General features: G+C 33.1%; 1 protein-coding gene across 1 annotated transcript; it reads right to left on the bottom strand.

The window, feature by feature from the left end:
* Positions 1-41,594: 41,594 nt before the first annotated feature.
* LOC127720683 (uncharacterized) lies at positions 41,595-51,685 on the bottom strand. Its single transcript, XM_052227404.1, has 9 exons — positions 51,273-51,685; positions 50,135-50,191; positions 49,247-49,308; positions 48,550-48,624; positions 45,342-45,416; positions 44,251-44,703; positions 43,554-43,654; positions 42,709-42,998; positions 41,595-41,737 (listed from the first exon to the last, which is right to left on the bottom strand). The coding sequence occupies exons 3-8, from the start codon at positions 49,253-49,255 to the stop codon at positions 42,971-42,973; spliced, it is 741 nt and encodes a 246-aa protein (XP_052083364.1). The 5' UTR covers positions 49,256-49,308; positions 50,135-50,191; positions 51,273-51,685; the 3' UTR covers positions 41,595-41,737; positions 42,709-42,970.
* Positions 51,686-72,089: the final 20,404 nt, after the last annotated feature.

The raw sequence follows: 72,089 nt of genomic DNA, 5'->3' as shown, positions 1-72,089 counted from the left end.
TCCTGTTTGTCATGTCAAATTGATTTGAATTATATACCTGGCTATTCAAGGTTCATCCCCACACCTTGCCTTAGAGAATGTTATCATATCTGGTAAACTATTGAGAACCCCACCCCTTAACCATATTTATTCCTGTTTGTCATGTTAAATTGATTTGAATAATATACTGGGCTTGTCCCCAGAGGTCATCCCCACCTCTTCCATTAGAGAATGTTAGCATATCTTGTTAATGGTTGAGACCCCCACCCCTAAACCATATATATTCCTGTTTGTCATGCCAAATTGACGAATAGTAATCTGTTATCTATTCTGGTGTTACATGGGATTCTATTGGAGGCTCTTATGGTCTGATAAAGTAAATGATTGGATGTATTTACTTGTGACTTTCAAGTGCAGTATACCTATATATAATTAACGTTGCCACATTTATTTCACTTCATTTGTAACAATAAGTTAAAAGATGAAGAGTCAGAAGAAAAACCAAAATGGTCCTTGTTAGATGGCAGGGAAACGGCTCCAGTGATTATGATGGAAAAGAACATTGGGTAAAAAAAAACACAGTTTAGTCGAGCAAGACACCAAAGTTGGAGAAGCAGTTATGGTAAATTGGTTTTCATAAAAATGGAAAGGAAAACTAATTTCTTAAATTTCTTAAAGATGTTAAGGAAACTAGTCTAAAGGTGAAACGAAAAGAAAGTATACCAAAAGTGAAAAAATTGGATTAAATAAAAAAGAGAAAGAATAAACAGCTGCGCCTGGAGCGCAAGATACGCCCGTCGTCTTGTGTGAGAGGTTGTATACAATAATCATAAATCTTTTTTGAGATACGACGCGACATGTGAAAACCCCTTTTTTTATATAAAAAAATCAATATCTCTGAAATAAAATTTTGAATCATCACCAATAGGTATAAAGATCTTTAGATTAATATAATTAAGAAGTGTGTAAAGTTTTAAGCAATAATCATAAATCGTTTTTGAGATACGGCGCGACATGTGAAAAAAAACACCTCCCTGTTTTAGTTACAAAGTCCCGTAACTCAAAAAGTTTAAATCTTATTTTCACCAAAATGTATACAGATCGTTTGACCATCATCAGAAACAACTATGTTAAGTTTCATGAAATTTGGATAAGTCGTTCTCGAGTAACGATGAGACATGTGGACGCCGGACAGATACACAGACAGACGGACGCCGGACATTTGTATACCATAATACGTCCCGTCAAAATTTTGACGGGCGTATGAAAAGGAAAGGTAAGAATTAATTATGAAAAATATGTTAATCTAGTATTCTTAAAAGCATTTTCTTTATTTCATTTAGCCTGCTATTGTGTTTGTGAAAGAGTTACATTTTGAACTATTTTGTTGATTGAAAAGTTTTCAGGTTATAATGGTTGTTGAGTTTGTCAAAAAAGATAACTGGGATACATGACTATTACTTATGTTAAAAACAATAGTGATAACTATTTCATATGTATTACTATTTTAAACAAACTGACTATTAGGTGGAATTTTTTTTTACACATCTTGGAAAATTCAAATGTTTGGATTACTTTCTTATACAAAAGGGTTTTCTGGATTATCCCTTCGCTGCTTATTTGTTTGCTCTTTTTCCTAGATAATGTGAATGATGTGGGTCATTATATGGCATATACTTCATGCAAATACTTATTATTTTGTTCTAATATGTTAGCAAATCTTATGAAATAATTTAATTTATTGTCACAATTATTTTATGGTTAAAATTGCTAAATACATTTAAACACAAACTATTTTTTATTAAGTATATATTTTTTTTACAGTTTATTAGTTATATTTACTATTTGTATTAAGTTATGTAAAAGAACTACATGCAAGATTTCACACACAAAATGATAAAAGTACATAACACAATGCATATTATTCCATTATTGTGTGTCCTGCACATTCAGTGCTATAATTAACAATTGCTAAAAAAACAAATGATACATTATTTACAAAATATTTTTATTATGTTCTCATAAATATATTAGTATGCTGTAATTTCAATATATCTTATGTTTTTCTGTAATAAATTATTAGTTTAAAGGGAAAAGATTTGTTCTGAACATCAAATAGGCGAAGGTAGAATAATGATTTGTACAAGTTATTATCTTTTTCTTAATAAAAATTGTACAAGTAATTACTATAATTGAATAACTTGTATGATGGCATCAGAGGACTGGATGAGGAAAAGCTTTTGGTTATCGAAACATGTGGACTTAAAACTAAGTCTCTTGAGTTTAAATGTAAAGGGAAATATGTATCGGTTAATTTCGAAAAAAAAACTGATAGTTCATCCCAGGAGGAAAAAGACAAAATCAGAAATTTTGCTTTCTAATTTGACAAGATTTGAATCAGTGCTGCAGCATGTCATAAACTGAAAATGCTTTCTGGTGAGCATTCTAAATAATTATACCAAACGAACCACAAGGTGCAACATAATATTAAGTGAACTTAAAAGGGAGATAATTCATCATTTTTTTCTAGATGGTCCGAGAGAACACAGTTATTTCGTAATGCATTTCCTTTAAACAATAAATGAAAATTTAAAAAATCCCATCTGCGCTTTCTCAATAATATTTTTAGTGTGTTGTACTACTTTTGGGACAAATTATATCAAAATTATAGAAAACGTCATCAGTTCATTTTCAAAATATGGACATTTTGATGTTAAGGGGGTCAGGAAATCTTTTGACAGCTTCCGAAATGCTAATTTTTGACCTTTTTCAGCTGGACCAAATCACTGCTTTACTTTAAAATTCATGACCCAAATTTTGTTTAGTGTAATTTAATCCCCCTACTTGCTATTTGAGGCATAAAACATGAAGAAATGAATTTGGAAGGGGTATAAAAAAAATTTGCAAGCAACACAGTCTACACTAGGGACTATATTCATGGACAACGAAAATCAAAGGACGATTACTGTGTTCTCGTACCAGATGCTATCAATCAAAATAACATTTTCTTGTAGGCATACAATTGTGTTTTGCAGATTCAAAGTATGCATGTACTGATGTTTGATTTGATGCCTTCTATGTTACAGGATAAGATATTTAAAGCCTGGATGACATTGCCACTTCTTTAAGATCGGGAGGAAGTTTGTACAGGTTTGTTAGTAAAAAAGGGTTGTTTAATTCTGGTGTTGTAGCTTAATTATGCACGACTTCCCTGTCCTGATAATGATTAATTTATAGATCCAAGATACCTATTGTAAACATGTGAACAAGGCTTTATTTTCAAAAGTTGAAATAATGTTGCGCCATTTTTCATCACATTGTGTTTAACCTTATGATTTGCCTATATTAAAATATGTGGTTACATTTAACTTCTGTTTTATCATTGCCACAGTACTTATGGATTGCCATATGGGCTAACTCCTAGGAAATGGGCGACTTGTGTGAATGAAGAAACCTCGCGGAATACATAAATCAAAGTTATGATTTTGTATGCCTATCTACATTTACCTGTGGTGTGGTCGTTGTAAAGTTATGATTATTTTACGTTAGTTATGCATGTAGGAAAGTATAAACCAAGCTGTCAAAGTATTTCCACATTAACTTAAAGACAACAATAATATGTATAACTCTTCCAATTAAAAAGCATAATGAAAGAATGAAGGTGTGGCACATGAGGACACCGACAAAAACGATGATTTAATTCCAAGTTCTCAAAATCCCCAAGATCATTTGTCTATTAGTACAATGACGCACTGGTTTAAAAGATGTAGAAACAGTAAATAGTTATTAAAGGCAGATACTTTGACATATTTGTTCCTTTTTCCTATCAGCATTTTGACATTTCATTATAGAAAATAGAAACAGTAGGAGCTTATACTCTGATATTTGAGTTTGTTTTACCTTTGGAAAATTTGTATAATTATGTTATATCCAGGAAATTAACCAATGGAGTTACTGGTACCTTTACAGATAAAGAAATTAGATGTATGACCTTTTATTCTGAAAATTATAGTCCAACACCATATTCTACATTTAGAATCAGTCCACCAAATCATGTAATATGTTTTATCCATCATCAAATTATAACTAGATTATTGAATCGTGTGAAAACAGAAGAGAGATTACTTCAATTTAAAACTTCTGATAAATTAATGACGTCAGATGGATTAAATGTCACTGTCAAAATACCAGAAGAAATCCCGAGATTTGAATTTATTGATACTCATTTTCATCTGGATCTGTTGTGGAAGCGCCTGAACACTCCAACTGGAGATGCTTTGGATTTTGGATACCTGTCTTCAATTATATTTTCCAATATTTCCAACAACTGTTTATTTTGTATTGCTAACTATGTATTTCAAAATAACTGGAAATTTTGGCCAGACCAGAGTAATCAGCACCCGTCCGTCCGTGTAACTTTTGGGATACATCCTCATATTGCTGGCAATGGAATCTCTGATCGTTTAAAATCAAAATTGAAGAAATTAATTCGTTATCCAGAATGTGTTGGTATTGGTGATACTGGTTTAGATTACACCACCAAATGCAAATGTTCAGATGATTGTTCATCAGAGGAATGTGTGAAGAGAACACGAGCAAACCACGAAGACAGTTTCTTGTTCCACTTACAGTTAGCTGCTCGCAGTGATTTGCCAGTTGTTCTCCACTGTAGAGACCATGGAGATGGACAAGCTTCCAAAAGAACTCTGGAGATAATCCATAACATAACTATGCAAATTTACGTTTTCAGACTTTGCTTTTTGGGAGATTGGGAAGAATTTAAAGAATGGCAAAGATTACCTCGTATCATTTTTGGAATATCTGGTAAAATTTGTAAAATAGACAATGAAATGCTGAAAGCAGTTACATCAAGAATACCTGATCATCAACTTGTTTTAGAAACTGACTCACCATTTCTCGTTCCTGTTGCTGGGGCTAAAATTAACCATCCTTGGAATTTAATAACAATAGCTCAAACTGTTTCCAGAATCCGCAACGTTCCACTGATGTTTCTGATGGATATTGTTAATAACAATGCCAGATATGTTTATCAACTTTAATTTGATATCTTCACTGAAGATCTTGGATTGTTTTTGACATTGGCATTTTTAATATTGTTTTCTTGTGGTATTTACATTTATCTGTATTGACTTGATTGCCTTGAGGCTTCACGCCTCTTGCAAATTGTTTTTAAATGATTGATTGTTGGTTGCTTAACGTCCAGTGGCAAATATTTCATGCATATTCAGGGCGAGAACAAATTAAAAATAAATACAATAGGTAGGTTCTGTAATAGGGCCGTCCGGGATTAAGGTCGGAGAAATTTAGACTGCCACGGGAAATGAGGGTATATTGGATAGGGACAGAAATTTAGCCTTGCAACAGGTCACCTACGGACCCAATTGTTTTTATAAGTTTTTGTGGTATTTTTTGTATGATGGATTTTATCTTATTGGTTATAATAGTTGAATAGTATTGCAGTTTCATGATTTAGATGTTTGGTATATGTGTACATATTACATTTTTTATATGTGGTTATATTGTAGTGGTATATTTGGATTTGATGGTTGTATTTTAGGAAGTCATTAATATCTATCAATTAAGGCTGCACGCCTAGCTGGATATGTATTATGTGTGTGTGAAGATTTGTGGTTTTTAATCTTGTACTATGATTTTGATTCTAGTGTTTGTTTTAATACACTTAATGTTTGTGCATATTTCATGGATAAGAGTTGTGGAACTTGGACCAGGAATGTGATTTATGGATTAAGATGATTGGGTTTAGTTCCATGCACTGTATCTTGTGGACGCTACAAGTTTTAAAGGCCATAGTGAAGAAAAGGATGTCTACACATCATCAGGAAGTTTTGTAAATATTGGACAAGTTTTATTGCAATAGTACTAAATTCATGAGACTCTTTGTTTAAGGCCTCAAGCCTTTATATTGTTTCATTAGATGCATGCATGCATCTGATTGTGCCAGGAACTGATTGATAGTCAGGAAAATACTTAAAGAAGTTGGAATGAGTTATTGACTTGTATGATATTTCAAGGCATAGATGTTTGACTGATTGTATAAATATTATTATTATTGTGGTTATTTATTTGCTATTAGGAGGGTCATTGATAAATTGGATTTGTCATATATGGTTTATGATTGGTATTGCATTTTTTTGTGGGAACTTTAGATTGTATTTTTGCAGGTCATTAGAAAATGATTTGTGAGGGATATTTGAAAGGTATTTTCATATTAAGTTGTCTTACTGTTGCTTATCCATAGATATTTGGAATCATCACTTATATTGCTGCAAGGGTAATTGTCTATACATTTGGAGGAAAGGCTTCAACAACAATTTATTTAACTATGTTTCAAGATTTATGAACTATTCGTGAAGAACACAACATATATTTACTCCAAATATATTTCAACACTCTACATTTGCTCAAAACCTATATTTACTCAAAATATAGTTCAACAATCTACATTTCCTTAAAAGAAAAACCACTCAAGACTTCAACACCATTGTTATATTTATCTTTTTAATATTGGTTAATGAAATCATAATACAGTGTGTACTGGCTGGTCATTATCGGGTATGATACGATTTTGACACGCCTACATAGCTGATGAATATTCATGACTTGATAGATAAGAACAGCACATGTATCCTAAAACAGAGTTGAGTTGTAGATTTGTAGTGTAAATGTATATATGTAGTTTATATTGATTGATTGTTGGTTGCTTAACGTCCAGTGGCAAATATTTCATGCATATTCAGGACGAGAACAAATTAACAATAAATACAATAGGTAGGTTCTGTAATAGGGGCGTCCGGGGTTAAGGTCGGCGAAATTTAGACTGCCACGGGAAATGAGGGAATATTGGATAGGGACAGAAATTTAGCCTTGCAACAGGTCACCTACGGACCCCTCAAAGAGTTGTTGCAAGGGTTCTTAATGTGCAAAGAGCGTGGCACTCTCTTTACATGAGGCATCGGATTTGCCGTCCCCATTCTGACCGGACGTGGCTGCAAATTTGTACATCCCGCACAGCCAAACGGACGCCCCACTTTAGCAAGGGTTTTACTGCCGGTCGGAGGAAGACCAATGGTGACCATACTTCTATTCCCCAGTCACCCTTTGGGGTCATATGTAGTTTATAGAATAGAAAGTTAGATCAGAAATATAGTGTTTAATTATTTAATAATCCGAGCAAGTAAAACACGGATCTATCACCATGGATAGCTTTTTCAGGAAAGGGTGCAATGTCGTAGCCAGATAAACATTCCAGTTCCTACTCCCCTTTACTGTACCTCATACTAATACGGAAACAGCCGATGGTATTCCGGAAGGACTTCGGGACCCCAGCAAAGCAGCTCAGGTTAACAAGGGCATTATTATCTACACTCTTGACTAAACAAAACGTGCATTGGTATCCTTATCAGAACTTGGTTCATGTGTGCAGCTTGGCTCCACGCTTTCTAGTCCTAGATTACTCTGACGTCCAACGGCTGTTTTGCCAGACAAGCTGGGGCCGATGGACGTCAGAGCTCGTCCTATATCAAAAAGTGGATATTTGCCCGTCCAAAATAGATGCGCTGCTTCGTCGCTTCTGGTGCCAACGGACGGCCTTGGAATTATATAAATCGGGTATCAATTTGTTCATTTTTCATTTATCTCTTCATTTATGTAAGTTTCACCTACCTGCCACCCTTTATTTTCTCATATTTAGACAGTTTTCACAGTGACCCATCGATTCAGACATTTTTACTTTTATTTTCAAATGGACGTCAAGTTACGAGAGATTTTGCGACCTCGAGACTCAAATATGCAAATATTTATACTTTTTTCACCTCCTTTATAGGAGATCGATATTTAACATTTAGTAGCCAACCACGATTTTTCACCTCCTTTACAGGAGATCGGTATTAAGCATTTAGTGCCAACCACGATAACATTCGGAAGCTCTCGGATATTTACATTGCTTGCATTGTAAATGAGCGAGGTGTTAGATTATATATTCATATTGACCTAGGGTCATATGCATACATCATTTCCCATAGTCCATTGTGCCTTACTTTTTTCTCGTGATCACATGACAATCTTTCAAAATGAAAGTCAAAATGCCAGAATCGGTGGGTCACTGTGAAAACTGTCTAAATATGAGAAAGTAAAGGGCGGCAGGTAGGTGAAACTTACATAAATGAAGAGATAAATGAAAAATGAACAAATTGATACCCGATTTATATAATTCCAAGGCCGTCCGTTGGCACCAGTGCGACGAAGCAGCGCATCTATTTTGGACGGGCAAATATCCAATTTTTGATATGGGACGAGCTCTGACGTCCCACGGCTCCAGCTTGTCTGGCAAAACAGCCGTTGGACGTCAGAGTAATCTCGGACTACACGGTTTCATATTTAGGTAAGCTAAATGCATACATTTTAAGTCCTTACCCTCGCTACCACACTTATAATATATAATAACATTATGACGTACTAGTAAACACTTCCTGTTAAACGTTCAAATTAAGTAAAACATGGATACAAGGGTTAACATAATGTATCTGCATACTGAATATCGGGCACATCTGTTGGATCATTTGACCATTCTTTTGTGGGATTTAGTACGGGTCCTAATTGTCAATTACTTAACTTTTCTCGATCTCGTTACAACGTCTAATCTGTCCTGATATGTTACCTTTGGTGTTTCTTTTGTCAGTTTGTACAGGTAAAATCGATACAAGAAAGCCACAGATAAACAAAAACATGCTTGGAATAGCGTGACCCTCAAATTTAATAGAGATTGTCTGTTCTGTAAATTTACTACCAACGACAAAATTACTTAATAATTACCATATAACCCGGAACCTCGGATTGCTGTATAGCCAGTCGAAGTCGTTTTAAACTCCCATCTTCAGCAGTTAGTAACAGCCCGTGCGAGTGCCATCTTCAGTAAAGGCAATAGTAGTATATCGCTGTTCAGCAGTTAGTATAGAAGACTACAATTATTCAGGTTACATACTGTAACGACAAAATGTGTTTGCTGCTCTCCGAACAAAGTAAATACTCTTAAAGGATCATCGTTAATCAACTATTTATAATTCATAACACTTTGACAAGGGCTCTGTATTGAATTCTAATTGTTAAGCATTACTTAAATGCTTCACACACCGACCTGTTTTTGTATTTCAATAGTTGAACATTTTATGAACGTAATAATTTAGGTTTTGATCCGGGTAAAACGGGAAATATGCCGGTCAACCTCACTAAAAAATAATTTTGTCGTTTGTATTATCCAAAGATCTGTTCTCCTAGGATCCTTTGCAACAATTGTTTCAATGTCCGTAGTTGACCTGTTGCGAGACAAAATGTATGTCCGTATTAAATTTACTCACATTTTCCAGTGGTAGTCGAAATGTCCCCGACCTTAATCCCGGACAGCTTCCATTACAGAACATACCTATTGTATTTATTGTTACTTTGGTCTCGTGCTGATCATGCATGAAATATTTGCCATTGAACGTTTAGCAGCTAACAATCAATGATATCCTTATACCCTTCACTCATGTTTCAAACAAATCATATTCGTAGGAAGATTGATTTGCCAGACAATCAGGGGGGTTAAAATATGGGAACGTTGAATTTCTTCCGGTCGGCATTAAAATCCTGTCCGTTTGTATGTGCGCGGTGTACAAGTACACACTGACGTTTGACAACCAGGGACAATTGAACACACACTAACTTTTATTTTCCATTATGTACGTCCATACGTTGTAAACGTAATTGAAGATAATTTGATTGCAGAAATCCATTATACAAGAAGTTTTAAATAAATACGACACTGAAATGAAATCATCCTAAATCTTTTCATAACTGTTTGAGCTTTAGACTTGGCGTGTTTGTTTGGTGTGTATGATTGCTGTGTCGAACTACTTGCGACTGTGCAGATGTAATGTGAGCGACCAATTGTCTGACTGATATAATGACTGAGAACCACTGACTGGTTAATGACTCTGCCTTATTATAACCTCTGACTGGTTAACTGGAAAAGACAGACAATTTGCAATATAATACTTTATCCTTTGATGGTCGCTTTCCAAGTGCATGATATATTATACAATACACAATAGATATGATAGAATGATATATAATATAATACACAATAGAATGATATATGAATAGCAATCACACAATTCTTTATACGGATACAAATTAACGACTGAAACATTGTAAACATAATAAAAAAATGACTGAATTTATTTGCCTTACTTATTAAAACAGATATCAATATGGGTTAGCTCATTTAATACCAAATATAAATTTTGACTATAAGTTTCAATGCTCAATTTAGACTGACTGTTTTGCATACACATTTCATAAAACTTGCTTTGATAGTTTTAACATGGCAATAGGAATTGGACTTATGATAATGAAGAATAAAGACACTATAAAACATTACAATACTTAACCAAACATGTGCTATTTACATAAAAACAGTGGCTTGCTGCAATTTCATACGTTCGACTTGGGTCACCCTCGATGAGGAGACATCTCACCCTTTTGAGATGACAAGATTATTGACTGCATGATTATGCTTGAATTATGAATTGAATTTACCTTCAGAGTCTATGATATACATGACATAAGAACTTAATAAATAGAATCCCATGTTGACTGAATATCTGATTTGATTGAAAACGCTGTTTTCAAATGGGACGTAACTCTATATTTGAATTGCCTAAAAACCTTACTATACCTTGCAGCAGCGCACTGATACTTTGATTAATAAAATACATTGAATAAAGTAAGAAAAATAACTAAGCTAAAATAAGACAAATAACTTGTCCTTTTCACACACATAAAAACAATAATTACATATGTACATTTAATAACCGAGACACTTCCTTAGCTGTAGATTGAAATCATTCTTTTAAATGTAAAACTAGACTGAACAAAACAAATACGTTACGACTGCAACTCTATTTAAACATTTTATTTAATTGAACATTTAAAAGACTTAACTTGAATTACTTAGATAGAAATGTGAAACAATTATTAGTTGCAGAATCTTTTGATTATTTTAACTCTTAACATTATTTAGATTTTATGACGAAGCCACGCTACTTATCTTTTTAGAGGTTTATATAATGACTTGATTCTTTTAAGTTAAGATATGAAATCTTTTACACTCAATTTCTGAATAATTTAGAATATTAGTTCTCACTAAATATAATATAAATTAACTTCTTACATTTGAAATATTAGATAAATATTAATGTTTGCACTCACCTGGAAAAATACAGACAATTTGAAATATAATACTTTATTCTTTGATGGTCGCTTTGCAAGTGACCACAACGCCACAAAAAATACCGAAGTCATGTGACTTTGTTTCCAGGTGAGGGACAAGAAAGTTTTTTCTTAATCTAACAAAGAATTAACTGATTGAAACCCATTGACGGTCCTCATGCCCTATTACATAATAAATATCTGTCGCTTGGGTTTTAGGCCGAATAAGCGCTAATTGAAAAGACTAGAGGATTAATTATTCTTTACATAAGAAATATTTATACTATGTAAAGCTGTTACTTTATCTATTATTTATCAAAAGTCTTATTTCCGTCTTTGTGAAAATATATTTGACACTTAAATGTAACTCATAACACTAAAAGCTTTGTAAACGAAAATCGTTACATGTTAATAAAATGGCTACATTTATTCCTTTATCCATTTTTTTTCATTAAATAATTGAATTTATTTATTTCATATAAAATTTAAACGTAAATTTTATAAATAAGTTAATAAGACGTTATGTCCACTTTTGCCCTGTCACAACTGTCCTGATATCAGTCTAATTCCCCACTGTCCGTGGGTGCCTCACCCATCCTAGTTCAACTGGCGATACGGCATTGAAGGTTCTAACTCTTCTGAAATCATACTTCAGCAATCAAAAAGTAGGAACATAATAAATCTTTTTAGCTGTTCATTTTCAATTTCTTTGAGGAAGATTTTTAATAACGCATAACATAATACCTTGGTAAGGAAATTACGAGTTTGTTTTTCATCCCCATGAAGTGGTATTCTCTAACATTATTAAGGCACAAATATGAAAAAGAAAATGGGATACTAAGAAAATTGAAAATAACAAAAATATATTTAGTGTCAAAATAATTTCTACATTTAAGAAATAGTATATAATAAAGCATGCGAGTACCGAAGCATTAACTACAGAGGGGAAGAAATCCTGTAGGACTTTTAGTAATATTGTAATAAATAAAATAACTAAGTTCTTATCAGTATAACATGGTTCATCTTTGTATTACTATAAAATGGTGTTGATGTCTGTAATGTAGCATGGTCTATTGTTGTGCTCCTATCTCTTACTCTCAACAGAAGGGCAACTTCTGTGAGAGTGGAAACGAAACCTTTCCATTCTGGGGAGACTAGCTGGTTGCAATACCAAGTATAGTATAAGACATTGCTGTCGCTGTAGAGAAAGGTAGGGATCGACTGACACCTATTAATGAGAGGTTCGCATTTTTTAATAAATTGATTCGCCTTGTCTATTTGATTGAAGATATTGACACAGATTTCTTGAATATAGTCTTAATTCGTCCTGTGTATTTGATTGAAGATATTTATAGGACGATTTAAGACCAGATTTCTTGAATAAAGTCTTAAATCGTCCTGTCTATTTGATTGAAGATATTGATAGGACGATTTAAGACCAGATTTCATGAATAAAGTCTTAAATCGTCCTGTCTATCTGATCGAAGAGGTCAAAACAGGTGTGTATATGCCCTGTTCCCTTCAGAGGCATTATCGTTTTTATCAGAATCCTCCTGAATGTTTCCACACTGCTGTAATGTAGGCATTAGTGACTGTTATGGATTCAAAAACCATCGCTTGGTAGCAGAAACCCATCTGAGAAATCACTTGCGCTGTTGGCATTAGTAAGATCTCGTTGTTTTCGGGTGGTAATAAAATTAAATTTGACATTTTCAGCTCGTCGATCTCTGCATTTTCGTGACAACTTCACCTTCCTGTTGAAATATTGTGGCTCATTTCAACGTTACGGTCTACGTTAGCTCCGAGGTTATCTACATCTATAATTTGGTTTATTTCTAAATTTTGGTTAGTGTAAACAATAGCCAACGATACTGCAACTGAGAATGAGACAAATACCAGCTCCACACGATACAAAAATTAAAACTTCAGTATTTATGTCAGACAATGTTAGGTCTAAGGTGCAAGTTGAAAGGCTTGGATATCATTTTCCATTCGTGAAAGTAACAGAGAATTAAGTGTCAAATCCACCTGGTAGAATGCTGCTTCGTCTTGTGATGAATTTCAAGATATCTTCAAGTTGTTATATCCCGTCTGTGCTCTGACATTTACCTTGTGAAATGATAAAAAAATGTTCTGTTTTATTCTAATTAAGTCTCCCAAACGAAGTTTGGAAAGATTTATTTTTTTTGCTCAGTTATTATTATTATTATTATTATTATTATTCATCTTCCTCTTCTTCTTCCGCCGCTTTTAAATTTGAACTTGTCCGCACCCGTTCTCCAATACCGCTGGTCAGACTAACTTAGGGTTCCACAATGTGTTAGACTAACATGTCTTGTGGTGCAATCAGGGTTTTGTTTGTGTAATGGGGTTTATATATGGGAACCCCCAAGGGTAACTGGGGAATAGAAGTATGGTCACCATTGGTCTTCCTCCGACCGACAATAAAACCCGTGCCAAAGTGGGGCGTCCGTTTGGCTGTGCGGGATGAATAAATTTGCAGCCACGTCCGCTCAGAATGGGGACGTTAAATCCGATGCCTCGTGTTAAGAGAGTGCCACGCTCTTTGCACGTTAAGAACCCTTGCAACAACTCTTTGAGGGGTCCGTAGGTGACCTGTTGCAAGGCTAAATTTCTGTCCCTATCCAATATACCCTCATTTCCCGTGGCAGTCTAAATTTCTCCGACCTTAAGCCCGGACGCCCCTATTACAGAACCTACCTATTGTATTTATTGTTAATTTGTTCTCGTCCTGAATATGCATGAAATATTTGCCACTGGACGTTAAGCAACCAACAATCAATCAATCAATTTATATATGGGTTCTTTGAGGGGCCACAAGAAAGGAGGGTTTTACTATAGAACCCTATGGGATTTTATTTTTTTTTTATTTTCAAAAGATTATAACACAATCTTTATAATTGAAAGTGTTCTAAATCATAAAGCACATTAAATGAAATAAAAGGTTAGTCCCAAGGGGTTACCCCCACCCACTGCAATTTTAGAAAGTTCTAATATCTTGTAAGTTTTATAGATGCAATCAGACTTTTTGGTACGCCTTCAAGAGTTAGATGTGATTATGGTGTGGAAAATGTAGATGTATGCACCTACATGGAAGGAATTAGAGGTATCAACAGGGGAAGTGCAATAAAGGGGAAAAGTTGCCATAACCAGAGGATAGAACGTCTGTGGGTAGATGTCTGGGATAATGTTACCATTGAATTTTATGATTTGTTTTTCTATATGGAACTTAAAAATATATTAGACATCACAATGATTATCACCTATATGCTCAACATTATGTTTTTCTGCCAAGGATAAATGAAAGATTAAAGTCCTTCGCCTTTTAATATAACAACCATCCAGTTTCAACTTAACACAATAGGAGCCAAAATCAGCTGTTCATACAAGGTGTGCTTGCAAACGCTATGTCCAACTTGGAGTCCATAGAGGAACTTATTCAGGATGCCAATGACAGATACTATCAAGACCTGCTAGAAGAATATGGAGTTGAAGATAATAATAATGGTGGTATTGATAGTGAAAACGATGTCGATGCAGTTATTTCTGTTGTTGATGTCAGTATACCTGAAGACAAACGTCAACAGATATGTGACGAAGTTAACCCATTGTCAAACATTTTATCACTGGAATATGGTGAGGAATTGATTAAAATCACCTTACAACTTCTTGATCTTGACAAGGACATGACCTGAAGAATCCCTACCACCTTTTGGTATATGACCATAGAACAATTAGTAATGTGATATCCATGTTACCAAATCATTATTATATAATTAATAAAACTCTTTTGATTCACAATTACCGAATTCACATTACTAGGCCCACACTACCTGCCTTTTTTTTTTCTTTTTAAACTTGGCATCCTGGTTTTTAATGTTGTGCTCTAAAAAAAAAAAGGTTCATTAGAAGAAACTTAGACCTTTTTGATAAATATTCCGTCTCAACTTCACAAATAATACACGAAGGTCTTGAAGTATAGACTCTAGGTACTGACTTTGTTTATCATCTTAATATCGTGTTATAGTATTCTTTTATTAGCCTTTGTAATTTATTACTCGAACTGTTTAGCCTATTTTTGGCAGTGCTCATTTGACGTGGCTCGGAACGTGGACATCCCGTCATTGTGTTTATTGTGCTGTGGTATTTTTTTCTTTTGTTTTTGTTAAGGCGCTTTGTCTATATACCTGTTTTATAACGTCAGCATAATGATTGCTAATCCTAGGTGTATCATATTATATCATTTCTTTCATTTTTAACAAATTATGTTGAATTGCATCTCAAAGCAGAAATTTGGAGCATGTGGTACCATATAATGTTGAAAGCATGGTAAATTATTTCTTTTAACAAGAGTGCACACCCTAAGATGTTTCGCCTGGTTTATAACTCGTGATTGAATTCATGTGCAAGTCTGTAATAGGAAGATTTTACTACAAGTTGATGTTTTACATAACCTTAACATCATCAATAATCCATGAAAATGAAGTCACGGTCAGATTATCACGCACGACACCTATCAAACATTTCTTGCATACCCCAAATATAGAGGCCCTATTGGTTATAGTATATGAGAAATAGACGAAACCACAAATACAAAATTTTGTGCAATGGACCATGCAATTGAGGTCAAGGTCAGGTTGAACCATGCCAGTCAGACATGTACACCTTACACTCATTCAATACACCGATTGTAGTTGGCCTACTGTTTATAGAATCTGAGATACAGACTTGACCACAAAACTTAAACCCTACCCGACTGACCTTGCAAAGAAGCCATATACCAAATATAGTAACCTTGCTACTCATAATAAAAAAAAACATTAACTCAATCAAAAATAAGGTCTAGGACAATGGACATGTGATAGAAGAAAACTTTGTTACATAAGGTATAAGGGTACAAGGTACGAAGCATCCAGGTCTTCTAGCTTTTGAAAATACAAAGCTTTACACAAATAGTTTGCACCATCGTCACTAGTGGTTTGTAATACCTATGTTCTCACATTATGCCACATTGTCACAAGTGGGACAAAAACTAGTCAGTGTTTTCTTAAAAAAGCAACAACTTAATGCTATAGCTATAGTTGTATTATCATTATAGTGACCTCTGCGAAAAGTCTTTTTGTCACATTCTCTATATAGTATTTATGGCCACAGCATGTCCTGTATGCTATTGCAAATTAATATTTATTCATTCATTGAAATCAGCATCACTTTTAGTTTTTAAAATAATGATTCAACAGTCGATAATTAGTGAAGGAATCTGTTTGGATCATTAAATAGAAAAGTTTCTTTTTACACTTAACTTATCTAGTTTTTGATACATTTACTATTTCGCATAATCTTGTCAGTATGTGAATTATGTGAATCACATTTATACAAGTATATATAGACATCCGTTATAGACAATATTCTTTGAAAGGTTTAAACTTGACATACTTGTGTAAAATTTCCATTGAAAGAAATCATCATAAGGCACATAAATTTATTTAGCATCATATAAAATAAACATTTGACAAAACACAAAACAATTCATCAAATCCAGAAATAACTTCATCATTGTGGTCACCAAAATCAGGAGATTAAGGTACCAAAAAATCTGAGCTGCTTTTTCGGACATTCTACAAAGTCATATGGAAATATAAATTATAAATAGGCAAATAGTAATTAACAAAATGTAAACTGTTTTTTTACATCATTCAAAAAGAAATATGACCAACAATGCATAAACAGAAAAATCTCATTATTTCATTCTTATTACAAATACATTGAATTCCTGTCAATTATATAAGTATGCAGTCATCTTAAACAAATTAAAAAAAGTCCGGACATTTAAAATTTTCATGAAATACCACTAAGTTCATGGGTCATATCCATATTTTGCCAGTCATCTACAACTCTAAAACAAAAAATCCTTAAATGGCATTCATTGTGAATGCTTCATCACTGGTCACAATACTTGTCAGTTCCCTGCGAAACTCTTGTTTGGATACATATCCAACAGGCAAATCTATCAGATTTCCACAAGTGTGGGCACGAGGACATCTATTAAGTCCAAAAGAATTACTAAATGTCACTTTATACCCTCTGTTGGCATAAGTGGTGATCCTGTTACAAAGCATATAAATTGCTCCAACACTTCAAAGGTTATTTCTCTTATAAAATTCTGGAGGTAATAAAATATAACCTCTTCATCAGCTCTCAGATTTTCATCTGTTTTCAAACAGTCCAAAACTTTTTCTCTACTAGGCAGCAGTGAGGCAAAAAAGTTGGTTATACTCATTGAGTTCAATTTGAAGAAAAAAATTTCAACAAAGAAATCCGAAAATCCCTTTTTCAGGAACTTGCACAAATAGTTTGGCTTGTCTAGAAGTTCACTGTTAGCCATATCAAGGATTTGATTTTTCAAATTTTCAACTGAAGGATATGAATGCATTCCATATGTTTGAAACATACTTGCAATCATATCTTTATCCCTCTCTGACCAATGAGAAGAGCTCAGAAGGCGCTTCACCAGCGTCCTCTCAGGAAAAGAAACATGGAGCAAAAAATCCTGAAGAAGTTACTCCTGGTCAATAATTTCTGGATCAGAAATAGTGGATAGCAGTAAACGTCGACACAAGTTTGGTGGTAAAATACCACACAAACCTATCAGGTGACACAACACCCTTCCAATAGCTGCAAATATATCTGCAGCTTCTCTTCTTCTGTGGATAGGAAGAGAGGGAACAATGCTATCTTCTCCCCGTTTAATAAAACAAAAGAATAAGTGACACAGAAATTAACAACAATAGGTCACTGTACCACAACGTGCTCAACAATGAGCAAAGCCCATACCACATAGTCAGCTATAAAAGGCCTGTAAAAATCTTATTGAGAAAGTGCAAGTCTAGTGTGTTTTTTTTTTATATTTTCATTTTACATGCCGGGTATTGTTTAAAAGAAATGCAGTTAACAAAATGTTACAAATGTGTATCCAGGATTTCGAAAAAAGGGGCAAAAGGCTTCCCAAACTAGGCAACGTTTGAAGTGGGACATGTAAAAAGGCTATGAATTAACCATATATGTACCTTCCCTAAATCCACCTCTGTGAAATAATGAAATAATTTTATTTTCAAACTGAATAGACATTTTTTATAGACTTTGCATGACTTTAGACCTTAGATTAGGGAATTATAAAAGAGTTGGCAAAGTAAAAATACAATCTTCATTAAAGACAATACTAATATATCCATTTTAATCATTCAACTTAGGTAGTTTATTTTTTACATTTATTGATTTAACAATTTTAACTACATGTACACATATCAATTTTGTGGTTTAAAAATTTTAATATTGCAAAAATGTGCTTTTTAAATGCCCTAATATATTATGTAGCATGTATTTAAGCAATTAAAGAATCATTCAATGTATCAAGGATTCAAGATGTATTACAATTATTCAAAATTTAAATTAATTTGTGCCTGTGCCTGAAAAATAAAAGATTATAAAAAGAAGGTGGCTTTACATGCATGACATAAAAATGTGTGTATTTTTTTCTACCAATTTAAAATTTTTAAGGTTTTTTAATTCTTCCACATGAGTATAAAATAATCTTGGCCATGTATAATTGAATTAAAGAAAAACGGTCCGTGCAAGGGCTGTATAGCCAGTCAAGGTCGTTAAAAACTCATCAGCATCATGATTGAAAAAAGTTATTTGGTCAATTTAGGCAATAACGCATATTTACACATAAAAATTAATACAGAAGCTATAGGAAATAAATTCTTTTTGCATATGTTAAGAAGTACAATGTATGCTGATGCAATATATTTTTCAATTTTTACTTTTTAGTGGAAAACTTGCATGTAATTTTAGTCCCAATTGGGGGGTGGGGTGGGTGACAGGTATTTGCATAACCTGATTATACAGATCAGGATCTTAAAAAATTGGCACACTGTGAAAAGAAAGTTATAAAGTTATATGAATAGAATAAACCTGTAAAGTTGGCCTGCTACTAATAAAACCATGCTTTTCAACACTTTTAAATTAATTAATTTTTTTTGGGGAATTTATTGAATCTGAATAAGTAATTTATTGGAACTGAAATATGATCAAAAATGAGTACTTTTGTCACAATACTGCATGTTGTTATTTATATTTATTTGAAAAAGTTGCCAAGATTGGATTTTATTATGCCCTGCCACAAATGTGGATGGATTATATACATGTAGATATACTAATATACCCTTGTCAGTCCTTAAGTATGTACATCCCTTTCCAGTTAAGTTTTGCATTTAGCTCCATTTCTCAGAAACTAATGGTAATATATAAATGATATTTTCTCCAGACATCTTGTATACTAGTAGTACAATACATTACTTGAGTCACTATGACCTACATTTACTGCTTTTGTGTCTTTGGTTAAGTCTTTTGTTTAGGTTCATTTCACAGAAACCTATTGTGATATATCAACACTACAGTATTCTTTTATGGTACCACTCAGGTCATCAACAATTTGATTACTGTGACCTACATTTAATGGCAGGACATCCTGTGTCTTATAGACATATTTTCTACTTAATACAAATCTAATAACACACTATTTAACCTAAACAAATTTATGTTATGTAATTTCAAAAGCATAAAACGGATAAATTGACAGATATAAAAAAGGATTAAATGGCGGGTGTATCAGGTTCAACTATCTCATTTATTAATTTTTAAACATAAACAAGTACTAGGAAATGAACGACGAATGTCAAACTTAGATATAAATGGATCCTCTAATAATTCCATTATTCAACGAACATAGAAGTTTTCCTGTGTGCTATATTTGTCAGCATTGTGTATAAAATTTCAAATATATATAAAAATATGGGATTCGGGGCATGATTGCCACTGAGAAAACTTGCCACCAAAGACCAATAGAGATAGAAGTTAAGAACTATATGTCCCCATATGGCCTTCAACAATGAGCCAACTCCATACCGTTTAGCAAGCTATAAAACCAAATGACAAATGTAAGGCAATTCAAACATGTCAAAACAGCCTGATTTACGTACAAAACACCAAAACAAAATAAAAATACCTTCTTGCAAAGTTTCATCAAAATTGGAATACTAATGGTGGATATCCCTGGGGTGGGATATTTATAACAGATGAGGGATTGTCTTGTAAACTGAAAAATCAGTGTAAATCAGGTGTCTGAGTGAGTCTAGGTTTCATAAAAGAGTTAGTCTCCAAGTTGTATTACAATCAAGCAAGAGATACTTAAATTATCAATTGAAACCAGTGGTATTAAGCAAGAGAACGTACAGACAAGCTAAGAACTATTTGCCCCAGGGATTCCACAGTTTATATAAATATGCAGGTTTTAAAAACAAACACATCCCTATTATAATAGATACTGCCTGCTCATTTTTCAAATTGTATGGTCTTGAATTTGAACTGAAAATTTAAAAAAATCCCAAAAATGAGTGATTTTCCATTTTGACTGCTGGTTGCCATGGCAACCAATGTGCAAATCAACTGCACTTGTTTGGAAATGTTAAATATATTATATATGGTCTTACATGTATAGAAGGTATAACAAGTTTTTATAACCAGGTCTGTTTATATATGGTCCCAACATTAGAAAAATGTGTCAAAGACAGAGTTATCTCCCTTTTTGAAAAAAATCCCATTATTTTTAATGATGTAAATATTTTTTTGTTCAGTTTTGCAACAAGATCTTGGAATTCCGTCAGTACTTAGTTGTCAAATTTTGGTTTCTTAAATGTTTTCTTTTGGTAACTTCGCTTGTCTGTTCTGTATTGTTAACTTTGGTAGTCTGTTCCTGGTTTCAGAGAAGCCGTGAAGACGTTCAGGTTAAGCGTAAATGGTTCAGTAATCTCCTTGGTTTTTGAGCTCCAATTCGGTATTGGTACCAATCATGTCCATATTCTCAGATTATAAAAAAAAAATTGTAAGGGTTCCGCGGAACCCAGGGTCTGGCCTACTTTGTGAAGCTAATAAAAGAGGGACGAAAGATACCAGAGGGACAGTCAAACTCATAGATCGAAAACAAACTGACAACGTCATGGCCAAAAATAAAAAGACAAACAGACAAATAATAGTACAGATGACACAACATAGAAAACTAAAGACTAAGCAACACGAACCCCACCAAAAACTGAGGGTGATCTCAGGTGCTCCGGAAGGGTAAGCAGATCCTGCTCCACATGTGGCACCCGTCGAGTTGCTTATGTTATTACAAATCCGGTAAATAGTCTAATTCGGTAAGTCACATTCGTGAAAAGGGAAGGGTATTGTAGTTACGACATAAGGAACATATCCGATATCATCTGTGAAACGGTTATTCCATAACGGTCAACCAACTCGTGATGGCGTCCGTAAAATTTACGAAGGGATGACTTCAACTTCACCATTTGGAACTCTTGGTTTAATAGCTTCCTTGTGAGCAGCAATCCTCTATCAAGGAAATCATGATAGGAAACACAAGCCCGGGAATATCGTATCAATTGGGAGATATATACTCCGTATGCAGGCGCTGCTGGAATGTTGCTACATAGAAATGGAAAGTTCACAATTGGGAAGCTGAAATCATCTCTTTTGTCGTAAAGTTTTGTTTTCAACCGACCCTCATTGTCAATTTCTAGATGTAAGTCAAGATATGAGGCAGACTTAACTGTAGCTGTAGTATCCTTTATCTCATTATGATTTAGGAACTTTAACTGCAGATTGTATGTAATGTTAACCGGAAGAAAACTTCGTACATAAATAAGTAACATACTAAAAAACAGGAAATATATTTTTACAAACTTTCCTTCTAGATACTAGCTTTTGATCATAAACAAGCTTCTGTCCAAGTTTGGAAGAAATCCAGGTTAGTTTAAGAAAGTTATTAAAATTTTAGAAACTTTAACCACAGAGTGAATGTTATGTTAATTGGCAGAAATACTGTTCATTTATAAGTAAAATAGGAACAGATTTTTTTTTCAAAATTTACTTCTGGATACCATCTTCTGATCATAAACAAGCTTTTGTCCTAGTTTGCTAGAAATCCAGGATATTGAAAGAAAATTATTAAAATTTTAAAACCTTCAACCACAGAGTGAATGTAATGTTTACTGGCAGAAAAACTAAGTCCATTTACAAGTAAAATACCGTTAAACAGGATTTTTTTTACCAAATTTATTTCTGGATAAAATCTTATGATCATAAACAAGCTTCTGTCCAAGTTTGGTAGAAAATAAGGATAGTTTAAGAAAGTTATTTAAATTTCGAAAACTTTAACCACAGAGTGAATGTTTGTGGACGCCGCCGCTGACGACGACATAATGTAGAATCGGTATGTCTTGCTTTTTCGAGAAAAGTCGAAGGCTCGACAAAAAGATAGAACTAAAATGAAACAAAATTAAAAGAAAAGTCTAGTGTACTCAATACAAAACACTCCAATGAAAAGACCATAAGGTTCAATGTGCCTGATAGCTTAAATTGTTTAAGTGTAGAAGCAGTATACATAAAATTGAGAATGGAAATGGGGAATGTGTCAAAAAGACAACAACCCGACCATAGAGCAGACAACAGCCGACATGCCTTTTTGATAGATTGATTGATTGTTGATTGCTGAACGTCCAGTGGCAAATATTTCATGCAGGTTCATGACGAAAACAAGTTAACTATAAATACAATAGGTAAGTTTTGTAATAGGGACCACATGTGATGATAAACGGGGAAAATTGGACTGCCACTGGAAAATGAGGGTAAATTTGATATGGACAGAAATTTTGTCTTGCAACAGGTCACCTACGGACCCGCCAAAGAGTTGTTGCAATGGTTCTAAACGTTTAAAGAGCGTTGCACTCTTTTAACACGAGGCATCGTACCCCATTCTGACTGGACGTGGCTGCAAACTTGATACATCCTGCACATCCAGACGGACGCCCTACTTTGGGAAGCGTTTTACTACCGGTCGGAAGACCAAGTGACCATATTTCGTTTCCCCAGTCACCCTTGGGGGTGATAAGTTATCGAAGTGTTGCTAGAGACAACTGAGAATATAAAATAAGACCTATAATGTATGAATATCAGATAAATCAAGGATCAGGATTTAGTGACCTTACCGGGGATTATCTGTCTTAATCATAGAGTAATATTTAACTACATATTGTATCTCTAACTGTCCTAATTGACAGATATCAACAAGTAGTGTATGCTATGGACACTGTATATCATATGCTACATGTACTGTGATTGACAGATGTCTAATATTTTATCTTTTTCTTCTAATACTTACTATATAAAAATAAGGAAATGAGGTAAATATTTATTTGCCACTGGACGTTAAGCAGCCATGCATCATGATCATTGTATTGCTTGTGTTTGATTGATGTCATTTTCAATTCTTTGTGAAATATTTTTGTGTTTCACTTTAATTAACATATTTAATTGGTATTTAATTATTAAACACTTATATATTAGATTGATTGATTTTTGGTTGCTTAACGTCCATTGGCAAAAATTTCATGCATGTTCAGGACGAGAACAAGTTAACAACAAATACAATAGGTAGGTCTTGTAATAGAGGGCATTCGGGATGAAGGTCGGGGAAATTTGGACTTCCACTGGAAAATGAGGGTATATTGGATAGGGACAGGAATCTTGCCTTTGCAACAGGCCACCTACGGACCCCTCAGAGTTGTTGCAAGGGTTCTTAACGTGCAGTGAGCATGTTACTCTCTTTACACGAGGCAACGAATTTAACGTCCCCATTCTGATCGGACGTGGCTGCAAACTTGATACATCCCGCACAGCCAAACGGGCGCCCCACTGTTGCAAGCGTTTCACTACCGGTCGGAAGGATACCAAGTGACCATACTTCTATTCCAGTCACCCTTGGCGGCGTGTGAGCAATAAAGATCCACATTGAATGTCGTCAATAAAGTATGATTGCTGGCTTAAACATTAACCATTTCAATGTAACATGCAATGATAACTGTTTTACTTTAACATCTATGTACAATTCTGTGGCATGGATGTTTCAATAGGTTTTCCGAAGTTAAATTGGATTTCTAGTCTACTACATTGAATATGTTTCTAGAATTGAAATACAAAAATCAAAAATTCCGAATATTAGGTAGGGGAATTTGGTCTAGTAAAACAAATCAAACAAACATACCCAACTACGACGAAAATTCAATACGGAAAGTTCCTTATCAAATAAAAAATTATAAGCTGACACACATCAAACGAGTAGATAACTGTCATATTCCTGATTTGGTACAGACAATTAACCTGGTTTTAAAGCTAGCTAAACCTATCACTTGTATGACCGTTGCATACAAATTCCATTTTACTGCCAACTATATGTGAGCAAAACAAACAAATACAACAGGTATAAATGTCAAATTTAGGGGTACAGTCGTCAAAATTGTGTTATAATCTTAATTACTAGTAAAACAAAACATATTTGTCAACAAAGTAAAACAAAAAGGCATATAAACAAATCACAATAGCAAATACGAAAGATAAAAATTACCATAGCACAATAAGATAATGACGGGATGTATAAGTACCGAGCCACGTCAAGGGATATCACAAAAAATATAACACTAAGAATTATACTTTACAAAGACAAATAAAAGTAGACTATACCACGTAATTAAGAATGTAGGAATGTGAAAGGATATGTTCTGCGGTGACACGCAACGCAACGATCTTAGAGAACATCTGACGTCCATGTTAGATTCAAAGCAGGAAACCACCCTGACGAGGCAGAGAAGCTTCCACCAGTATCGTGGCCAGATGGTCATGGTATTGGCTCAATAGCTGGCTCGACGAGAGGACGCCACCTACCAGAGACGCCAATCCAGAGTCCCCAGTGGATAAAAATTGTATAAATTTAAAATGATTTTAATTTTTATCACATCAATTTAGTGTTGATTTTATTTGTAAATAAGCTATTTTGCTTTAGATTTGAGTTTTGGTATATTGAAGGATATTTTGCCTTATTATTTAAAATAAATACTTTAAATTTAAAAAATATGAATTAGCTCTCGCCGCGTAATAGCTGATGCGGTGTAAAGCAAACAGCAATCAGTCAATCATCTTTAATGATGTCGATATTAGCCCTTCATTCATCTTTAGATGGAGAATAGATTTACTTAAATGGCAAAGCCAACAAGCAGGGATACGGCATCAAAAGAATAGCAAAGGTATCCAGGCCAACTAGGAAGTGTGATTTCCTTTTTTAAAAGATACTCATGTGTTATCCTAGTATGACCAATACGGCACCTAGAAATAACACACTGATCTTTTCTGCACACATCATTAATAAAAGGTTTACCTAATTTAGGCCTAATTTCATGTAATTTATTATCATCTTTTTTACTCCATTCATTTTTTAATATATTAATAAACATAATAAGGATGGACAGCAGAATACATTTGTGGAATGTTTTTTGCTGACGAATTATCAAAAGCTGCCCAATGAAGAAACATGGGAATACACGTTGTAAGACTGTAAACAATGCAACACCTCTCATATTCATCACTGCATTTTTCGTCATCCGGTGATGCAAACAATTCTCACTTTGTACAACGCTGCAACAGATTCAGTTTTGACAATTACATTACCGCAAAGCACGTCACAAACAACAAGAGGTCTAAATCTGTCAAGAACTTTGTAAAAATAGTACAGTCAATTGTCGAGGACCAACTTAAAATCAAATCTAATACTAGGTCAAAGTCTCTCATTCGACAATTAGATCAACTAAAAAAAACAGAATTTGAAAAGAGAAGAGAAACCCGGAACACACTAAAAGTTTCCCGAACATCACCTGGAGTAGATGTTTTGTTTTTTCTTCCATGTGGACAGTCTTTTTTAAACGCACAAGAGACCGTTTGGCAACTAGTTGTGAAAATAAAAAGGAAGCAAAAGAGGGAGTACTTAATCAACTAAATAAAGAACGTGGAAAAATACCAAAATAAAACATCAAGTAAATTTTTTAAACTGAATTTGACAGAGAAGCTTCATTAATGAAATAAAGGAACACCCTGAAGGGGCTGGTATATAAACTGGTCCTTACTAGCGAGAAAATACAATTTAAAAACCAATGGCAAAGTTGCTGAAAATGCAGAATGTGAAAATTCTAATGTTTGCTGTTGAAATTTCATTCTAATAAAACTACACATTCCGCACTGCCAACAACCTTGGCTGATGGATTCAAACCCCTTGGTTGAATTAAGCAAACCAATCGCTTTGAAACCTATTACATAGTAGTTATCCAAGAATCAAAAAGACATCACAAGCTGAGCTATTTTGAACTATTAAGTAAATTCGAACAAGAAAAATCCCGCAGAAAAATTTACGACTCTGTACAATCATTCCAATTTTTAAACTGAAATATTTGTTTTCTTTTGTGTCCTAATGTTTTTATCATTAAGTGTAGGAAGAATCTGTGATTAAGTAGTTGTGGTTATCACTTTTTCTTTTTGGCTTGCTTGTCAAAGAGAATGTCATGTTTCAGAAAATTACATTGGCGCAGAATATTTTCACTGTTTTCTTTAAACTCAATTTCAATATTACGCCTCTTTATATATGCACTATTCTCAGTCAATGAATGAGACTTTCTAGATTTAGAACAAACAAATGAAGATAGGGAACAATCTTTTTGATCTCAACAGTAACAGCCCACCATGGCATCTGAAAACATATGATAGTTTTGATTACATCAGGTATTTGTGGTATCTGATATTAGCCTGTACATATCCACATGACAACGGGCTGCAATGTCAGAAGCAAGCAAAGCCGGGTTCTCTGCACCTTTAACCGAGCGGGTATGATGTGACATACTGCGGACAGATTATTTACAAGTTTTCTATGGTTAGATGCCACGAAAATGAACAGGGGTTGATGAAGTTAATGCTTCCTGGAACAAACTATCTGCTGCTCTGTAAGGGAGCTACCATTTGATTTTTATGGGGGCTAGGATGAAATTTGAAAAAAATAGGGAGGACAGGAGTTTTGAGTAAAAAAAAAGTCAGGATGAAACACTTGCAAAAAAAAAGTCAGGATGACAATTTAGGTAAAAAAAGGTCAGGATAAACTTTAAAAAAAAAAGGCAGGACCGAACAGAGTGAAAAATAAAAAGGCAGGACAGAGATAACAACTAAACAAAATGCAGGACGAAATTTTTCATCCTAGCCCCCCACCCCATAAAAATCAAAGGTAGCTCCTTTAGCACCACATTATTCTCTATTCTTTGGTCGATGTTTCTCTATTCTTTATATGTTTTGTCCATTATTCTCTTTTCTTTATATTTTAGCACCTCATTATTCTCTATTCTTTGTTTTTTTTTGGTCCATTTTTCTCTATTCTTTTTATTTTTCCTGTTATTCTCTATTCAGTAAACCCCCATCCACACCCTCTAATATGTGCTTCGACGACAACACGAGTTCCGATAGATTTTAATGTTCATCAAATTGCAGCAAACCTTTCAAATGCAATTCTGTTGACATTATAAAAAAATAAATAACCAAATAAATTCTGATATTTAAATCTACATATTCTATCCGATATAAAATTCGTGTATAATGTAGATTGTTACATAGATATCTTCATTTATTCTTCTTCAGAAAAAAGATAATTTCAGAAGAGCACACACGAAGAATCCCGTTGAAGAAATGTTGATTACTGATTTAAACAGTAAGTTTTTTGAACGAGTAACTTATAAAATAGAACTGCATAGCTTTAACAATGCTTCCAAAAGGTAGAGTGAATTTCAAAGGAATAGGATGATTTTCTTTGTTGACATAGTTATTTGTTTTTTTGTTTATTTGTTGACTGCTGTACCCCAATTTTTGACATTTTTAGTAATTATATATCTGTTTTGTTTTGCTCACACATTGGTGTCAATATAATGAAAGTGAGAGATTTAGCTTGCTACAAAACCAGGATTAATCCACCATTTTCTACATATATAAGGAAATGTCTGTACCAAGTCAGGAATATGACAGTTGTATTCCATTCGCTTAATGTGTTTGAGCTTTGGATTTTTCCATTTGATAAAGGATTTTCTGTTTTCTGAGTTCGGTATTTTTTTTATTTTACTTTTTTCTCAAAAATCGTGTGACATGAAAAAGTAGAAATTTTAGACACAAATCGGTATTTCAGTCACTTCCACTGAGAGTGCGAATCTTTCATTTTACCGTTATATTTATATTTTATACATATATATATATTTAAGAACATTGACTATTTTCAGATAAAGCATCAAACAAGAAGAAATCGTCTTTAGCTAGGCGTTTACTTAACAAAATTATGAAGGTAATAAAGACAGGGCTAATGATGTTAATGCCACAAAGTATAATCTGTACTTACACGAGGGTCTGGGTGGGGTTTACAGAATAGAGAATAAAAGGAAAATACTATAAAAAAATTGGCAAACACAATAAAGTAAATTGAAAATAAGCCCAAAAAATTAATAGAGAAAATAGGTCCAAAAAAATGAAGAATAGACAAAATAAGCCCTAAAAATTAAGAATAGAGAAAATAGGCTAAAAAAATAAAGAATAGAGAAAATAGGCCCAAAAAATAAAGAATAGAGAAGAAAGGGGTGCTTAATCATAGAGAATAGACAATAATGGACAAAATGTATAAAGACTTGAGAAAAATGGCAAAAACAAAACTTTTAAAATATTTTGTAAATGTACATATAGAGCATATCTATAAATAGAATACGACGAGTGCCTCTTGTGGAACAGGTTCTGCTTACCCTTCCAGAACACCTGAGATCACCCGCGGGTATTTGGTGTGGTTTGTGTTGCTCAGTCTTTAGTTTTCTATGTTGTGTTTTTTGTACTGTTGTTAGTCTTTTCGTCATTTTTGCCATGGTATTGTCAGTTTTTTTTCGACTTATGAGTATGAATGTCACTTTGGTATCTTTCCTTTCTCTTTTAGAAATATGGTGCGACCATATTTCATTTCAAATCCGCACTAAAGGTATTATTTTTAACTGCCTTTATGGTTCCCTTTTAGGTCACATGGTTTAAAGGCAGACGATAATCGACATGATTATACTATACGCATTGAATTTGTGCTTGCTTTTACGCAAATTCTGCATAATTGGGGAACAAAAGAAAAATTATGGCTAGTCCGCTCCTATTCAGAATAATGTGTTCGAGTGATATGTAGTATACGCGGACAGTTAAAATGTCTATGTGAGTGAACATGTTTAAGAAAAGATCCATTGCGTCTGTCTACTACAAAGCATAGTACACCTCGTGTGCACTTTGTTCTGAATATGCAAGTAATATTTGCCACGGAACGCAGAAAAAATATTAAACGTAATAGAATAAGAATTTGTAGACTTATGTTTTTCAGATATTTCAATGTTTTTTTTTCTCCTAGATTAAAGTTTCAATGACCAGACGAGTAAAAACTAGACAGAGAGTTGACACAGAGTTTTGTTATGAAGATGACGAGGAATATTATCAGCTAGGTAACTGTCAAGGCTTCACTTATATAGTTCAGGAAGATTCATGTTTTTTGGGGAGGAACTGGATCTTTTCATGTACCATTTAAACAAAAATCACAGTCTGAAGAATTAGGTTAAACTTATGGCATTAATTACACGTTTTATAGCAATATGTAAATATAATATTTCTGGAAACAACAAGGGACATATTATCTGGAAGAGTTATTCAGAACAAACAATAATAAGTAAACAGCATGCAGTACAAGCTATAAAATTGTATGCAACAAAAGCTATTTAAACACCAATTTTGAAAGGAAACAACTCCGGCTTCTTTTTCATTTTAAGATTATCCAAAGATTATTTTCTTTTCAGAATTTACGACGACTCAAATGACTATGGATAATGAATGGATTGATTTATGTACAGATTTTGAGATCTTTCCCAGTGAGGAATTCTGGGAAATAACAAGTAATGACTGTTTAACGGAAACAGCCTCAGAGTATGGGGACTTCTGGGAAATAACAGACATAGATGGTTCAACGGAAGCACCTCCAGAGGAAAACGAATTCTGTGAAATAGCAAAAAGAGACTCTCCTACATGATTGATTGTTGGTTGCTTAACGTCCAGTGGAAAATATTTCATGCATATTCAGGACGAGAACAAGTTCACAATAAATACAATAGGTAGGTTCTGTAATAGATTAAGGGATTAAGGTCGGAGAAATTTAGACTGCCACGGGAAATGAGGGTATATTGGATAGGGACAGAAATTTAGCCTTGCAACAGGTCACCTACGGACCCCTCAAAGAGTTGTTGCAAGGGTTCTTAACGTGCAAAGAGCGTGGCACTCTCTTTACACGAGGCATCGGATCTAACGTCCCCATTCTGACCGGACGTGGCTGCAAATTTGTACATCCCGCACAGCCAAACGGACGCCCCACTTTGATGAGGGTTTTACCGCCGGTCGGAGGAAGACCAATGGTGACCATACTTCTATTCCCAGTCACCCTTGGGGATGACTCTCCTACAGAAACAAAATGTAAAACACAAAACAAGCTTGGTAGCAAATTGTTCAGAAATTTTTTTATGTTGCGCTTGCAAAACAAGATAGATTAGCATGTTTTGAAATTATTTTGAGTTTGTTTTTTTATTAATTAAAATGTTTTTTTTTTTATGGGTTTTGTTGATAATTTGTGTTGTTTACGTGAAATATGTAACTATTCATATAAAATGAAAGGATGATTAAAATGGAGCATGTTTGAGTATATTGACCCCGTATTGACATGCTGTCTCCATCATGTTCTAAAAACTTAAGATTAAAAGAAGCCATAACCATTAGAGACTACTTGTTAGACGTAATCATCTGACTACATTATATACTAGTATACACAATGTAAAAGAAATTATATAATAGTATACATAGTATAATTTTAAACATAGCAAACATTAAGATACCGTTAGTTTTCTTGTTTGAATTGTTTTACATTTGTCATTTCGGGGCCTTATAGCTGACTATGCGTTATTGGTTTTACTCATTGTTGAAGTTCGTACGCTGTCCTATAGTTGTTAATGTCTGTGTCATCTAGTCTCTTGTAGAGAGTTTCTTTGGCAATCATACCACATCTTCTGTTTTTATATTTCTATATTGAGATACACCGATGAAACAGCAACCAAACAATACAATGAAACAAGAAAAATACACCTAGAGGTCAATATACTATCTCAAGTAAAAGACAGGTGTACACTACACAGTAAAACTCTATCGAAAATAAAGGAGATGTGTTATGATTGATAATGAGACTACTATCCACCAAAGTTCAAATCACGTAGATGTAAGCAATATAACTAAAGACTAAGGAAATGTGGTATGATTACAATTGACACAATTCTCCACCAGAGACCAAATGACGTAGAAGTGAATTATAGGTCATCGTAAGTCCTTCGACAATGACTAAAACCCAATCCGCACAGTAAGCTATGAAAAGCTTACAAAATATTTGTGTTTGCACCTTTTTGCGTGTAGGACAATGATTGGCCTTTCTTCGACTTATGAGTTTTTTAATTACCCCTTGGTATAAATACCGTTATTTTTCTAAATTTCTCTCAAAGGTTGTCAACGAATTTTAGAGAAACTACAAATTTACAACTAATTCAGTTAGATACAGTTATTTAATTAAAAATTACAGAATTTGTTGGTCCTACATATTCTGTAACCACAAGACAAATGCAATGCTCCGCCAGGTGAATTCTTGATAAAATTTGGTTATATATTTGACGAGATAAGGTCATACAAGTATTTCCAGTTGTTTGTGATAATTGCAGTTTCAGCCTTAATGGCATTTCTGTAAAAGTTATTTTCGACAATAGTTCATTGGATGAAACTCGAACAGATCTTAAATATCCTTTCATAAAAAAACCAAGGCCTCCGAATGGTTCGAACGATTTTATTGACATTCCATGGAAAGTTTTCCCTAGGTAATTTTTTTCGAAATCTGGATTATTGAGATATGAAGTTAACGTCAACAAGACAACAACCTAACGTCACAAACACATAATACGTCTATGGTTCAACAGTTATAGACTTTAGGTACTACAAGTCGGTGGGCCGGGACTTTGGAGAAGGTTCACGGAGGGTTAATCTTGGCCCTTAGATTACATTTTTTAATTAATCTTACCTGAATACTACAAATTTTCACAGAAATAGTTGTGATGAAACAATTGATACAAACCAACATCTCAAGTTATACCTAAGGAAGGTAAAACCCCTTAATTATACATTAATTGTGTTGAAACTTTATTTTTGGTCCAATTTATCAATTATTATAAATTTATCATCGTTTTTGGAAAAGTTAACTTTGGATCGTAGGTAGGCGCGTAGTGATTTTGTGTCACGAAATAATAAACCTTCCCTTTATTTTCCCTTACCTTTGCTAAATACACGTGTACGAGTATATAATGTCATTTTCCCTTACCTTTGCTAAATACACGTGTACGAGTATATGAAATATCTTTGTTTGTTGAATGAATTAAGAATATGTGATACGAAAATTCCAAGATCATACAGTATCATGTAACCCATTTCTTTGAAATGTTTAACCTAGAGAGCTAACAGGAGTTTTACTGGACAATGGACAGTCCGATATTAACTTCACATGAAATGAATGCACAGGTACAGTGCATAACAATACAAAAACTGTTCTTTACTTCTTTGACAAGACAAAACAAAAAAAAACTCGAACAGTGTTCTGAATATAAATATATAGTTAATAGATATTTATATTTTGTTAATAAATGCTAATCTATCATAGTATACAAATTAGATAGTATGGGCCTAGAACGTGCACTCGTGAAGTTAGTACAATAAAACAAGTCTATCCACTCGTTTCATATGTGCTACTAGATATTGCCCGTGTGTATAGTGATGTCATAGATTTTATCGAACGTAATCAATGCATCACTGGTAAATTAATAAGTCAGGGATTTCGTTACCATAAATTACGTAAAACTTTTCTAAATTCTTTCATAAATACAAAGATTTGATTAGTAAATTGTATTCCCACACCGCGGAGGGGCATAAAGTTTTACCCTGGTCCGTCTGTACGTCCGTCCGTTCGTATGTACGTTCCGAAATTGGTTTCCGTTTTCTAACATGAGTTGTCTTAACCAAATATTATGAAACTGATATACAATGCTTATTACCACAAAACACAGATCAAGTTTGAATTTGGGTAGCGTCACTTTTACTGATGTTGAGTTATGTTCCTTTATAACGCTATATGCAAGCGAGAGCATCATTCGTGTCCCATGGACAAATTCTCAATTTATTGTTTTAAAGTACCAGTCCACCTAAGAATCATGCAGAGGTTGATTCATCTCAAATCATGAAGTTATTAAATTTTTGTTAAAAATGATGTAAAACAACAAACATTTGAGTATTTGATCACTGAATACTTTATTTTATACTTTTTTGTTAAGATAAACAAGTTCCATAGCAACACATATTTTACTGCTGAAAATAGTAAGAATTTGAAAGTAATTGACTCATGTATACATCAATAAAAAAAAATATGAAATGGAATTTAGATATTCATGTATCAAAGGATATCTACACTTGAGCAAGTGGATTTTAACATTTGGCACTAACAATGACATTCAAACATGTCTAACACCTTGGTTGCCAAGCATGTTTTTCCTTAGCAACCACTTACTAGAAAATTTGAAAAACAAACATAAATGTACTACAACAATTCCAATATTATCCTTAATGATAATACAACTTTATTATTATGTATAAACAGCTTAAATACAATATATTTACCTCACAAAAATTCACCAGATGCACATACATTGTCCAGAAAGTAGCGTGGAAAATTTACCATATTTTTCAAAATGCACATTTTTGGTCAAATTTTTGTTCTTTTTTTTTTTGTCTTGACTGGAGTATTTTCCATGTGAAATCGATAAAACTCTAGTAAATGGCCTCTTTTTATAAATTTAAAGATCATTTTGAACTATTTATATGTCTATGGCCTAGTTCAAAGTGAATTGTGATGATTTTTGTCTAAGAGACATTTTGATACTGATACCTTTAACCAATTGAACTTTGTAGAGATTGTGGGCCTTCCTGAGCACATTAATTGCCCAAGTTAAAGTAATATCCATACATTTTCTAATGTGAAAGAGAGCCTCTGAATCTGATTTACTGTTCTTATGTTGTATTGTCACCACTCTCCCATCTTAATGAAGGGATGGGTTAAAGTGCCTGTCCAAAACAAGGAGCCTGTAATCCAGTAGTTGTCACTGGTTAAAATCTGCCATAAGGGTATTAATCTGCCATAAGGGTATTTGTTTAAGGTATTAGGACCATAAAGCATCCAAAAATACAGGTGGTGATATTTGACAAATTTTCATATAAGTTGATTAGGGGGGTCTAATGGATACCTTTTGTACAATAATTCACCACAAATTATGTTTGGCATGCTGCCAAGAGGTCCAACAATATCGACTCCTGGATGCTCATCTCAAGGCTTCTGATCTCAACATATATAAGTCTAAAAATGCACACAAATATCAAAAATTTTAATGTCAAGTATTTTATATTATGAATTCTTTATCTACATGTACTAATAAAAAAAAATTTTCAAACATTTCTTTTTTAATCCATATGGAAATGTTACTAAAAATTCACCAAAATCATCCAGCGGAAACACTGCAATAAAGGTTACACTCCCCCTATCTGAAGTATAAAATTATTTTTTTTTAATTCAAATATCTATTTAAATGCCTATAAATCCCATCTATAATATATAACATCATTATGGATTTTTACCGTGCCAAATTCATTTTAGAGGTGATATAATGTACCTACAAGACCCATTGGTCTCGGAAAATTTTACTGCAATTTTGAAATAAAAAAAATGAACAAGGTAATAATCACTACAAAAAGGAAAGCTTCCCTACAGAATATAAAAAATAGAAGGGGCATTTGTCACCTGATTTTCAAATTTTGCTATTCTAAAAACAATATCACACACTTTGAGGTTACCACATCCATACAATCATAATGTAGTTGTGCCCCTTGAACATACGCAAAATTCCCAAAAATAGCTGTTTTCCAGTATTTTGTTCCACAAAACTTCCACTTAATGATTTCATTTTTAGTTTACAGGTTAATAGTAGCAAGTTACAGATAAAGTTTGAGTTTGATGTTGATAAAATTTAATTTTTTTTAGTTATACCCTTTAAAAATAGCGAAGTTCACCAAAATATTATTTTCCTGGACTTTTAATTCTTCGGCTTCAAACAAAGCATTTACTTTTTTGTATGCAAGTTTAAGATGACATGTTACAGTTTAAGGTTGACTTTTATATTGACAATACTATGTGTACAAACTGTATTGGAGTTATGTCCCCTTGGAAATTATTAAAATCCTCAAAATATCTGTTTTCATGACATTTACATGTCATGCTTCAACTAAAAAGTAAAATCATAAAAATACTGAACTCCGACGAAAATTCAAAATGGAAAGTCCCTAATCAAATGGCAAAATCAAAAGCTCCAACACATCAAACGAATGGATAACAACTGTCATATTCCTGACTTGGTACAGGCATTTTACATTATTGAATGTCAAAATCGTTAAAATAGCCAGCATTTTGTTAACTGAATTATAAGATTTTTGGTAGGCACTCAGATGATCAAGAAACAGCTCATGTTCACAATTTGTTTATCAGATCATTATGGGAGTTAACTCCCGTGGGTATAGTAAAAATTACCAAAATATCAGTTTTCCTGAATTTTAACAGCATGTAAATTGATTTTTTATTTTTCAAGTTCTGAGTGACAATTTCAAGTTTCATGTCAATCAAATTAGCCTCAGGAGATATATGGCCGTATGAATAAGGAACAATGTTGAGCAATTAGAAACAAGATTTCAAAAATTAGAGGGGTATATAGAAGCTGAAAGTATAGTTATTGAACATGTGAGACATATTTTGATTTAAAAAATAAACACAAGTTGAAGCACATAATGGGAAGATTTCTACATTTAAAGCATATTATGTAAAACATACATATATTCATTGTGTTATGGTATAACTCAATTGACTTATTCTAATTCAATGGATCACCCTTGTCAAAAAGGATAACAATTTGATTCTATGAACAATAAATTGTACTAAAAAAGAGCAAAAAAGTAGTGAATAGCTGCAGCAACGGTGACTTAGGGTATGTGCTGCAGCTAGACAACTTGTGTTTTTCTTTTTAATAAGGAAAAAAATGTAAGCACAACTCAATTTTAAATGGTAGCAACTTTTAGAAAAAAAGTTTAAAAAGTAATTTATGAGTTCGAGGAAAATTAAGTAAAAAAGTTTAGTTTTTTGTTTGAAAAGGTGATATCTTAAGAGAAAAAATTCTTTTTAGCAGAACTAGATTTAGAAATATGGTGTCAAAATTTACTCATTTCAATCACTTTTTCAGAATTAATAAGCTGCATTTTTACTACAAAGAAATCAATAAAGTTGGTGCTTTTCTTTTGTTGTTGAGTACATAATTCTAATGCAATATCATTTGTATTAAATGTACATTTTTATGCAAATTATGAGTTTAAAACATCCATAGCCTCCAGAGCGTCAATTAAATTAAGGGCCGGCTCCAAGTCTTCATCCTCAATTGTTTGTGGTTTTGTATTTCGGGTCATAACACAGAGGCGAGAAAAAAAAGAAGCAATCTGACTAGGTTGAATGCATTCCTCTGGTTGAAACATTTTGTGTCCATTTTCATCTCTACAAACACGCGTGTTCCTAGATACATCATCTGCATTTGATTTTCTGCCACTTTGTTCACCTGCGTTGAATATAGCCCTAAGGTATGTTTTGACATTTTCTGTAAACCTCTGATTTTTCCTTTCCTTTTTTATTGCCCAACCCATATCTGATGAAGGTGTACCTGAATTCAATTTAGAATCTCTCGAAACTGTGGCATGTTCGGCAATATTTAAGCAAGACTCCTTCCACTTAATTTTGATGTTGTCATAAGTGGAACTTTGATTTAACTTGATCTGGTGGTTTCCGAGAAGGATGTGGGACTCGAGACCAGAGTAAGTCTGGAACACTCTTGAGCAACAAGGTTCTATACATGAGAATACATTAGATGATGGTTGCATGGTCTCATTGTTGTTGCTTTCCACAGGCAATTCCACATCAACATTATCAGGAACCAAATCCTGGGCTTTGTAAGAAATGCTTCCTGCTTCCTTTTTTGGAACAACAAAGTCAGCAAGGACAACAATTTCTGTTGAAGACAGTGGGGAAGGACAGATCTTCTTTATTTGTTCTTCTGACAACACATTCCCACAACCAACTTCAAAGGCTTTAAACGCAATGATCTGGTTTTCTCTGAAAATTAAAAATAACTGACCTTTACAAATCATACTACTTTAATTTCAAATAAAGTAGATTATTATTCCAATAAATAACAATGAACTTCACTTGAAAACAATAAATATATCTGTATTTCATGTCGGAAGAAAATTTTTTTTAGTTAACATAATATGCCAAGTAGTCGATGAATTTGCACTGGCCAGAATTTATCATATTTCAGAATTATTTAGCTGATTTTGAACATTTTTGCAAAACAGCAGTTCCATGTCCATTCATCTGTGGCAAACATGACATTATACTGTTTTGTTCATTCTTGTTATGTCCCCGTTGAGGTGGACTTTCCCCCTTAAAATGATTGAATATAATATCAATAAGTTTTTCATGTATGCTAATGGAATATTCTAATGCAATTCTTTTGTAATGATAATTTTCATTGGACTTGGACAAATATTTTGAAGAGGTCACCTTTTGTCAACGTTAATCTAATACTGAAATAAATATACATTTGTAATTGATATCTCAGTTATATCTTGAAACCAATTTGAAATTTTGTCCCCTCCTTCAGGACAATATTTCACTATGAAATTCTGTCCATGAAATAAATTTCTAAATCAAATTATTACAAACCGTACCCAAGCATGAAGCATTCAAATTTTTAGATTTATTGCTGAAATTATTTTGTGAATCATGTAAACATTTTACATTTGAAAGAAATATTTTATTTAAAGAAGCTAATTTAAAATTTGCATTATATAATTTATAAATTTTGGTGAAGCCAGTAAAAAGAGAAATGAACAGAATAAAATGCATTTATTTACCTTAACTCTATATTTGAAATCTTTGATATTCCTTTCCATGTATTCTTGATCTTACTGGCTTCTCCAGCTACCTGGGAATTTATCTGGACGTGTGCAGCTTGACAGCCCATTACACCACCCAATGAATCTATGGCGTTCTTCATTTCACCTGCTGTTTTGACATTATTCCCAGAAGAAACATATTGACGAATCTTACATCTTAGATGGGCAATCTTTGCATCACAATAGGATTTACCATCCTGCGCCTCACTAAAGTCATATCTCTTTATTGTGATTCCTGAAACAAATATGTCCTCTTTTAAAATAACTGTTCTGACAAAAATTATTATAGGATTCATTGATTTTTTAAAGGAATTCATTGGTGTATAAACTCGACCAAGTCACTCCCAAACAAATATAAGTCCAAAGGACTTAAAAGTCTTTTTTGATATGTTTGTGAGTGACTTAGTCCAGTTAATACACCAATAAATTCCATTTAGAAATGTGTTTAATCCTTATAATGCTTTATATAAGGAGATAAGTAATTTGATTCTCCAATCGTAACCTCTATCACAGGTAAATTGTAAATTTGTGGCATTGAATGGACCTTGTTCATGCATATTTTTTTGGTTAACGCCAAAAAATATACTCCATGAAATTTGCTATTTTAGAGAATACACTAAAAGAATATCTTTCAAATAAATGTTTTTTGTTTATACATGTAATTTAATTTGATGATGAACGAGAAATGTAAAAGCATATATTTCAAGTCAAGCTGGTTTGTGCTATTATTGCTGCAATCTTGTTTACATTGGTTACAAAAAGTAGTTCTGTCAGCATCATCTATCGAAAAATAAACAACGCCATGATCCACTTCAGGAAGCCCTCTCCACCAATCATATTAAACTATTTTCTTATATGCATATCATATAAGAATTATACAGTGATAACACAGACCTTTATTATATGAAGTAATATTTTTCATTATTCAAATATTTCATTTTTTTTTCTAAATATTCTGGAGAGTTCAATAAAAATTTGAAAATATTGGTTTTCTTTTTCTAAATCAAATTTAAATTGAAAAGTCATGCATGTTCTATAATTATGTTTTCTGTATTTCGATATAAGCAGTAATTTTCTGTACATTGCTTTACAAATTTATGCTTCACAACATATGTAATTAGTAAGAACAATTGTTTGAAGAATGATCTACATTTTCTTGAAATTCTACAGAAATACAAAAATATATTGTCATTCAATAGAAGCTATGCATATCATACCAGTTCTTTCTGAAATTCCATCAAGGGATAACCAGGTGTTTCCACAATGATAACAACCTGCATTATCACTTCTGAGGTAAGCTGATGTAATACAAGGGAGTTGTTTCTTCAAAGTGTTCAATGTGTGTTCCAAAACAGACACAACTGCAAACCAATCTTGTTTCACCTGGTCAAATATATGGGTATAGGTCCTATGCTGTAAAAGGAAAAGAAAATGATACAATTTTACTCCATCTTTCTTTAAAAAGTAATACAATTTCAACAAGTTTGGACACACAAAAATGTCTTGCCAAAATATTCATGTACAAAAGCCTTAAGCCTATAATATTTACCAAAGTATAAAATTTGATGAGGATGTAAACGGTAAAAAAGAATTTCTAACTATTGATAATGAGAAATTTACCTATGACTCTACCTAGACCATGATGATAAAATCAAGTTTAGTTGACACATGTTAGGCTGACATGTCCACATTACAAAAATACTGTTGACTTATCATATCTAGTCAATTTATATCTCAAATATTGCTGATATAATAATACTATTGATAATAATGAAAAACTAAGCCCTATAAAGTTTTTTATGAATCTGCATAAAAAATGAATCATGAATAAAGGTCATGGTCAGCATTAAGGTGCCTGACTGACAGGGTCATACAATAAGCTACATAGACATCAAATTGTATATTCCTAGGCGAACTTGTATAGTCTTGAACAGATGAACAATTCCTGAAATGTACAGCTTTCCAGTTTCAAAAGTTACCTTGCAACAAGAAACGTAGTTGCTATGTCTTGAAATCAAATACTTGATATACCAGCTTGTAGAATTCACATTCACAAGGTGTAATGTATATACTGGTAGGTGTAAAAGGGATTTAATTCAGGTGATTTCAAGACTTTTTGATTTTTTCAATTGTACCTTATAATAAAGTAACTGATAACATCAGTTATAAAAAGTAATCTTAGTACCTTTAAATTTGATTCATCGTCTTTGAAAATGCACACACACACATGCCAATTTATGCCCTTTTGTGCATACCAGTCAGACTGCTTTTCCCTAAATGACAATGGCAGGAATTTCATCGCCCAGTCCATTATAATAAAAACTTCTTCTTTCTTCAAACTGCCTAGCAGAGCTTGTCTACATCTATCTTGATTGGCACAACGAACCAAGTGCTGCTTCCAAGACAAGATATTGCATTCTCCTACTTCAATATCATGAAGGAGCTCAGACTTAAGTTCCACTGGAATATCTGCATATGATAAAAGAAATAAATTAAATATTGATGATTATTTGTATTGAAGTTGAAGAATTCAATGAACATTAATGAAATACCATGATATGTGTTGCTTATTGTCAAAGACATTTTTTCACTGATATATATTTTGAGATTTAGGTATAGTTTCTAATATTTAATCAAATAAAGTTAGAGATTATTTTTCTAATTAAGACGTTTATATGTAATGACCAATAACCTTAAAAAGATTCCACAAAATATGTTTAATGTTTATAAACTACAAAAAAAACTTTAAGGTTAAGTTTTTTTTTATTAATTGAATTGTTTCAAATGTTTTATGTTGAGGCCTTTTATAGCCAACTATATGATACGGGTTTTTCTCATTGTTAAAGACCTAATAATTGCCCATATTGCTTACATCCACTTCATTTGAACTTTGGTGGATAGTTATCTTATTGGCAATCATACCACTTCTCCTTATTATTATATTGTTCAAAAAACATTTAAGCAAACCTGCAATACAGTAAGATAATACTTGCCTTTCTCTTCAGATGTAACTCTTTTGAGGTTGATTATAGATCTGGAGAAGAGTTCACATCTATCACAAACCATGTAATGGCTGTGGGTACATTTCTTTTGAAGTGTCTGATCTTTAGGATCAGACAATGCAAACATCATGCAGTGGTCAGGGCATTGGTCAGCAAGTGATGTATGCAGTTTGAAGTCAGTTTTTATATATAGTTTAAATAAATGGAGATCTTGCTCAGTCTTCTCTAAATCATCTTGTACTTCAGGGCTAAAATTCAAACAAAAAAATTAGTTGCATTACATTTACAATGTTTACTAAGGTAAAGCTTCTAGGAATTTTAATGTAATCTACAACATGTGCAAAATTAAACAAGTGAAACTGCGAGCTACTGCTCACTGATGATACCCCTGCCTCAAGTGGATAATTTTTAAAGTGTAAAAATATGTAAGTGTTCGGTAAACCGGAAGTTGTTGAGTGATGAATTTAAAAATGCATCACACGGTATAGCTGACTTATATAAACCCTGAAACCAAATTTCAGAAATCCTTGTATTGTAGTTCCTGAAAAAAATGTGACGAAAACTTTCAATTTGTCTATCATGTGTAAAATGATACAAGTGTTCTGTAAACAGGAAGTTGTTGAGTGATGAATCTGAAAATGCATCACACGGTATAGCTGACATATATAAACCCTGAAACCAAATTTCAGAAATCCTTGTATTGTAGTTCCTAAGATATATGCGACGGAAATATTCATGGGATGGAAGGACGGACTGACGGACAGACAGAGGTAAAACAGTATACCCCCACTTTTTTAAAGCGGGGGTATAACAATGTCTTCCCAAATGTTTTCTTCTAGAGTACAGTGGCCATAACCATGCATATACTGAGAACAAAACTTGAAAAAATCATGATATGAATGCAGTGAGCATCATAATAATACATCTTTCATAGCCTTAGTTTCCAGGAAATTCATTTTGCAACACTTAAATCAGGCCCATGAATTGACAGATTAAATCAAATTGGCAATCAATCACATGTACATCTAGCTATATGCAATGGTTGGTTGCTAATCATTTATAGATCAATTGTATACATATTTTCAATTTTGAGAACTGTGAATTGATCACTGGCTGTCTCTTTGGCAAATTACAAAAATAGTGACATTTTTATAAGAATAACAATTAACCTTGACTATTCCTGAGCTTTTATTTTCCATCTATACAAATAAGAACTTACTAAGTTAAATAAAGTTTAAGCTGCTTTTTGACTTCATCTAAAGTGTCAAATGCTGTGGATCCATCAGTGGCAATATTGTCCAGGCCTCTCAAACTCGTTCTTTTGGAAGCTGGACAAACCCTCAAAATTTCAAAAAGAGATGATCTGGATAGTGGATCAACATCTGATTCTGTGCAGAAGGCTTCATACATATGGACCAAGTTGGCATGGCAAACAGTTCGAACCACTTCTGGTATTAAAATCTTTTCTCCACTATTCAGTTTCATTTCTTTGGTTCCATATGAGCTGACCTAATAATCAATACAATTAAAAATATACTAGTATTCATTATGATATTTTATGCCAAATTTCAACCACCCTCCTTGGTATCTAAATGACACCAAGATAATACAATCGTTACTGGGTGTAATTTCAATAATTTCAGAGGGAGTCTTTCAGCAATTTGATCATATGTTATTGAAAAGCATGAGAAATGCAGGGTATCTAATTTCATTTAACAACATCTTGGTGTTAATATACATTACTTTAACCGATCTAGAGTTAGGCCCCTTTACAAATGGAAAAACTGCTGAATTGTTAGTTTCTGTTCTCTGGCTTCAGTTTGCCTCAACCAAATGTTATACACAATACTTATTGCCACAAAACTCAGATCCAGTACAAATTTGGGTAGTTTCACTTTCACTGCTCTTCAGTTATGTCCCTTTATAACTTTATATGATATGAATGTATCCATTGTGTCCCATGGACACATTCCCCTTTTATTTTTATAAGTTTGGCATTAAAGACCATCAATCTTAGACAGGAAAAAATCTGTAACATAAAGATTGCATGAGAAAATGTTATACCTGATGAAATAGAGGATTGAAGAAGAAATCCAAGGCATGAGCAACCTTCCACTGTGAAAGTCTTTGACGGTGTTGCTTGATTTGTTTTGGAACTTGTGAACCTGAAAAAGAAATAGTATGCACATATTTAAACAAAATTAAAGAAGCTAGCATAACTTCAGTCTCTTTATAACTAATAAAATCAATATAAAAAGAAGTTCTTCTGGTTACTAGTTACTATATATTACCATGGATTCTTTCTTTTGCCAAGTGCATGATTTTAACTGACAACCTCAGTGTTAACAGCATAGTGATACAGTAGTTTTATTACTTAGACCATTTAAGGAATGACTGTAATATTTTTTCTGTCTATGACGAAATAACATAAAAAATGTGGTGCACATTGAATAACCCGCATAGTGGGTTATTTAAAAGTGTGCACCACATTTTTTATGTTATTTCGAAAAGACAGAAAAAATATTAAAGTCATTTCTTATAATTTAATTCTAAAAAGGAGTAAATCATGATAAAAATGTTGATGACGTCGCGGTCACATGACAAAATTATGTCTATGAGCTGATACACAAAACACTTTCAGCCAATCAGAAGACGTGTTACATCCAAAATTAAATTATTTGGCCATAATTAAACTCCCCATCTCTTTTTTGATCTAAGAAATTTGTCTTATATACTTATAAGCTATAGGTTTATATAATACCTTCTCCATGCACTGAAGCATGTAGTCGTGCCTGTCTATACTATAAACTGTCAAGCCTGGAATCATTTCCTGTAGCTGTTTCTTAGTATAATCTTTTGCCAATATTGACAGCATCTGTTTCTTCATGTTGAAATCATTGGTGTTATTATACAGTTTTACAATTGTGGTCGTTAAATCAGGGACTGGTGAAACCTGTTTCTCCATCTTTATCAACTCTGTTAGCTCACTAGCTTGACCTGGAGCCAAACAATCCATCAATGCTTCAATGGCAGTTGTAGCTTTACGTTTAAGCATACGTTTTGATGAAGGATGTAGTGAGGCTATATCTGTTCTGACTTGATATTTCAATGGACTTATCTTACCATTTGACAATAACGACAGGGCAGTGTTGACATCATCTAAAAGAATTTCCCCTTTCTTTTCATCTGTACTCCAGCTAGAAGTTTGAGATAACTATATAAAGAAAAAAGTTACAAACAACATTAAGATAACTTTTATGAGTAAGCTAACATGTACAATCTGCTTATAGTAAATATGTTTAATTGACTTGACCACATAATCAATAAGGAGTTTCCTCTTACAACCTGTTCACACAAATACCATGTAAGGTTACAGTCCCATATGAAATGTCTTAATAAATATCCTTAAACCATTTTATTGTACAAACTACTATCATTTTTTTTTTTAGAAATTTGACCTTGATTGACCTTACATATTGCTTTTTTATTTTATTTGACAATATACGCAATCTTCTATATGTTATATAATCTATCTGAATAATAATCTGGAAACATTTTTTTGGCACAAGTAACTATGACCTTGAACTGTGATGTATTCACCTCAAATGAATTGGAATCTTCATCTTCTATGTATATATACATATATATTCAAATGACTTGCCAACATATATATTGTATTGTATTTGAAAAGTGCCTTGTTGATTCATGTATTTATTGGTATGATTGATTGATTGATTGTTGGTGTTTTTACGCCACTTTTAAGCACCACTTTTGGGCTATTTCGTGGCGGTCAGTTTTTATTGGTATGAAAATCAAATACAATTCTATTATTTTATCAAATGTATTACTTACATCTTGACTGAATGTCATGGAGTCAGTTTCAGCTGTACTGGGTTGTGCATCTGTCTTTGCAGAGGAGTCATCATCCTGTAAGAAAATGTTCCGTAAACAAAAATCTGTAATACATAACATTGATCAATTGGTGTTTGCTTGCTAAATATCTAGTGGAAAATACCTCATGCATATTCAAGATGAGAAAAATCTATGACCTTGACCTTGACCTCCGTTTAGTTACCTTAAATCAGTAGGGATTTTCATTTAGGGATCATATTAGCCACTGTTTGTTATACATATTTTTGTACTGTATTTGAAAAGTGCCGTTTAGATATGTATTTCATGGCAGGTATCTAATACAATTCTATTAATTTTATCTAATTTTATTAATGCATTTTTGATTTTGGCTTTGAACTAGCTTTCAGTAACTGCAGGTAGTTTTATATGGTGATTTGTAACTATTATTTTAATGTCGGTAACTTTTATGCATTGCACAGATCATTGCAATTAATTTTTGTTGAGCCTGCGACTTTTGTCGCAGAAAGCTCGACATAGGGATAGTGATCAGGAGGCGGCGGCGTTAGCTTACTTCTTAAAAGCTTTATATTTTAGAAGGTGGAAGACCTGGATGCTTCATACTTTGTATATGGATGCCTCATGTTACGAAGTTTCCGTCAGTCACATGTCTAATGTCCTTGACCTCATTTTCATGGTTCAGTGACTACTTGAAAAAAAAGTTAACATTTTTTGTAATGTTAAATTCTCTCTTATTATAAGTAATAGGATAACTATATTTGGTATGTGCGTACCTTACAAGATCCTCATGCCCGTCAGACAGTTTTCACTTGACCTCGACCTCATTTCATGGATCAGTGAACAAGGTTAAGTTTTGGTGGTCAAGTCCATATCTCAGATACTATAAGCAATAGGTCTAGTATATTCGGTGTATGGAAGGACTGTAAGGTGTACATGTCCAACTGGCAGGTGTCATCTGACCTTGACCTCATTTTCATGGTTCAGTGGTTATAGTTAAGTTTTGTGTTTTGGTCTGTTTTTCTTATACTGTATGCAATAGGTCTACTATATTTGGTGTATGGAATGATTGTAAGGTGTACATGTCTAGCTGGCAGGTGTCATCTGACCTTGACCTCATTTTCATGGTTCAGTGGTCAAAATTAAGTTTTTGAGTTTTGGTCTTTTTTTCTAATACTATATGCAATAGTTCAACTATATTTGGTGTATGGAAATAATTTATGATCAAAATGTCAGTCACGCAGGTTTTATTTGACCTTGACCTCATTTTCAAGGTTCATTGCTCAGTGTTAAGTTTTTGTGTTTTGGTCTGTTTTTCTTAAACTATAAGCAATAGGTCAACTATAGTTGTTGTATGGAAGGATTGTTAGCTGTACATGCCTGCCTAGCATGGTTCATCTGACCTTGACCTCATTTTCATGGTTCATTGGTCAATGTTTAGTTTACTTGGTTAATGTTAAGTTTATGTGACAGTTGTAATAAAGCTTTATATTAAGGACTATCAACATAATATCAATGATTAGTAAAGAAGGCGAGACATTTCAGCGTGTGCACTCTTGTTACAGTTTCTTGTTATGTTGGGCTGTCACACCACTGTCCTAGATTAACATATATTTAACCTGCCACCTTCTTGTCGGTCTTAAGTAAGGACCTGTAAATTCAGTGGTTGTTGTTTGTTCATTCCTGTTATATCTATTTCATCTTAAATTGTTATGATATATATCTCTCTTTCTTAATTGAATTTTTCTTATTTTTCATATAAGGGCCTTAATAGCCCTTTTTATACGACCGCAAAAAAACTTTGAGGTCATATATTGGTATGACGTTGGCGTCGTCGTCGTCCGAAGACACATTGGTTTTCGCACTCTAACTTTAGTTTAAGTGAATGGATCTCTATGAAATTTTACCATAAGGTTCAATACCACAAAAGAAAGGTTGGGATTGATTTTGGGGGTTTATGGTACAGTTAAGGAATTAGGGGCCAAAAAGGGGCCAAAAATAAGCATTTTTGTAACTTCCAGACATAACTTGTGTGTAAGTGTATGGATCTATCTGACATTGTACCACAAGGTTCCATATCACAAAGGGAATGCAGGGATTGATTTTGGGGGTAATTGCCTCAAAATTTTAGGAATTAAGGGCCAAAAAAAGGGGCAAAATACAAGCATTTTTCTAGTTTCATGACAATAACTTGTGTGTAAGTGTATGGATCTTTCTGAAATTGTACTACAAGGTTCCATATCACAAAAAGAAAGCTGGAATTGAGTTTAGGGGTAATTGCCCAAAACGTTTAGGAATAAGGGGCCAAAAATAAGCATTTTTCTAGTTTCCAGACAATAACTTGTGTTCAATGTATGGATCTCTCTGAAATTGTACTGCAAGGTACCATACCACAAAGGGAAGGCTGGGATTGATTTTGGGGGTGATTGCCTCAATATTTTAGGAAAAAGGGGCAAAAAACAAGCATTTTTCTAGTTTCATAACAATAACTTGTGTGTAAGTGTATGGATCTTTATGAAATTGTACTACAAGGTTCCATATCACAAAGGGAAAGCTGGGTTTGAGTTTGGGGGTAATTGCCCTTAACGTTTAGGAATTTGGGGCCAAAAAGGGGCCTAAAACAAGCATTTTTTCTAGTTTCCAGACAATAACTTGTGTTCAAGTGTATGGATCTCTCTGAAATTGTACTGCAAGGTACCATACCACAAAGGAAGAGTTGGGATTGAGTTTGGGGGTGATGAATCATAAGGGGGTTCAAAAAATTTGGGGGAGGGTTTTTTTCCCTTTTTTTCCTTTTTTTTTCTTTAAAATTTTTCATTTTAAATTGGTTATTTCTGATTTATATATAAAAGCAAAAATTAAAGATATGGTACGGTTTGAATAGGTAAATTAAATTTTTTTAAGTTCTTAGACCACATTCATTCTGTGTCAGAAACCTATGCTGTGTCAAATTTTTAATCACAATCCAAATTCAGTGCTGTATCAAGCTTAAATGTTGTGTCCATACTTGCCCCAACTGTTCAGGGTTCGACCTCTGCGGTCGTATCAAGCTGCATCCAGCGGAGCATTTTATTATGGTATGGATTTTTCTCATTGTTGAAGGCTGTACAAATGATGACATCAATTTCATTTGAATTTTGGTGGATAGTTGTCTCATTGGCAATCAATCTCATCTCCTTACTTTTGTACTTACATCTTGACTTAATGTCAGGGAATCATTTTCAGCTGTACTGGGTTGTGCATCTATCTTTGCAGAAGAGTCATCATCCTGTAAGTAAATGTTCTTTTTAACAAATAATCCTTAATATGTTGATGTTGTTTGGGATGAGAAAAATCTAAATAATTAGTCAATATCATTATTTATAGAATAGTTTTGGGGATCAACTGGGGAATGTACAGTAATTACTCTACTATTTTTACCAGTGTACTTGATTTTTTTGCAAGTGCAATCACAAAACATGTGTAACCCTATCACATTTTTTATGTGCATGTACCAAGCCAGAATCATGTTATCCATTAGTTGTAGGTCTTTGTCTACCATAATGTTTTTTGGGTATTGTTTGCTTTTGAATTGCTAAATTTATTTTCTTTTCAAGGCCTTTTATAGCTTACTATCTGACAAGGGTTAATGCCTATTGTCAAAGTATGTAGAACAAGTTATTCAAATTTTTATACTTTTGGTCTTTAATGGATATATATATAATGGAAATGTATTGTACCACCAGATACCTTATTTTCATATCTTAGAGATGAGTTTGTAGAAAGTATTGTCTGTGTTTCAACTTTTCTGATTTTCAATAAAATTGTCATTAATACATTTCCATAAATCTTTTTTTAAAGTTTACCTTAATTCAGCTTAAGAAGTTGGAACAAAGACATATTTTACTTACAATATTCATTATGCTTAAACAGCTGGATGTTTCTGTTTTTTCTTTCTCTGTTGTGTCCAAATCTGAATGCAGAAATAAATGAGAAATATCTAATCTTAAACATGTTAAAGTAAATACAAATTAGAATTACACAATAGCAACATACAAAATGAATAACAATATAAAACATCTCTATTCATTTTGTTAATCAAATAATTTAGGCATCATGGTGTTCAGCGGTTGCTATAAGTCTTGTATATATGTGCAAAAATATGCATTTTTTTAAATAATTTGTATGTCTTGTAATTTTTACAGTAAATATATAGCTGTGCCAAAAGCTCATGAGACACCAAGTAAACTGTTGCCAAAATGAAATGAAATATTTAGAAATCTTGATACCATTGGTTGCATGGCTGTATTAAAACTTGCAAGACTATTTGTACTATTTGTTTTAATTTTTTCAAAGCTCTCTACAACGATCAACATGTAAAAAAATGTCTTGAATCTGAGGTTAAATTCCAATAACACTTAAAAGACTTGTACAAAAAATTTCAAACCAGTGTGGTTATTATCTTAATTCAAATCGCGAATAATATGTTGTCTCATTGGCACTCATACCACATCTTCCTATATCTATTTCCAGCATGTATGTAAATCATTCCAAGACTAAATAAATAATAACCATAGGTGGATCCCCCCACCCCTTTTTGTGGGAAAAATTTGGTTAATTATTATATAGGAAATCACTGAAACATCAATGGAGTTGGCCCCCTCTTAGGGCAGTCAGAGGGTCCCTTGTGAATATTTCTGGATCTGCCACAGATAACAATTTGTAAACAACATCTAATATTTACAAAATTAAAGATTCAACAAAATGTACATCTATTTCTGTGAATTTAATATAATTACCTTCTGTATCCTCAATTGTGGAAGGAGCTACTTTTTTGCTGCAACTTCTGCATAATCCTGGAATTTAATATTTCAAAATAATGCAAACTACAGACAAGTTTACAACTTTATTATAATCTAAAGGTTCTTTTGTAAAACTCTATTGATTCTACTATGTTCGATTTTGACCTCACTACATGAATCATTTTTAAGTACCAGAAGTGTGCTTTCATGAAAAGAGTCACATTTGAGTACCAACAGTGTGCTTTCATAAAAATGGTCATATTGGAATACCAACAATGTGCTTTCGTTCAAAGATTACTGTAGTACCTAGGTTTTTTTATCATTAATCATTTTAATAATATTCATATAACAAATGTATATCTGCCATATTTTATTTTAATATTCATAATTTTAGTTTATAAATTATGTCATTAGTTATCTAGTCATGCTATGTTAGTTTGAATTATTTAACATTTTACACATCCGACCATTTATCATGTTTATACCATGATAGCTAACTATACAGTATGAGTTGTTCTCATTGTTGAAGGCTGTACAGATACATCTGATTAATTACTACCACTTTACTTGGAAGATAGTTGTCTCATCATGCTCACATGCAATCATATCATATATCCTCATGATTTATTTTAAAATTATATATATACTATGAAGTGAATTAAATGTAAACAAAAATGTGTACAAGTTCAGCAAATAAACATTAATTTGATTTTATTATGTTGAAAGTGAAATTACTGAACCATAGACATATTATATTACCTACACTTTCAACCCTTTATGATATATTTGTCACAAAATAAATGACTAAATAGTTACAACTGACAGATGTCTCATGAAAGAGATGAAAGCTCATTTGAGGGGTACTTGTGAATTTGATCCATCATCCATGGCAGTATAAAATGAAATAAAATTGGCATATTTCATATAAGATATAAAGCATGCAGCACTTAACACTGGTCAGCTCATAGTCACTATTTTCAAAGCAACATAATGAGGAATATAACCTTGTAAATCCATATTATATCTGAAAATTGATTTTTTAAGGAAGTACCACATTTTCACAAAATGCTATTCTTTACTAGATTAGAGGGAAAATGCAATGCACTGAATAAATCTAAAATCTTTGTTAACCTACCTGTACCCACTGGAAGAAGGACACCAAAAGACTGCAAAACATCACGACTTTCAGGAACTGTAATTCCTCTGTATGCTTTCCCATTCCCAGAATGAGATGGGTGGCTGCATGTTCTTTTTTGTTTAAAATAGATCCCCAGTTTATATCGATGATGTGGACACACTGTAATATCCCTGTACAAACGATCATCATACAGGCCGACTCTATACAAAATAAGTTCACCTTGTCATAGATTCTCCCAAACTAAAATGCCGGTAACAGCCTCCTGTTGCAACCCCAACACTCTTTAGGTGACTAGTCACGTCCTTAAGACAACACTTAATTTTGATAGCATCATGTTCATGCGGAAATAAATAATAACTTCCACACTCATCAGTTCGAAAGGCTGAAATTCCACATCTGAGTGTGTCGTCTGCCATTTTCAAGGCAAAAGTGAAAGTAGGGAGTAGTCCCGCAGAAAATAGACAAACTTTCATGAAAATTAATAAGTTATAGCAATTTAATGTTTAATCATATATTTCCACACTGAAAAATATTATTTAATAAATTGAAGTTAATCTGACCTTAAATTAAATTTTTAAATTACCTTAACCTTGAAATAATTTTGTTTGTTTTGATGAGTAGGAGTTAGCTCCCTTAGTCCATTTTTGAATTCATAACAACATTTGACCAGTGTATTTTTAAATAGGGCATATGTGCACCTGGTGATATTTTGAAGTTTTAAACAACAAATTACAATCTTCCATTTGACATCATTGGGTATAAAAATTGCTTAGGGATATTTTGTTTAAATGGGTCACTTATTTCAATAAAATAATAGAGAAATCAGTCTTAGAGGGGGAATTTAAAACTTTAGTGTTAAGAGGGAAACCATGGCTATAACTCAATAAAAATTTGCAAAAGGTTTCCTGCTTGCATGGTGCTTTAATCACTGAAGTTTCAGCAAATATCAATTATTTTGATAAATCACCATTACACAGCACTCTGCATGATTCTTAGGTGGACAATATAAAATTGAAAACAAAACTATAGTAAGGATCGTGTAAGACAACTCTATACGATTGTTTTCGTTTCCCCGTTATATTACCTTTTCCGTCTAAGTATTCGGAATCTTTGACAATGGTTTGTTGTTTGGATGAAAATAAATTGACTGGGGACTTTGAATTGAAGGTCCTGTTACTTGTATAGAAACATCATTCATTAGCTCTATGTTCACAAACCTTAAGTCTTATACCCTAAAGTTGCAGACCATTTTAGTTGAGGACATTATCTATGAATAATGCAAGTCTATTTTCGATAATTACAACCTTTGCACTTACTTTTAGCAGTTCTTTTGCTAGCATATTGTATTAATACGGCAGTTATAACTGGTTTATCTGCCAATTTTGGTTTCAAATGAAGTGTAAAGAAACTGTCATTCTATCTGCATGTAATGATAAGAATGCATAATGGAACGAGAACATATATATCAATGTTATTTGCACAAGAACCTCCTTTGTACTTGCCCGATTGAGCCGGATTTTTGTCGTGCTAGATAACCAGGTACAGTTTACGGAAACAATATCAAACTCATTAGTCTGATTCCGAGTACAAAGTAAAATCACAAAAATACTGAACTCCGAGGAAAATTCAAAAAGAAAAGTCCCTAATCAAATGGTAAAATCAAAAGCTCAAACACATCAAACGAATGGATAACAACTCTCATATTCCTGACTTGGTACAGGCATTTTCTTATGTAGAAAATGGTGGATTGAACCTGGTTTTATAGCTAGCTAAACCTCTCACTTGTATGACAGTCGCATCAAATTCCGTATATTGACAACGATGCGTGAACAAAACAGACACAATAGGTAACAAATAGGGGTACAGCAGTCAACATTGTGTTATCATCTTAATCACTATAAAAACAAACAAATGTAACAAAGAATCACAAAAAGGCATACATCAAATTTAACATCCTCATTTTGCTTTTTTATTATACGATTTTATTTATCTATGTAAAATCCACCCATAAAGGATGGAAGGTTTTGGCGTAGAATCGCGCGTTTTGACGTCACACAAGTAGATATAAAATAATTTTGTCGTTCAAAGTATGACGGGATACATAAGTACAGAGTCACGTCAAATGGATATCACAAAAAACACACTTATTAGTAAAAGTAATATTAATAAAGACAAATAAAAGAATACTATAACACGTTATTAAACTTTGGAATACATAAGTACAGAGTCATGTCAAATGGATATCACAAAAACAGACTTAACAGTAAAAGTAATATTAATAAAGACAAATAAAAAATACAATAACACGTTATTAAGATGATAAACAACGTCAGTACGCAGAATCTATACTTATCAACAAGGTCTAGGTACCTTCCGATGAACTTTTTTAGAAAAAGGACGAGACGTTGTTTGACCTACCCCTGGTTCTTCAACTTTCTGCTCAGACACTGGTGACGTTTTACAAAGTCTTAGTAGGAGCTGCAAGCTCTTGAGTACTGAATAAGTTAGGAAATGTATATCCCTTATGCAGGTGAAGTTGGTATATTGCTACTAAGGTGGGGGAAATTGATAATTTCAAAATTAAAATCGTCTGGTTTGTCATAGATTCTAGTACTGAGATGACTGTGTATGTCAAATTCGAGGTAAAAGTAAACCATTCTTTGCTTTTACTAAAAAATGCCGCATTATCCGACCTCTCGCACCCGTGGAGATAACGCGTTCACGAGTCATGTCTATGCGTTTGGAACGTACCTCTTAACAAACAAGTCTTAGCAATGCGTTAATTGAATTTTTGCCTGCTCGTTGATTGAATAGAAAACAATTCTTGATAATAATCTCCAAGCTTTACCCAAATATTAATTTGAAGAATTTGTGATAAGAGAAACAGTTCATATATCTGTGTACGCTGATCAGTTAAAACATCTAAATTTTAAATTAGCAAATTTTATAATGTTTGATTCATTTTTTTTTTATTATTGTAGGCATATATTCCGAATAGAATAGAGAAACTCGATGAACAGTTAGACAAAGTGTTAGGTTATCATAGCAAACATCATCATTTGCACGACAAATTTTATTTATCAAATACAGAAGATCCTGATAATGCATTTAAAAGTTTACGAACTGCAATCTTCGATACTGCAAGAAAAATGGATAATTGGGGTCAGGCTCTACCTATGAAGTGGATTCTTTTGGAGCATTTAATTGAAATAAATAAAGACCAGGGAAGAAATTTCATCAAATTTACTGACATGATCAATATGGGAAAACATCCTGATACCAATATACTAAAAGAGGAGGATTTGTTGATGTTTCTTCGATTTCAGCATAACGTAGGGAACATTATCTTCTTTGAAAATATACCGGATTTGATCATATTAAAACCCCAGTGGTTGGCTGATGCTTTCCGATGTCTAGTCTCAGATAGGGTTGAAGCCAAATTTCACCACCTCAGTGACTATAAATTGTTAAAGAATCATGGTAAAATAAGTAAATCGTTAATAAGCAAACTCTTTGAATCAAAAAAAGGAAGTCAGTTTTTAGGACAACAGGGGAATTTGCATCAACTTATGGAAAAGCTTGACATAATTGTCAAAGTTGATACTGATTTGTATATAATGCCAAGCAATATGCCAGCTTCGACGTTTGAAGATGTATGCAAAAATGTTGGTATTCGAAATACCGACTGTAAAAGGACTGCATGGCTTTGTTTAAAGTTTGATTTTCTCCCACCTTCTTTCTTTATCCATTTATCTGCGTGGTTTATCAGAAACTACAACCCTAGCACACTGGACAGTGATAATGGATCATTTGCCTTATACCGTGGAATTTGTATGTTTGACATTGATAGTTCTGGTTGTGTAAAGATTCTGGTTACAATGATGACTGATACAATTGCTCTTCAGGTTGTTTCGTTTTTCAAACAGAGAGATGTCGAAAAAACGTGTAACGATATTTACAATAAAGTGAAAGATGTAGTCGAAGAAATAAGAAAGAGTTATAAGGTGAAAATATCTTTTAAACTCCATTTCAAATGCAGTGATGGGGATTATTATAAAGATACAATTGTATACGAGACCTTGGCAAGTCAACAGGAGTACTACTGTCCTCAGCATAAGACAGCACATCAATTTGATTTGATATACTATCCATGGATGAAGAATGGTATCTTTAGAAAATGGTCACATTAACATTTTTATACATCAACTGACAAAATCTCTCTACACTAGTAACCATAATTTAGATTGATGGACCTAAATGATATTATCCCTCTTTGACATAGATAAGAGGTAAATTAAACAGGTTTAAAAAAAAATCAATGACTTTAAATTGAATTCAATCTTTTTAAAGTTATTTTATCCCATTCAAATGGATTAATCATAGTAATTTTGTATCCCCCTTTCTTACCCTTGCAAAAACTGTTTCGTACCCTGACCATTTCGTACCTCCAGGAATTATTTATATGTATGCCATTTCGTACCTTGTGGGAGATTTATATGTTTACCAGTTCGTATCTCACGGAAGATTTATATGTATGCCCTTTCGTACCATATTTCTCAAATTTAAAAAGTCATACCAAGTTCTTTGACTGATCAGATAAGGTGCAATTTCTTTCTATTAATGGCTTCCTTCTTGAGTAAATATTGGCTTGTGTCCCATTTCACTGCATTTCCTGTCAAAACATTTTAATAACTATAATAAAATGCTCTAGTAATTGTTCAGAATCAGAAAATCTTTGGTTTTTTTGGTCGCATTTCGGCCCTACTTCCTTAACATTACGGACAAAAACCCCTAAAATCAATCCCAACCTTTCTTTTGTGGTACGAAATCTTGTGGTAGAATTTCATGGAGATCCATTCATTTATACTCAAGTTATTGTCTGGAAATCAAATATCTTTGGAGAACGACGACGACAAAGCCATACCATTATACGGCCGCAAAAATTGCGGTCGTATAAAAACAGTTGCAGATAGTTATACCCTTTGTTGGTTAATTAAACTCATATTTTAGAGTTGAACAGTTAGTTAAGGATAAACACACTGCAAACAAACACAGTGTTATTAAAACTATTAAAGTTTCCATGTTCTGCTGAATTAAACTAAGCATAGGTCTGTAGACATGTTTCTACTGCTGGAAGCATCTTATTCTCATTTTATAATATTTTTTTTTAAATTAAATTCATATCAATTTTTTTTATATAGCATATTTCATCTATTTATCTAAAAAAAGATAAATTTAATTTTTTTTATAAATTTTGTTGAATGGGCAGTAAGAAGAATCGTTCCTTTTTGAATTATATATTTTTGTTTTACAAAATCTCCAAAACCGATGTTGGGATAAAATTTCAACGATTTACAAATATATGATACGATATAGTAAACATGAATTTAGCCTTTGAGGTACGAAGTTGTTAAAGTAATTGGCACATAAGGTACAACATAATTTTGATCATGGGTACGAAAAGGTATATGTTGGGTACAAAATGGAAATTTCGGGAACGAATAGGAAGAGATAAGAAATAGCCAAGGTACTAAATGACTAGCTAACAAATATATGTTCTTGCATTCATTCAAAGAAATTCCAAACTTTACTAAGCTCTGTTAAACTGAATAAATACATCAACGTTAATCGTCCTCAAATTTCCGGTTAAACACGTGTAACTGTCCGCGTCGTAGGACTTATAATCGTTGTGAGCAGAGTTAATGACTGTTAATCTTATTAAAGGTTGCACTTCTGTAAATATAGACAATGCAATTTCCAATAGGAACTCCCTTTGCGGCTAAAACTGTGCCACTTTTACTATGAAGTTTCGTAAAAAATTATACCCTAGAACGGACAGTCGATATGCACTACTATTTTATTCAAAGGTCAAAACATAGGGCTGTGCGGCATATTTTCAACAATTATATGCCCCGAACTTCTAAGAGTTTAAACTTATACTAAAATTGTGTACTATCCCTACCTTCACTTTGGGCCTTCCTCAAAATTCAATTATCGCCGCTACCATGTGTTTTCATACTGGTAACATTCCCAAGTTATGTCTCTATGAGATGAAACATGGAGATCAAATCTGCGAACCATTACGTAAACAAAACAAAATATCTATATACCTCCACCAAAAGAGGCGTGGTTTGTGAAACAGATGTATTTACAAAGTGCAACCTATACTAACATTTATTCAAAAAGAAAACTCTTGAAAAACACTTTTTCTAACAACACTACTTATTTCTCAGAATTAGTCTTAAAGAAATAACTCCATATACTCTAACTTTTCTTTTACAGTACATTTTATACCCCCACCCCTGTTTCAATTTTTAAAGAATTTGAAAACAAGACTTTAGTTATTGTCAGCTTACTGTATGTGCATGTTTTCTGACTTGAAATGTTTAGAACCTGTTTGAAACTATTCTGATAACACGTTGAAAGCATTTCAGAATATTATAAATATAAAGTATAGTACATGTAGTTAATCATTCCAACATTCAAGATTATATATAAAGTATCCAATCCTGCCTCTGTCTCCAGTACACATCTTACTGTATGGCTATTTGTCAATAAAAGTTCACAATTTCTGCCTCAAATGGTCAGTTTAGAAATCTAGTCCCAACAATATCATCTCTTACCATATATCTAACATAATTTAGCTAATATATAAACTAGAAGTGTTTAAACAAAAAAATATTTGCAAAAGTTGTATGTATGAAGTTACCAGTCTGATGTATGAATTCTCTAAAAGTTTTATAGAACTGACTGCTAAAATCTGATTTTTGCATAACTTCCAAGCACAGTCAATGTTTTCTATACAAAAGACCTTTAAATTCAATAAAATCATAGCATTTACATTTTAAATCATCTGTTTTATGACCCAAGGGTAGGCATTTTTCTCTGGTTTTTTTTGCCATTGGGGCCTCAAATTTGATAATTTATTCTGCGGTTTCTGTGAGTATGGAATATTTAGTACATATTTAAGATTAGAACACACTTTTGCTAGTTTTATTGAGGTATTTTTGTATTTCTAGCATGTATTGTTTTATGCCGCTGTCACAAAAAAGCACATTCAGGTGTTACAGCTTACTTTTGGGTTATCGACAGGACAAAAACACCCCAACACCCATATTCATCAAGGATCTATGAGTTTCAATGACTGCGAAGAGTAAATATAAGCAATTCTAAACAATTTAAATTACAAATATGCATATATTCTGAATTTATTTTGAATTCAGGGCTTTACATGCTTTAAGTAGACTATGCATACTGTACACTGTGAATTAATGCTGAGTCATCATAATTAAGGTCCAGGATTTTCTCAATCTTCAACAAATATTTATAAAACTTTATATTTGAGTTAATTTCATTAAAATCAGTACATTTTATACCCCAACTCCTGTTTCAATTTTTAAAGAATTTGAAAACAAGACTAATTATTGTCAGCTTACCCTATGTGCATGTTTTCTAACATGAAATGTTTGGAACCTGTTTGAAACTATTCTGATAACAAATTGAAAGGATTTCAGCATATTATAAATGTAAAGTTTAGTAGTAATCATTCCAACATTCAAGATTACATATAAAGTATCCAATCCTGCTTCTGTCTCAAGTTCACATCTTACTGTATACCTATTTGTCAATAAATTTCACAATTTCTGCATCAAATGGTCAGTTTAGAAAAATATTATCCCAATATTATCATCTCTTACCATATATGTAACATAATTTAGCTAATATGTGAACTAGAAGTGTTTAAACAAAGCCATATTTGCAAAAGTTGTATGTATGAAGTTACCAGTCTGATGTATGAATTCACTAAAAGTTTTATAGAACTGACTGCTAACATCTGATTTTTGCATTACTTCCAAGCACAGTTACTGTTTATTATACAAAAGACATTAAAATAAAAAAAATCTGAGCATTTACAGGTTAAATTATCTGTTTTATGACCCAAGGGTAGGCATTTTTCTCTTTTTTTTTTTGCCACTGGGGCCTCAAATTTGATAATTTATTCTGCGGTTTCTGTGAGTATGGAATATTTAGTACATGTTAAGATTAGAACACACTTTTGCTAGTTTTATTGAGGTATTTTTGTATTTCTAGCATGTATTTTTTTATGCCGCTGTCACAAAAAAGCACATTCAGGTGTTACAGCTTACTTTTGGGTTATCGACAGGACAAAAACACCCCAACAACCATATTCATCAAGGATCTATGAGTTTCAATGACTGCGAAGAGTAAAAATAAGCAATTCTAAACAATTTTAATTACAAATATGCATATATTCTGAATTTATTTTGCATTCAGGGCTTTACATGCTTTAAGTAGACTATGCATACTGTACACTGTGAATTAATGCTGAGTCATCATAGTTAAGGCCCAGGATTTTCTCAATCTTCAACAAATATTTATAAAACTTTATATTTGAGTTAATTTCATTAAAATCAGTACATTTTATACCCCAACTCCTGTTTCAATTTTTAAAGAATTTGAAAACAAGACTCTAATTATTGTCAGCTTACCCTATGTACATGTTTTCTGACATGAAATGTATAGAACCTGTTTGAAACTATTCTGATAACTAATTGAAAGCATTTCAGAATATTAATCATTATAACATTCAAGATTATATAAAGTATCCAATCCTGCCTCTGTCTCCAGTCCACATCTTTGTCAATAAAAGTTCACAATTTATGTCTCAAATGGTCAGTTTAGAAATCCTGTCCCAACAATATCATCTCTTACCATATATCTAACATACTTTAGCTAATATATGAACTAGAAGTGTTTAAACAAAGACATATTTGCAAAAGTTTTTGCATAACTTCCTTGCACAATTACTGTTTTCTATACTAAAGATCTTAAAAATAAAAAGATCTTAGCGTTTACAGGTAAAATTTTCTGTTTTATGACCAAAGTGTAGGCATTTTGCTGTTTTTTTGCCACATTGGCCTCAAATTTGCTAAATTATTCTGCTGTTTCTGTGAATATGGATAGAAAACACTATTGTTAGTTTTATTGAAATATTTTTGTATTTATAGGATGTATTTTTTTATGCCGCGGTCACAAAAAAACACATTCAGGTGTAAAGGCTTACTTTTGGGTTATCGACAGGACAAAAACACCCCAACAACCATATTAATCAAGGATCTATGAGTTTCAATGACTGCGAAGAGTAAATATAAGCAATTCTAAACAATTTAAATTACAAATATGCATATATTCTGAATTTATTTTGCATTCAGGGCTTTAAGTAAACTATGCATACTGTAAACTGTGAATTTATGCTGAGTCATCATACATGTAGTCAAGTCCCAGGATTGTACAAATCTTCAAGAAATATTTAAAAAAACTTTATATTTGAGTTAATTTCATTAAAATCTCTGAGATAAACCAGATTTGGTGAAATTCTATATGTTCTCTTTTTTCACCCTATATAGGTTGCACCTCTGTAAATATAGACAATGCAATTTCTCATAGGAACTTCCTTTGCGGCTAAAACTGTGCCACTTTTACTATGAAGTTTCGTAAAAAATTATATCCTAGAACGGAAAGTTGATATGCACTACTATTTTATTTAATGGTCAAAACATAAAGCTGTGCGGCATATTTTCAACATTTATATGCCCCGAACTGCTAAGAGTTTAAACTTATACTAAAATTCTGTACTACCCCTACCTTCACTTTGGTCTTCCTCAGAATTCAATTAGCGGCGCTACCATATGTTTTCATACTGGTAACATAAAGATCAAATATGGGAACCAGTACGTAAACAAAGCAAAATATCTATGGATATTATATATCTCCCCAAAAGAGGCGTGGCTTGTGAAACAGCTGTAATTACAAAGTGCAACCTTAAACACTATCGATTTTCAATTCAGTATCAAACCTCCCACAAAATAAATGTCTTAATTGAAATTACACAAAATAAAACATTACTAGTAGACAAAATTAATCCAAGACATAATGAACAAATGAATTAAAAGTACTCACATATTGAATAATTTAAATTAAAGCAAATTATTTTTAACTTTATCCAGCAATTAAAATATTGTTTTAAATGGTTGTGAAATGAAGCAATTTGTTAATTTAATTTTGTATACAGTCAGTCTTTCTTAACACATATAAACAAGATTGCTACTCCGAGCTGTATTAATGCGAAAATAAACTGTGTGTCACAATATGTCATATATTCAAAAAATAATAAAAGTCCACTAATTCCCATTTAAATAGTCAAATCAAAATGACGGTACTTTATGGTCTTCCACACATGATGGCAACCAGTCATACCAAGTATGACAGGTTTCTAGGTGAACAGGTTAAGTGGAGTTGCGTTTACAAGATGTTATTGTCACAATACTTCAAAAAATAGCAGTAGTCCTATAACTCATGTAAAACTGGTTAGATCGGTATGGCACACACTATAACGATCAACTAAACATAGTTTTGCATCCATTCTCGAACAGATTGTCAAAGTCCCGTTACTCTTGTAAAATGGTTTGAATCTAACATAATCGAGGTGAGTACTTTATATAACAGATTTTTCAATGAAAATATTTCAAATCAAGTGGATGATTAAACACATTGCAAGGATACATCAAAATGAATTGACGCCTTAAAAGTGCGTTCACCTCGGAAAATCAGCATATAAAAATCACATCTTTAACAAAAACATTAAACGTAATGACTCGTCTTGCACCATATGCTAAATAATGTGTCTTTTGTGAAGCTCGAGGCCGAACTATAAGTAAATAAAAACTCAATTCCAACTTAAATTGTTATCCTGAGTTAACAAACAACAATCCATTTAAAGGAAGGGCGATAGTTATTATCAAAACTGGACTACCAAATTAAAAGAAATAAACCAATTAAATAAATATTCTCACTCAAACATTTATATTCATATATTCCAATATTTTTGTTTCTCTCTTGAAAAATATAATTGTGTAGAACTTGGTCTTTTCTGTATCCGAATGCAAACTAATATTTTCAGCAGAATATTAAATCAGTAAATCAACATATTTACTATTAAACATGTGTTAGATCATAAATATACTTTCACGTTGACATTTTTCTTTTATTGAATCTTAATGTTTTTATCTGTTCTCTTTGCAGGTTAAAATCATGCGTTTTGAAGACGAAACATGCGTCTGGTGCACAAAATTAGAAGCTGATATCTTTTTCAAAGTGTTATTTGCTATCATAGGCCTCAAGGTGATTTCACTATACATTATGTGTTTACTTATACTACATTCAAATACATATTAAACATGTTTGACTGTCAGCTTTGAGGCTCAACTGCAGTTCAATTTGTTGAAACTTGTGTGTTTGTCTATTTAGGACAATTTCCTAATAAAAAAAAAGTTTGGGGGGGGGGGGGGGGGGGGGGATTACAGTTGTAAAAAACACATAAATTTTTGTTATTAACTCCTTGTGAATCATGCCACTCACATCTACTCTGTTTATTCAACATATATATTTCTCTTCAATCATTCCCTCCTTGGATAACCAGTTGATGTAATGTTTTTTTTTCATCTTTGAATAAGATAAATGTGTAAACAATTCTGTTTCATTTACCACATATATAGATATAAGAAGATGTGGTATGAGTGCCAATGAGACAACTCTCCATCCAAGTCAAAATTTATAAAAGTAAACCATTATAGGTCACAGTACGGTCTTCAACACGGAGCCTTGGCTCACACCGAACAGTAAGCTATAAAGGGCCCCAAAAAAATACTAGTGTAAAACCATTCAAACGGGAAAACCAACGGTCTAATCTATATAAAAAACGAGAAACGAGAAACACTTATGAACCACATCAACAAACGACAACTACTGAACATCAGATTCCTGACTTAGGACAGGTGCAAACAAATGCAGCGGGTTTAAACGTTTTAATGGTACCAAACCTTCACCCTTTTTCTGAAACAATAGTGTAACATCACAACATAGAAAGACACACTATAAAATATCAACTGAAATAGCTTAACTCAATCAAAGGACATATTAACACCATTGAACATACACTGAACAAATAAATTTGACCTATGACACAATGAAAATACAAAATAAACTAAGGGAAGAATAATAAAAGTAACATATTATATCGGTAAGAAATGTTAAACAATTAAAGAAAAACAATATGCTCGAACAAAAATACCATCCATTTGCAATAACTTTAAACACAGGTAAATGAAAATAATTTTGTTGTTAGGTATACGTGTACAGTACCAATAGAGAAAGGAAATATTTTTACAAAATAAATAATTTAGAATCTACTTCAAATTGTACAGTTTGGTGAAGTTGAAAGTTTATTATGTTGATTGCATTTAATAGTGTTGTAACAAAGATTCATCAGTTTTCATGATTGAACTCAATATTTTGAAAATATTTCAAAAAAAAAAGGTTTTAATCTAGATTATTTAAGTGTCGAATAAGGTTATTTTGTTGATCAGTGACGAAACAGCTTGTTTTTCAATAAAACAATCTAAAGTCATATTATAAGCTGTATAATGAACATCCGAACACATTAATTAGATTATTTTGTTATGGAAATAATCAATGAATGTAAAGCACATCTAGCCGACTATACGGCATTTTTGCGCCTGTCCCAAGTCAGGAGCCTACACAGCTACTTTTCCAATGGGTACTTTTTCTGTACCAAAAATCTGTAGTACTGGAAATCTATCTTTAATATTCAGTACTATTATTTTATTATTTTAAGGTACCTGTGTTTTACAGTACTTGATTTGTACTTCAAATTTAAGTACTACAGGTTTTTGGTTACTACCATTACATTTTCAGCATTTTGAAAGTTTGTCTATTTCAAATCTCTTAAAGTTATGATTTTCAAACACGGAATATTGTGATCACTGTTGGTATTATTTCTGTACCAACATTTTTAGTACAAATCAAGTACTGTAAAATACAGGTACCTAAATATCACAATAATTTTGAAGTATAAAATTGTACTAAATATTAAAAGTAGATTTCCAGTACTACAGATTTTTAGTACAGAAATTGTACCTATGCAAAAGTAGCAGTGTATGGCCTTCGTTAGTCTAGTTTTTTAATTTTAGTTCATTTATATGTTTTGGAGTTTAATGTTTCATTGAACTAGTACACATTTTGTTTAAGGCCAGCCGAAGCCCGCCTCTGGGTGCTGGATTTTCTCGCTGTGTTGAAGACCCATTGGTGGCCGTCGGCTGTTTTCTGCTGTTTAGTCGGGTTGTTGTCTCTTTGATAAATTCCCCATTTCCATTCTCAATTTTATTAGTCTTTAGTTTTTTTCTTATTCTTTCACATTTGACATACAACTATTTTGTGTATATCAATACTAGTATTCATGTTAGTTCTGAATCGTTGTTTATACCGGACTATGTTAAAATTCCGTGGGACTCTACTGTGTTTTATGTTCAGTATAACATTATGTACAGTTTAGCGACATTATAATTATGTCGGAATTTCGTCCAATTAAAGGTTGTTGTATTTTTGTTTTCAGGTTGAAAAGATTCCTGATGACAGAGCAAAAATAAGAACAAGGCAGGACGACCTTAATCTAAGTAATATCGTTGTTTACATATTTTCCTTTCGTATCTTTAATCTTTTAACCATTATCATTCTTTTAGAAGCTATATTAATTAATGGCGGTATAACTCCTAATTCTTGTCTTTAGAATATTCCACTGTATACCGAGGGTACAACAGAGAAGGAGAGGTTTATTTTTGTCAGAAGTATAAACCTTAATTTAATTTTTATTAGATGACTTTAAAAGTTTTGCAAATACTTGTTTGTTTTTTCTCAAATACAGCTTCCCTGTTACATGTATGTTACTTTCTATGTCCGGTTAATGGTCGTTATTTGGCAAGAATTTAAACTTATCACAATTATGTAATGAGCATGCGGATTTAATATGAACACTTAAAAAGGTCAACACCAATATTAAAAAGAGGAAACATTAAATGTAGTCATCTATAAATATTTCGGATAACATATATCCTTCATCAGTATGATTATGATGTAAAAAGAATCATATCAATCGATTCTGATTTAACTATAACAATCTTTAAATTAATGCAATTAAAACAGAAAACAACAACGCGTGTACAATTCTAAATTTTCAAAAATGACGTTGGTTAGGTATTTACAACAGAGACTGAATAAATATCCTTCGTACAAAAATAGTAATGTGTGATATGAACTGGTACATTTTTATAATTTCAAAGGGGACGAAAGTTAAGATATGACAACTAAGACTGCGTAGAAATACATTCTCAAATGAACAGCACTGACCGATTTGAGCTGAAATTATATTTCAAATTTGACGACGGTAAAGTAGTTTCAACAGAGGCTGCGTATTTACACACCTCAAATAAATAGCAGTTTGATAATGATTAAATAAAATAAAATTTTGACAAAGGTTAAGGAATTGAACGTGGCTGCGTACTTATACATTCCAAAATGATGTATACCTATAGTACCCTGCGATTTAACCCGTTATAATTTTATAGTTGACAAAGGTAAAAGGAATAGCAACAAAGACTGCGTAGTTATATGTGATATAGCCAAATTAAAAGCACTGTACGAATTAGAACTACATATTTCATTGATCCCATTTGATGCCAATTTATTTTTAATTTTCTTATCCAAAATCTTTCCCAAACAAGTCTATCCTCCCTAGACCAAGCAGTGTTGTGGACTATGATTGTAATGGTCAGTCGATTGAGGTCTGCCTTAGTGTGGCCAGGGGATCTCAAATGTCATCTGAGAAGAAGGTCTGGCTTGCATTCATAGTCACTACGATGGCTGTAGAAAGCGTGTCGTCAGTACCCTACGTCATATTCAACGTCCCAATTATGATCATACATCCAATAGAACTACGTGAAGCACCATAAGGCGAAACCCTAGCCCTTTGAAGGAAAGATTTGTACCGATTTCTCTATTATGGCTCTGTCGAAAGATTGATTGATTGATGGTTGCTTAACGTCCAGTGGCAAATATTTCATGCATATTCAGAACGAGAACAAATTAACAATAAATACAATAGGTAGGTTCTGAAAAAGAGGCGTCCAGTATTAAGGTCGGAGAAATTTAGACTACCACGGGAAATCAGGGTATATTGGATAGGGACAGAAATTTAGCCTTGCAACAGGTCACCAACGGACCTCTCAAAGAGTTGTTGCAAAGGTTCTTAACGTGTAAAGAGCGTGGCACTCTCTTTACACGAGGCATCGAATTTAACGTCCCCATTCTGACCGGACATGGCTGCAATTGAGAACATCCCGCACAGCCAAACAGACGCTCCACTTTGGCGAGGTTTTACCGCCGGTCGGAGGAAGACCAATGGTGACCATACTTCTATTCCCCAGACATCATGTACTAACATGTGCATAATTATGAAACTGGGTTGATATCAGTGTTGCAGAGAGTACTGTGTAATTCCCCAGCTGAGGAGGAGGTGTTTCGGTATCGAGATGATTTATACATTTTTTTTCTTAAATTACAAGGATTCCAACTCCCTCGGGCAGTTTGATTGATTGTTGGTTGCTTAATATCCAGTGGCAAATATTTCGTGCATGTTCAGGACAATTTAATAATAAATGCAAAGGGTAGGTCCTGTAATGGAGGCCATTTGGGATGAAGGTAGGAGAAATATTGACTGCCACTGGGAAATGAGTGTTTATTAGATACGGACATTTTGCCTAACAACAGGCCACCTTCGGACCCCTCAGAGAGTTTTTGCAAGGGTTCTTAGTGTGCAGACAGCATGGCAGTCACTGTACATGAAGCTTCGCATTCAATGTCCCAATTCTGAGTGGACGTGGTTGCGTACTTGTCCATCCCGCATAGTCAATATGTCGCTCCACCTTGGCAAGGGTTGTACTGCCGGTAGGAAGATAATCTTAGTGACCATATCTCTATCCCTAGTCACCCTTGGGGTTCTTGTTAAGATGAAGGCAGCAGACCTAAATTTTATGTTTTGTATAGTGGATTACTTTCTCTTTATCTCTATTTAAAATGAATAATATAAGTAAGAATAAAGTAGATGTGGTGTATCTGTCAATGAAACAGTGATCCAATGATAAACAAATATAACTTGGTAATAATACGCGTACGGCTTTCATCAAATTACACTTCAGAAGCCCAAAATTTGACTCAATAAAGTCTCTGAATTTCAACAATTCATCAAAGACTTTCAAAGATCAGCAACCTATACCAAATTCAACAAATGAAAAAAATTCAATCAGATTTGACAAAAAACAACGACTGACATGCTAAGGCTCGTGACCTCAGACGGGCATAACGACATGTGTTCAGATTAAACAATTTTGTTTAAGACCTATAATACATACTAGTAGCAATCAATCAGGAAAGCTTTTTGTTTGTTTAAATGTTCACAAATAAAACTGAAAAAAACAGTGAAAGTCCTGTTATTCCTTTTCTTTTTTATGTAATTTGTACCTCAAATAAATTTAATCCTGAACATTTAAGATGGAGTCATAGTGATTGATTGTTGATTACTGAATGTCCAGTGGCAAATGTTTCATGCATGTTCACGAGAACAAATTAATAATAAATACAATTGGTAGGTCCTGTACATGGTATAGAGGTCGTCCGGGATGAAGGTCGGGTAAATTTGGACTGCCACGGAAAAATGAGGGTATATTCGATAGGGGCAGAAATTTAGCCTTTCAACAGGCCACCTACGAACCGCTCAAAGAGTTGCTGCATGTGTTCTAAACGTGCAATGAGCGTGTCAATCTCTTTAAACAAGGCATCGGATTTAACGTCCCCATTCTGAGCGGACGTGGCTGCGTACTTGATACATCCCGCAAAGCCAAACGGACGCCCAACTTAGGCGAAGGTTTTACTGCCGGTAGGAGGAAGACCAATGGTGGCCATATTTCTATTTTCCGGACACTCTTGGGGGAGTCATAATGAATAATTGTGGATTATTTATTTTCGTGGATTGAGGATATTTGATTTTATGGTTTAACCAAAATTTGCATATAAACCAATAGAAACATCTTCATCTCAAAATCTTCATCTCAAAATCTTCATCTCAAAAAAGTCTTTGTTATATTGCATGTCATCTATGAGTTACCAAATAACATTACAGTCGGCGACAACGATTGGTTGATTTAATTAAAAGGACCACATAGAACACAATTTTGGAACACATTTATTAGTCTTCGGCTGGTCTAAAGGATGGGGTATTTGGGATTATGACAACCACAAACACAAAGACATGTTACATAGGGTCAACAATTTTGCTTCGGATAGGCAACCATCAAAACGTTTTAATCTACAGCTGTAGAAAGCGTATAAATACCCTACATTATTTTTAACGTCCCCAGTTCTGATCTGACGTGGATGCGTATATATACATTCCACAGAACTACGTGAAAACCATTCAGGCGACACCTTGGTTCTTAAACGGAGAGATTTGAACCGATTTCTATATCGTGGTTAGTTGTTGGCTCCCTTAAATGACATCATATGAATTTTCGTAGATTCGTATTCATACATCCCACATATATTTCTTAGTTATCAGTGTATTTGTTATATGCTTTAACATGAACGGATAGAAAGAGAAGTACTTCAGACACAATTGATATCAGTTTTGTAGGGAGTACTGTGTAATTCCCAAGACGAGGAGGAGGTGATTCGGTATTGAGATGATTTATAAGACATGTTTTTAACCTAAATTACAAAGATTGCAGCTCTCTCGGGCGAAGTTGATTGATTGCTTGTTGGTTGCTTAATGTCCAGTGGCAAATGTTTCATGCATGTGTCGCGACAATTTAACAATAAATGCAATAGGTAGGTGCTGTAATAGAGGCCGTCCGGGATGAAGGTCGGGGAAATTTGGACTGCCACGGGAAAATGAGGGTATATTGGATAGGGACAGAAATTTAGCCTGGCACTATCATTACACGAGAAATCGGATTTCACGTCTCCATTCTGACCGGACGTGGCTGCGTACTTGATACATCCCGCACAGCTAAACTAACGCCCCACTTTGACGAGGGTTTTACTGCCGGTCGGAGGAAGACCAATGGTGACCATATTTCTATTCTTCAGTCACCCCTTTTGGGGGAGTCATAATGAATACTGTGGATTATTTATTTTCGTGGGTACCAATTTTCGTGGATTTAGGATATTTGATTTCATGGTTTAACCAAATTTGGCATATAAACCAACAGAAAACATTTTCATCTAAAAGTCTTGTTATATTGCATTCATCTATGAGTTACCAAATAACATTACAATCGGTGACAACAATAGAGTGGTTTAAATAAAAAAGACTACAAAGAGCAGAGTTTTGGAACAAATTAAATAGTCTTGGACTGGTATAAAGGACGAGGTATTTTGGATTTTGACAGCCTAAAAAATTGTTACATAGGGTCAAACATTCTGCCTGAGAAATAAGGAACCCCATAAAAGGTGTAATGTAAAGCTGTCATTACCCTAATTCATATTCAACGCCTTATTCTTATCTGACGTTGACGCGTATTTATACATCCCACATAACTACGTGAAGTCCCTTGAGAAACCTTAGCTACCCATTTCTCTATCGTGGCCTTGCAAAACTTGCTCCATACCAGGAATTTTAGTAACGAAAGACATCATTTACTTAGATGTGAATAATTTTGATTTTCATTTTCCCTCCATTAAAAAAAAGTTTTATTCATGAAGAATATTTTGAACGACACTAAACATCGGCCACCACAATCCGAAGAGACATGTTTTCTGACTGGTAATTAAAAGATCACACGATTAATTGTTGTTTGCTTTACGTTCAGTGGCAAATATTTCATTCATTTTCTAGACGAGAACAAATTAAGAATACATTTAAAATGCAAGTTCTGTAAAGTGAGACAATTTAAAATTGAAAAAAAAACCCTCCACTAGTCAACACAGTCGATGTATTTCTACTTAATTTCGACCCATTAAATACGGATGTTAACAAAAAAAAAACAATACATGCTAAATAAAGTTCAAGAAAGTAAGGACCACAAAAGGGGGATGGGGTGTGTCAACATGGGACTGTGGGTACAGACGTGCAGCGCAGCTGGTATTTCAAACCCCCCCCCCTTGTAAAAATCACGACACATGAATATATTTCATGACAAATTTATAACCCGTTCATATATTTCTTAGTTATCAGTGCATTTTAATACATCTTTATTTGATTTAAAAGCGGTTAAAACATATATACAGATATTCTATTGAAATATAAAAAAATACTGACCCATTCACATGGTGAAATTGCAACCCACTGATATATTTGACACATAAAAAGGACCTATTCCAGCGACACGTATGTAAAGAAATCACTTCCCCTGGGATAAGGACAAAGGAAGCATATACATATTTTTTTTTTATTATCTTGCACATGATTTTAAATAGGTAGGTCAAAAAAACATATTATCCCACTGCATTGGTATGTCCAGTACATTACTATGCTCTACATTAATCTGTTTTACAATCTCTGTCATATTTACACTTTTTCAATTTCCCTTTGATTATATGATGTTGTCAAATCATGCTAAGCTCGAGTTGTTAAAATTGAAAATAACACTCTTATAAATCGTTAACATCCGAGAGAAAATTTGAGGTCTTGAAAAATTCAATATTACAGAGTATTATATTATGCAAAACATAAGAAATATTACAACATTCAATCACTTTTAGCTATAAACTGCATTATAGATTAAGCAATCAATTGTTGAAATAACCAAATCAATAATTGATTATTTATTTCAGAAATTGAACCAAACAAAGAAGAACCATTCGTTCAGGATCAATCATCTGTCAAAACCAGCCTTCCTGTTTCTGACATTTTACGTCAACAGATTAATATAAAAAAGGCAAAGAATGAAAATCCGATGATTATTAGCTGTATCAAAACAGGCAATACATTAGTGTTTACCGACAGTTTTAATAACCGACTTATTATTTGTAATACAGACGGTACTGATATCCATCACATTCCTCTGTCCTATAGACTATATTATATGACAGTGGTAAATATTAATACTGTAGCCGTATCCTGTAGATATAACAAAACCATACTGATAATAAATATATCTACACGTTCTGTCACCAGTACAATCAACACCAGTGACCGCTGCTACGGAATATCATATAATGATAATAACCTGTACGTGGTTATTGGTAGGAGTATAATACATGTGATGGACCTGACAGGTAAAGTAATACGTACTATACCTTTACCTTCAGACGTTATCGGCGACATTACAGTAGACAGAGACAGGTTGGTTTGTAGAGATGATACATCAATATACTGCTGCTCGTTAGATGGCAAGTTAATTTGGAAGTTTAAAAAGGATAAATTTCAAGATTTAGGTGTTGTGGCAACAGATAATGAGGGAAATGTGTATGTGACTAATGAGAGGACACACACTGTAGTGGTTGTATAAGATGATGGTGTACATTATAGAGAACTTCTTACTAAATCAGATGGATTGAAAGAGCCGTGGGGAATTTATTTTGACAAACAAAATAAAATTCTGCTTGTTTGTAATGATGATGATGCTTTTCTTTTTGACGTAAAACAGAAGTAAAAATAAACATGAATAATTCTTTCAGACAATGAGTTCATTCGGACTCGGATCTGTTTGTGCATTTAGTCATTCACAATAACTTTTTTTTATTTTTGTTTTCTTTACTATCAATCTAACTAAATTGAAAACAAAATTACAGAAAGATTATACTTGTTTTTGAAAATGTAACTTTAATTTTCCTCGGCTTTTGTATTTCATTAATGTTGTTCGAATATTATTTTTTACGCATTTT

This window comes from Mytilus californianus, unplaced genomic scaffold (assembly GCF_021869535.1).
Source record: "Mytilus californianus isolate M0D057914Y unplaced genomic scaffold, xbMytCali1.0.p SCAF_11, whole genome shotgun sequence".
Lineage (NCBI taxonomy): Eukaryota > Metazoa > Mollusca > Bivalvia > Mytilida > Mytilidae > Mytilus > Mytilus californianus.
The sequence above is the reverse complement of the archived record's forward strand: the minus strand, read 5'-3'. Positions and strand labels throughout refer to the sequence as shown.

Coding starts and splice junctions, on each gene's coding strand:
- LOC127720683 (XM_052227404.1), bottom strand. Junction 44,704..45,341: donor CCATGACATTCAGTCAAGAT/GTAAGTAATACA, acceptor TTCTTTATATAG/TTATCTCAAACTTCTAGCTG. Junction 42,999..43,553: donor TCAATCCTCTATTTCATCAG/GTATAACATTTT, acceptor ATTGATTATTAG/GTCAGCTCATATGGAACCAA.